General features: G+C 46.9%; 1 long non-coding RNA gene across 1 annotated transcript; it reads left to right on the top strand.

The window, feature by feature from the left end:
• The first annotated feature begins 7,361 nt into the window (after nucleotides 1-7,361).
• Nucleotides 7,362-39,575, top strand: LOC139596763 (uncharacterized). Its single transcript, XR_011681444.1, has 4 exons — nucleotides 7,362-8,319; nucleotides 36,065-36,171; nucleotides 39,182-39,255; nucleotides 39,443-39,575. It is a non-coding gene; the product is annotated as an uncharacterized lncRNA (long non-coding RNA).
• The last annotated feature ends 26,459 nt before the right edge of the window (nucleotides 39,576-66,034 follow it).

Below are 66,034 nucleotides of genomic sequence, written 5' to 3'. Positions count from 1 at the left end.
AATTATGCAGTAATTTTAAAGCAGTTAGTCCTGGGCGCTGCTTTGTAATAGGAACCCAGTTTTTAAAGTTTGCTTAATGTGTTGGTTTAGGGAGCTGGGGAGGAGAAGGGTGTAAGGGACAGAGCTGTGGGGTTGTTTTTTTTCATTTCCCCCTTCTCCCCTTTTTCTCCCCCCCTTTTTGTAAAGCAAAGAAATGCAAAATATAAACCCAAAACAGCCAGCGAAAGGCAAGGAGAGAGGCTGTCTTATCCCCTCGTATGTGATACGGGTATTGAGTGAGAAGCACCAGCGAAAGTGTAAATAACACAGTAGTTAATAGGGACCATAAAGGTATTCCTGGCCTGTGGATTTCCAAGTGCCGAGCTGTTTTAGAGAGGATCTTGAATCCTGCGGTAATAAAGGGGCAACGGAGACACACAGCGTCTCTTCTTGGGAAATAGAAACCAGATTTCAGCTATTGAACATCTATTGTCATTAAGAGGAGAGGCTTGTGCTCGCGAAGTTATAAATCTTATCACCCTTTTGATAACACAGTTGTAATCAGTTAGCATCGCATTCAAACCCAATTGTAAAACTGCCTAATTTAATATGTCATACATGTCATTAAAACTTTATTTTTCCCACTTCTCTTTTTTTCCTCCCCTCTCTCTACCCATCCCCCCCACGTAAAATGTCAACAGATCTGGCTGGTAACGTGCAGCAGGGAGAGCCCGAGGTGGCTGCGCTGCTCCGGGGGCGAGCCCGGTGCTATGATGAAGAGGGTTTGCTTTCTTCCCATCTAGGTAATCGGAAGCGTTTCTATCATATTAGAAGTATAGGGGAAAAAAAAAACCAAAAAAAAAACCAAAACCCAACATAATAATAAAAATAGAGGGGGGTGGGAGGCAAGGGAGAGAGGAAAATGAAATCCTTCTCCTTCCTTCGGAATTGCCATCGCTCAATGAAGTTCTTTGAAAGAAACTTGTCTTATGATTAGCTAAGCAAACACATCTGCTTTCCTAGTTTGGGCTTAGCTAATTATCAAAACAAAGGGGCCGTTTCTTCTTCTACCTTGCTGGAAAGAAGATGTTATTTCAGGAGTCCTGTCCCTCCTCCCCCCTCCCTGATCCACACACACACGCAGCCCCCGTCCCAGCCCTTCCCAGCGAAGCACCACGCTCCTTTTATTGGGATTACCGATGGGGAAATGAGTTTGCGCACTCCTCTTCCTAATGTTAAGCTTTATCATTACCTTCCTTGGAACAATATTTTTCCAACCAAATGTCCCTGCGGCAGGGCGGAGGGTGGAGGTGGGAAGGGGAAGGGAGGAGGGGGAAGGTGGTTTTGAATTGCGGACCAACTTCGCAGCTATTTGAATCAAGGTTGCACTCGGTTGATTTTAGTTGACAGAGCGTGTGTTGAAGCTGAACTCTATAATTTGCACTTCTGTTCTTTTATTAGACTTGGACAACGAACTAATGAGCTTTCCCCCACCACTGTGTCACTTGTATTTATTTTCTTTCGGAAACTTTTAGATAGAAGAAGTGTTCTCGCAGAAGGGCAGAGGTGGAGGGAAGGTTTCGCGCCGTGGCTATTTATTTATTTCTTTTCCTGGAGGTGCAGGGATCAGCTCTGTGCTTGTGCGGATGTGTCTGTGTGTGTGTGTGTGTGTCCCTGTCCCCGGTGAAAGGCGACCCACGCGGTGTTAGAGGAGGAGAAGCTCCGAGCTACATGTGCTATCCGGGCGATGCTGCCCTTGGAGTGACTCGAGTGGTGGGAAGGTAACGCGGAGGCGAGCCTTGCGAGACGCCCGAAAACAAAATAAATACATGTATTTGCGTCTAAATCCTTGGTCCTGAGGCAGAGGCTCCGCGGTGCGGGCGCGCTGTGGAGCGGAGGGCAGTGAGCGGCGTGAACCCGAATTTGATCAGATCTCTGCAGGAGCGGGTTCACTTCATAAAAGCGAGAGGTGGCTTTAAACGTGTACCTGAGAGACGCTGGAAGAAAGGGGTTTGAAAGCAAATAGGAAGGTTTTAAATATACATGTATATTTAAGAAAGGGAGAAAAAGCCCAAAGGAAGGGTTTCCATACACACACAAAAAAAAAAAAAAAAAAGAGGGTGAAATGTTTGTCACTACATGACCACCAACGCACGAAGCCGTATCCATCGCTCGCAGCCTGCTCCATCCGTGCGAGTCGTGAGATATTTTGAATTTTGATTCCAGCGTGTTTTCTTTGAACTGGGCCTTTCGGTTTATTAAGGCAGGAAGAGGAACTCAGCAATCCTCTTTGAAACACGCTTGGTTTAACTATTTTACACAAGTTTGCCCAGGTCCCTGGAGATTCTCCAGTTGAAGAAGATTGAAATTAGAGTTAAAAGCTGGCGGGGAGGGGGGTGTGTGCTGGGAGGGGGTGTAAGAGGGGTAAGGGGGTGGAGGGCGAGTGTGGAAGAGGGTGATGAATCTATTGTAAATGCTCTCCTGTATTCTTGTGTGTTGGGGAATGGAACAGAAATCTGCGTCGCCTTGTTTGATCCATACGCGCGCATCTGCGTGTGCGAGTGCGTGGCTCGTACTCTGTATGGAGACATGCACACGCATCTCTAGGCCACGATTAATATTCCCAGAAATGCAGGAGAAAAAAGCTGGTATTTAGCGGCCATACGGAGAGGAGCACGCTGCCTGCTTCCCAGCAGCTTCACTCCCAAACTTTGCCTTTTCTTTTGTTTTCTTTTCTTTATTCTTTTTTTTTTCCCCCTCCTTCTTGTAAATTGCTGTTAACGTGTGTCTTTATGTTCTGTCTATAACTAGGATGTAATCAGGCGCCCCATGTCTCTCTCTGAAAGCATTTAATAAATGTCTATTAAAGCGCTACAAATGTAAGATAAATTTAGTGGCGCTGCTGTCTCCCTGTATCCAAACGGTAATGATGGATTTATCAACAGGGATTCGCCTTCAGCGCGGTGAGAGAGATTTACTCAACAAATAAGTCGGAAAAGCACCCACCCAAATACAATCATTTATACGGAAACTGATTTCTTTACAGCACCACAGATTCGAGGGAACATACAGCTTATTGCCTTTTTTTTTTTTTCTCTTTGCTTTTTCTTTTTTTTTTTTTTTCCCTTTTTTCACCCGTCCTCCTTTTATTTCCCTCCTTTTTAACATAATCAGTGGAGCTGAGAGCGTGTGTTTGTCTCTGTTTTGGGAGTATTTGCCTGCTTATTGCTGGTGGAAGCTCCCAGACTCGATCAAACCCGGATCAATGCCTAATTTCTCGGCATCACCCTCTCCCTTCTCCCCCCTACATTCACGTAATTTTTTTTTCCTTCAGCCCCAAAATATCTAACATACGTGTGTTAGGTATCAAAACCCGTCGAGTTTCGAAGTCCAAGATGAATAATAAAAGGGGGGAAATTGTCCCTGAATTATCTGCGTGTCGCTTCATAAATGCTTGCGAGCGGCTCTCAGGAGCCACAGCACCTCGCAGAGATGCTGCCTACCTCTGCTGAAATTTCTCTCTCCTTTTCCTTAGCCTTTGCTTTGAACCCTACCCAATACCCTGCATGCGTATAAAAGGAATGAACTCAGAAAGAAGCACCATTCATTGTTGGATTCAAGCACTGTCAAAAAAAAAAAAAAAAATTATTGAAATGCAGCCACGTAGCGCCCTTAAGATTATTTCCCTTTCCTAGAAAGTAGCTCCTAACCTCAGATTTCTCCCCCCTCCCCCTTCTTCCCTGGTTTTATTCCCCCCCCTCCCCCCCCACGCACACACACCCTTGACCACATCTTTCTCCGATTCGCCTTGAAAAAAAAAAATTGCATGTGCTGATGTGATGGAGCCCTTTAAACAACGGGCATGTGAGAGCTGTATTCACTCTGAAACATTACCCCTATTTTCTGAATTTCCTTCCTTTCAAATAGCTGCTCGTATCTTACTATCCTGGATCCCCTGATTTAAACAGCCTCAGTTCTGGGAGCTTGTTAGATACATCTACATTTTAATTTAATTTCGGTATTGTACTTAAAACAACAATAAATAAACCCGAGAACTTGTGTTTTCCTTTGCAGAGAGTTTTTTATTCTTCTCTAGAAATTTCATTGAGATGTCTCTGTACTTTGTTTGTCAGTTATCTTTGTTCCTTTTAAATAAAGGGCTTTTAAATGGACTTATTGCTCCCAGCGTGGGTTCTTCTCTCTAAATGTTAGAAAATTGTGCCATCTACCCGCTATTCTAAGTACTGTCACACTCGGAGACCTCCAAGGACCTTCCAGCCCCAACTTCAATACAACTGTGTCAAAGGGTGCCTAGTAGCGAGAGGAGAAAGGTTTGCGTGGATTTTACAGATTTCCAGCCTGAATCGCTCTCTGAAGCGCCAAAATGATCTGCAAAGATGCAGTTGGCTTCCTTTGATGGCTGGCGCTCCGGCCCCAGCTCCAACCCAAGCCTTTGCAGGAACTAATGAAGCCTCCCTGCCTTTAGCTACATCGCACTTTTCCTCCAGTGCATAGTTTTCCTGCTAATTTTAGACACGAAAAGTGTGGGTGTGCAGGGAAAGGGGGGGGATGGGGGGAGGGGGCAGTCAGTCTTCTGTCGTAATTTTTTTTTTTTTTTTCCTTTAAGAGAAATAGTCAGATATTTATAGCCATGGCCTCTAATGCTGAAAATATAGTGTCGTTAATTGAAAAACAAAAGTTCGCTCGCTGAGGTTGGTGCTGGCTGATTAGCTGGGGATGCTGCTGGCTGTGTTTCCAAGGGCGGGATGAGCAAAACAGAAATGTATATAAACTTTACAGGCCTTTTTATCTCCACCCCAATACTTTGCACAGTAACCCAGTTCTACCTCATTAGCCCAACTGGAACATTAGTGCTCAGGTTTAAAATTAGATTTCAAAAGCTTTCTTGCTCGTGGGTAAGTAGAAATAGTTGGGAAGGTGTCTTAATCTTATTTTTTTTTTCTTTTCCCACTAAAACTTAAAATCAGAAGCGCCTTCTAAATCAGTTTAAATGGATTACCAGTTTCCAGGTTTCTGTAATGGTGTAGTTACATGTCTTAGAAATTATTTTCCACCTCTTAGGAGTATCAGGAGAGAATTGAGGGTGCTGGACGAGTATTTATGTGCGGGGAAAAAACAGTGATACGCTTTATGACTTTTATGACTTGTTTCACACTGTTCGAGAAATGGGGTTTTAAGCAATGTACAATTAAAACTATATTGCTCTTTGGACAAATTCCAAGAAACTTCAGAATCAATTAGTTTAGATCCTTGAATACTTGTTGCTAATACGTACATAAATGTGTGTATATATATATATATATATATGTATATGATATCAAAGAGCAAGAACGACTTGCCAAGGACAGCTCTGCTCCAGATGTAATTTTTAAGTCCCTGCCATAAAGCTGCACAGAATCGCTTCTCCGATTTCTCATTTTTCATTCATTCCTGTCGGAATATCCAGGCATCACAGAATCATTTTTCTCTCCCTTTTTTTCCACCCCCCTTCCCCCGCCCAATCCCCTCTTTTGGTGCCCTTTCGAGCTTTCCGGGAAGTTTCGCGATTTGGTTTTGTTTGTTTGTTTATTTGTTTGTTTTTCCGTTTGATACTTCCCAGCGTCTTTTTAACCATTCCCGTGAATATTTCTATTGGCCAGGTACTAGGGTTAAAACTTTATTCTTCTCTACCCACAAACTCCCTCCCCGCAGGAGAAGCCACATTCAGCCACTCTTAATTCCCAGGTTTAAAGATAATCCTAATTTTGAAAGCGGCTCCACCAGCCGCTCTCTTCCCTTGATCACAAACTGTTTTGTCATCTTAAGTGCGATTTTCCATCCTTCTCCAATATTTTTTTTTTCCTTGCCCCAGAGCCTTTTTCAGACCACATTTCCACATTTCTGCAGCCTGAGCTGGGCGGTGGGAGCGGGGCTGTTCCCCACCCGCTGCAGGGCTCTGCCTTTGGGGCCGCAGCGGCTGAGGCTCAGCTCCGGGCATCCCAAACCATCCCAAACCATCCCAGCGCCTCCCGTTTCTTCCTTGGAGATCATTGTCCGTCCCTATTCTTTGCAAGGTTTATTTTTCTGGACACGAAAGTCGTCCCCCGCTGCAGATGTAATGGATTCCACTCGCAGGTTTTCCTTCCTGCAGAATCTAATCTCAGCCAACAAGTTTCTGCCTTAACTCCTGCGTCGTTATTAGTGAACGACCCCTGGAAATTAGCTGTACAGTGACCTCAAATTTCATCCTCTCGGCAGACAGTTTCACTTACCCTTAAAAAGAAGCTAATTTATTTTTTAACCTCACTAAAGTAAATAATAATAACAACAACATTAATAATAATAAACTCTGACAGAAGCATATGCAAAATATCTTGAGGATAAAGCCTTAAATGAGACATTGACATCCAGACTAGTTTTTGCATTGACACTGCATGAGGCTCAAAGGAGCAGTGAGAGGAAGGGCTGCCATCCAGCAAAGTTTGCTGGACTTTATTCAGATAAAACCCGATCTTTCCCTCGCTGAAGCCAATGGCGAACTTGTACAATAGGAGGCAGGTCAGAGCACATCACACTGCCCATATTGTCTTCTGAAACATGGGAAGAACCCTGCCACCTTCCTCAGCTGCCTTAAAAAAAAAAAAAAAAATTATTATGTTCCACGCCTGATAGACACCCCCTCCCCGTTCGTGTTTTGTGTTTCCTAGTCCCTTTATAGGAGGATGATTCATTTTGCACTGTCACTATTTTCAATTTTGTGGGTTTACTGATGTCTTACTAAAGGAAAAAAAAAAGTACACTTTTCCTACCCCAAAGGTCTCATTAGCCTCCGCTGGCTGCTTTTTAGACAGCAGCTCAGTCTCCCTCCTCCAGCTGAATTTGTCCAACCCCTTCATCTTCTCATGTTTTATTTCGAGGTCTCACTGAAAAAAAACCATTAAATCCCCAAAAGGTCAGCTTGTCCCCGCTCTAACATCCCCGCAAGCCGAGGTTCCGTCCGTGCTGCCGTTCGGATGCGCTGCGGGGATGCGGCGGGGCCGGGGAGCGGCGGGGCCGGGGCTCGGGGCGAGCCGGGGTCCGCAGCGTCCCCCGGGACAGCCCCGGCACCGCCAGCGCTGCTCCCAGCACCTTCCCTCTCCAGCTCCCTGCACGCTCTGGCGAGACCTTAATGTTGTTGATATTATTATTATTATTATTATTATTATTATTATTATTATTATTATTATTATTATTACTGATATTCCAATGGGTGCCTGTTTGTCCCCGCCACCAGCGTGTTGCAGAGCGATTATCTCATATCTTTCCTGCAGCAGTAAGCTATCCTTCAGCCCCGGGTCAGGCATTGATCTCTCTGCAATGTAACAAACGGCCGGGTTAATTTTCCCTCATTACCATTTCCATAGCTCAGGCTCCACACACAGGACGGAGCCCTCCAGCCCCGCAGCCGCTGTGTGCGGCTCGGGGCGCGCACACGGACACACAGCCGGACAGACGGACATGTGTGGTGGCAGCACCCCAAACCCGCAGAGCCCGCTCCGAGCACCCCCGGCAGCGCGGGGCTGCTTTTCTCTCCCGTGTCACCTTGCCTGACCCCCCCTCTTTGTACGGATTTGGGGTTTTCTTTGGGGTTGTATTATTTTTTAAACGTTGTTCTGCTCGCTATAAATTAGAAGGATTTTTTTTTTTTTGTTCACCCCGTTTACTTCTTAATCTTTTCTTTTTTTTTTTTTTTCTTTTTTTTTTTTTTTTCTTCATCGAGTCTTTTCATTCACTGGTTGCAAAAGAAAAGGGGGTTGGTCAACACCAAAATGGCAAAGTTCAGCTTGGAGAAAAAAAAACAAAAAAAAAACCTCCAGCTACCTACAAAGGGGCTCAGGGCTTTGTAATGGCAGAAAGAAACAAAAATGAAAAGAAAATTGCAGTTGAGGCTAAAGTGTGAGAGTGTGTTTGTGTGTATGTATATCTGTGTGTATTTTTAAAGGTTTCTTTGAACTGCCTTTGTGCTGACTAGGCAAAGCTCCTTGCCAATGCTAGTCACGGTTTAAGGAACTTTGAGTTAACCTCTTATATCGAATGAATCTTTTCATTTGGAAACCAATAAATCTCAATCTCTAGCCACCTTTTGTAGAACAGGCTGGGGCTTACCAAGGCGAGGCTGAAGCTTATAATAAAGAAGAGATAAAGTTTGCCAAAGTTTGGGTTGTTTTTTTTTTTTCCTTTTTTTTTTTTTAACCTTCCCCTCCTTCTTCTTCCTCTTCTTCTCTTGTAAATAAAAGTTTTGGAGATGGCAGCATTTGGAAGCAATCCGGAGAAGGACTTGGATCTATGCATTGTTTCACAGTAAGCCTATTTACTTAAATAGAGTCTTCAGGGATTGAAACACGAAAATGATTTATAGTTTTCCAACAAGTCATTATTTTGGTCAGTTGTTGAGGGTGGGGTTGTGGAAAAGGAGGGGGGTCCATACAGTCTAATAATCAATGTGTGTCTATGGAAAGTGAAAAGGGAGGGGTGGGGAGGGGAGGGTTCTGTAGATAAGTAGGGTTAACACTATAAACATTGCAGACAATTGAGTTTTCCCATCTGAGCCGGAGTTGGGGAGAAAAGGGGTCTTCACATTTATCAGGCATGGAAGAGGGGGAGTGTGGGTGAACGAGAGAGAGGGCGAAAATACATTTCTCAAATCACTCCGGACCCACTCCTTTGGTTTCTGCCTTGCACTTTTGCATTTTGGGGATCATTTCTTTGAAGTACTTTGAAACCCAGCGTTTCATCTAATCTTTGGACGGGAGACGTGACCACGAGAATCAATGTTTTGATTTATTTTTTCAGTATTTATCTCCTGTCCAGTCTCCCTCGCTCGCTCGCCTGATTATTCCATATTTATACTTGTGTATACATAATGTTCAGATTATATATATAATGCCCCCGTAGACATCTTTTAAAAAATCATTTGCAATTTCTCTTCCACGGAGGCGCAGTTCACTTCTCAACCCCTCTCTTTATCCTGTTTTATTTCAAGACGCTGTCTTCTTGCCGTCTCCAAATTGTTCCCATCCAGGAGTTATTAATTACTCTTACAAGGCGGGAGATTCTTAACTAATAACAAAGTTGTAAATTACCACCTTCCCTCAAATATTTCTCATTTGTCAACCCTGATTGATTTGATTAATATTCCACCGGCTGAGATCATTTCAAGTTGCACTATATAATCAGCAGCACCAGGCTGCTCAGCAGAGCTTCTGCTTGCGGAGAAGGATTTTCTCCAGCCCTTGAGCTGAAGTGTATTTTGTACTTGCTCCAGAGGAGGTATAAACGTGGACCTATCGCTCAAAGGACTTTAAGGTGCAGAGGCTGAATGCGGTGTCGGGAAATTAAATGAGCAAAGCGTATCTGTTTGGTTTAAAAAAAAAAAAAAAAAAGATGAAAAAAAAATCAGTAAAGAAAAAGAAACGAATGATAAAGCCTCATGTAAGCCTGGAAGAAAAAGAAGACACGGGTTTCAGCCCTGCTTGCGGGGCTGGTTCAGCCCTCGCCTGAACTCTCCCACACTCCCTCCTCGCCTTGCATCCAGACTGTCACATCGCCTGGAATAAACACCCGGCACTTCGGTTTGTGCTTTGCTTGTGGCCTCGGACGCAGGGAAATAATACCAATAGCGCTTAAATTAACCCCCCATCCCTTGAAGTGACAGACAATAAACTTGGCTTCAGCCCCTCTCGCTCCACCGCGAGTGGGACTGGGATTCTGGTTCGAAACCATCATATTGACTTAATTACGTGGCTGTAAATAACGGCCCAGAGATCATCTTTCTCTGCTTTTAAGGGGGGGGAAAAAAGGAAAAAGGTCATCTGGGTGAGCTTTCTGCCCTGTGCCAGAGCGGAACCTCCGCGCACCGCCGCGCGTATGCGCAGCCCTATGCACCTAAAGAGCAGGATGTAGGAAAGAAGGTGGAAATGGCTAAACAGAAGTGACCCCTGCGTGCCTGAGCCGGGGCAGCAGATCCCGCCGCTGTCCTTGCGACCCAGCGACACCCGCTCCCTCTGCCAGCACTTCAGTTTTAATCTTAATTATATTAAGTGAAGTAGCGGGCTGGCCGTGGGGTTGGACGTGGTGCGCGCCGGCTGCCTGGCAAAGCATCGATCGCGACTATCGCCTTTCTATCGCTGTTCACGACCCACCTTGTCTGCGGCCGGGGAGCTGGGGGGCTTTTTGCTTTTTTCCTTCCCCCCCTCCCCTTTTGGTGGGGTGGTTGTTGTTGTTGTTGTGGTGGTTTTGGTGTGAGTGTAAATGTAAAAATGAGAGACACGAGTGAAATAACATTCCGCCCAGTCACCTGCAATTCAATATGCACACGAGAGACGCCGATGTATATGAGACGATTTTAATTATGATTAGAAGACACACTCTGAGCAAGAAAATAGATTTGGAGGGAGGGGACGGGGGGGGGGAAAAAAGGGGAGCTGGAGGAGCATTAATGAAATCTTTCCCCGCGATACTAAAAGAAACAAGTGGTTGATACAACGGAGGTGATTTGTCACCCAACTGCAAAGGGGGGTGGGCGATGGGATCTGAGCATCATTCCTTTCCTCCCCCCCCCCATCTTTTGAAGCACATGATATGCCATGATGCCTGGCAGGCAGAGCTCGCACCACGCCTTTGCCGGGCTCTCCCAGCCGAGCCCCCCCTGCCCTGCCCGCCGCCCCCCGCCGCCCCCCGGCTCACGGAGCGGCCGCCGGCCCCGGCTCCGAGCAGCGCCGTGCTCAGGCCTCGAGGAGATGGTGTTTGTGCACATGAAACCTTTTGTCTCGGCCCGCGGATCGCCGGCCTTTCCACAGACAGCCGCCAACAGTTCAGGGTCACCGGCGATTCCCAGCCGCGCTGCCGGCGGGGTGGGGGGAACACGGGCAGAAGGTGGCCCTGGCCTGTCCCCTCCCGGACAGTTGTCGCCTTGGGAGCCGCAGCGGAGGCGGTGGAGGTGCGGGGCGGCCCGGGGAGTGGACAGGACCTGTTCTCCCCCCGGCTGTGCCCTCCCAGCCCCGGCTCAGCCCCCGCCCGCCCCGCGCCGCCGCTGTGCGAGAGCCGGCTATTTTTCTCAGGATGTGACTTCCAAGTGGCATAATCTGTGGGAGTGTGAATCTGTTCTCGTTATGTTTGTCCCCTTCGGTATTTCTACAGGCTCTTTTATTTTTTCCTTTCTTTCCTTTTTTTTTTTTTTTTTTTCCCCCATCTCTCTCTCTCTCTCTTTTTTTTTTTTTTTTCGGTATAAATTAACTCCGACTGAAACCACCAGATTGTTCCGAGGAGACTACCTCCCTAATGACTTCATCTCCAAAAGTTGACTGACACTCTAGCGAACTGCCAACACCTGTTTCCCAGCACCCAGACTCCAGAACCCACCAGACCTCGTAAATTTAGCTTCTCCCTTCTCCCCCCCACCCTCCCTTAATAGATGACGTGAATATCTGAAGGAAGGGGGAGGGGGAGATGGAAGTAGGTCACATTTGAAACTTTTTATTTTTCATCTCTTCTGAGCGAAACCCGGGGATAAAAGGGCCGGACAGCTCCTGCCGCTGCCCGTCCCGGCGGGGTGCCCGGGGCTGGTGGCAGCCCTGGGGTCGGGGTCGGCCTCCAGGGCTGGCAGCTGCCCGCGGGTCCTGCTTAGGCGGGGTTTAGGGGCAAAGCTCACGCCTGCCCGGCAGATCTCAGGGGCTGTAACCCTGACCCGAGCCCTTGCCTCCCCTCTGCCTTTTCCCGAGGATGCTACAGGTCTCGGGCTCTTTGGTCCCACCTGGCCCCGCAGGTCCCTGGTCCGGCCTCGCTGCAGGGGTGATGCCAAGCTGGGCCGAGGGGACAGGGATGGGAGCGGGCAAGGAGTCACTGCGGGGACAGGGACACACCGGAGGGGCTGCCCCTGGGGGAGGAGGGGTGGGACGGCGGCCAGCATCGCCCCCGAGCCTGCGGGAAGGGTGGAGATGGCTCCAGCCCGCGGTGGCCGGGGCAGGGGAGGTGGCAGCGGTCCCCCCGCCAGGGTCCCGGGCTGTCTGGGCACTGCCCCGCTCCCCGGGACGCCCTTCGATCCCTGCACGGGTTTCAGAGGTTCAGGAGAAAAATAATAAAAAAAAAAAAAAATAAAAGGGAAAAAAAAAAAAAAAGGAAGGAGAGAAATTAAAAAGAAAACTATCTTGTCAAATGGGGGAAATCTTTTCCAGCTGCAGCCTTGCTGGAGAGGCTGCGGGGCACAGGGACCACGAGGCCGGGAACGGGCACCCCGAGCCCGGCGGCCCCACAGCCCCTGCTCCGGGCGGCCGAACCCCGCCTGTCCCTGCTCACCGTGCCCGGGGGCTCTGCTCTGCTCACAGCCTCGCCCCAAACCTCCCACCCTGCCCCGGAGAGCCTTTGCCACCGGGCCTGGAGCCCAGCACGGGAGCAGGGCGAGGAAAGCCCCGCAGCGCCGGCCGGGTGGCATCTCGGCAGGGCGCTCCTTAATCCCCACATCTCCCCTTCCCACCCCTTCCTCATCTCCCCGGGGCCCTGCACGGCCTGAGAGGAGCCGGTCCGCACCCGGAGCAGCCGGGACAGAGGTTTTGCACACCCTGGGCAGAGGGGAGAGCTTTTGGGGGGCAGTGGTAGGGTGACTTTGAAGCGCTCTTCGCCCCGAGCGGAAATCCCCAGCCCTTGGAGCATCCCGCCCCCCACACGGATACAAAGTTGGAAGTTGTCTTCTCTTGAAAAGAACCTCCTGAAATTAATAGGCTGCGAACATAATTAATAGGTGGAATATGCAAAACGTTTGCGGTGTTTAAAAGGCTCATGGCAGGTCCGCGTGTCTGTGAGAGATACTGAGATGTGGCAAGGGCTGGTTATTAATGGGCAGGTTTTACGTAGTTTAAGAAGAGGGGAAAAAAAGAAAAAAAAAAAAAGAAAAAAAAAAGAAACCAGGTTTTCTTTTTCTCACTTCTCGCTCTCCCTCTCTCTAATCCAGGAATCATTAGCAACCCCCTCTGGCTACATGTTTTGCATCAGTGAAACATTATGACATAGTTGTAATACAAACTCCGCTGACTTGCTCTGCATCTTGTGGTAGGAAGTGCAATAGCAATAAAAGCATTTTTTAAAAAAGACTCCGGGCATTAAGTTGTCTACCTGGAACACTCTTTTCTAAACAAAAAAAAAAAAAAAAAACCACCCCAAAAAACAAAACACAAAACAAAACAAAAACCAACAAGCAAAAAAAACCAACCAAACAAACAAACAAAAAAAAGGTGGTGTTAGGACGGGAAACTTCTCAGCCTGAGGGATCTACTGTCCGCACTGGACAGGGGGAATTTCTTCCCAATCTTCTCACCCTCCTGTTTTGTTGGGGTTTTTTTTTCCCTTTTCCATAATTCTGAGTGTTTTTCATAATTTCTGGGTGTTGCTGCATCCCCCGCACTGCCTGTTCGCATCCCCGGGCTCTTAACAAACCCCGACCGAGGACATTATCTCCCCGCAATATTAATTGTCAAAAGCAGCCTTTGCTCAATTATCTCTCTTCCACCTGTCGCAGCTGTTGGGTTATATTGTTCCCGGTTGAAATTCTCGCTGGAATTAAAAAATAGAGCGATTTTTCCTCTTCTTTTCTGCTTTCTTTGAAAGAATCCAATTGTGCTGGGGCCGGCCGGGGGCCCGTCGCCCCGCACCTCTCTATTTTCTCCATTACTCATTAACTAATATTCGCTACTTTCTGGTAAAGTCAAATGGCTCTTAATAGCTCTTTACATTCTCGGAATAACATGTGGATGCTCTTGATCAATACTTAATAGCACGTTTCATGCTAAACAACTGCCATGCGTGCTGGTGGGCAGAGTTCTCCGCGAACGGGAGGGCGAAGAGGACCCGGGGGATGTCTGCCCTCCGTTGTCACCCAAAACCACCAAAAGCTCGGGAGATGGGGACTGTCCTTTCCTCCCTGCCTCTGCCGCTGATCCCTGCTCAGAAGGACCGAAAAGGGATCCCCCCAAATCCGCCTCCCCGCGCAGCACCTGCCTGCGAGCCGGGCCGCGGAGAGATCCGCGGGGTGCTTTGAAATGCGCCTGTGACACTGTCCCTATTGTGAGCCTGCAGGGGCCTTCCTCTTTTTTCTTTTTTTTTTTTCCCTTTTCTTTTTCTTTTTAATAATTTCCCAAATGAGTCCTCCAAGTGCTAAAACTATTTCGAGACTTTACGTTTTCATCATCTTTACATTGCATTATTCACTGCTTCCTATTCCATTATTATTATGATTATTCCCTTAAGCGACGTGGGAATTTCGAGCTATATCAGCGCTAATGCTGGTGTTTGGGGGATTTTACCATTTAATTTATTTTTTTTTTCCTGGGGAAAACAAACAGATTAAAAAATGTTAAATTGTCTTGAGAAATAGCAGTGGTACGTGCTCCATAAGGAAATGACTCTGCCTTCTGAGTATCATTTTGATTTAAAGAAAGTAGTTGATAGTAGTTGATGTGGGGGTTTTGGGGAGTTTTTGGTTTTTTGGTGCAGAAATTGCTGCCTGAGCACCCGGGCCATAGCGGGCAGAGAGAACTCCTTCAATTCTGCTCATTTTACCCGAATGTCCAATCCTATCGCGGCAGCTTGTGCTCCGGGACACTCCCGAGCTCCATCTCCCCTGCCAGGTCAGGCATCACCGTGCGGGGGAAAAAAAATTGCAGAGAAAGCGAGAAAACCCTTTCTGTTATTTTTGACACCTGGCTGCGGGAGCTCCGCGGGGGCTGTGCCCTCGTGCTGTCCCCTGGCTCTGTCCCCAGGCGCTGTCCCCTGGTGCTGTGCCCTGGCTCTGTCCCCTGGGTGCTGTCCCCTGGTGCTGTCCCCTGGGTGCTGTCCCCTGGTGCTGTGCCCTGGCTCTGTCCCCTGGGTGCTGTCCCCAGGTGCTGTGCCCTGGTGCTGTCCCCTGGGTCTGTCCCCTGGTGCTGTCCCCTGGCTCTGTCCCCTGGGTGCTGTCCCCTGGTGCTGTCCCCTGGCGCTGTCCCCTGGTTCTGTCCCCTATTGCTGTCCCCAGGCGCTGTCCCCTATTGCTGTGCCCTGGGTGCTGTCCCCTGGCTCTGTCCCCTGTCTCTGTCCCCAGGCGCTGTCCCCAGGCGCTGTCCCCTATTGCTGTCCCCTGGGTCTGTCCCCTATTGCTGTCCCCAGGCGCTGTCCCCTGTTTCTGTCCCCTCGCTCCGCGCCCCCGCAGGTGCGCGTTCCCTGCGCGGCTGCAGTAGCGCCCAGCGCAGCGAGGTGGCGCTGGGGAGCGCGGCGGGAGGCGGCGCGGGGGGACGCGGGCGCGCAGCGGGCGCGCAGCGGGGTCACCCCACCACAAAAAACACCCTCCTAACCCATCATACGTGGTTTTTTATTAAAATACAACCCGCCAATGGCGGCTGGCCGCGGTCTGACCCCCCCCTGATTGCCCTCTGGAGCACGCACCTTCCGCACCCGCGCTCTCCGCACGCCCCTGCGGGCATCCCGCCTCCTGCGCGGCCGCGGAGCGGGGTCAGGCTCTGCCGGCACCTCTGCTCCGTTTTTAGGGTGGTCAGTGTTATTTTAGCGCTCAGGCGCCCGGCGTTAAGAGAGAGCAAAGGTAGGGAGCAACCTGTCTGCTTTGTTTAAAATAATTCCCCCTCTCCCACAGCTCTGCCCCCTGGAAGCATCTCTGGCGCGGATTTATTAATAAACGCAGGTTATTGGCAATAGTTTTATAGAGCCAAACACGCTGCGGGAACCTGGCCGCGCAGGGAGAAGAACTCCCACAAAGGTGAATTCCCAGCATGGGGAGCAAACACGGAGCCGCCAGTTCTTATGCGGCCAGGGAAACTCCTGAGAGCTCTGACGCGTGCTGTCATTGAGGAGTACATTTCTCTGATTTAGATTTTTTTGTTTACTCTTTTAAGGTCTCTAAAAAACGTGGAAAAAAAATTTTCCTTTATGGGTCTATCCTTTCCCTACAATACCTGCAACCTTCTCAGAGATGATCGCTTTTAAAGAAATGTCTTAATAGTGTATGAAAATTACTCCGTGAGCTAAAAGGATCCGAGATACCTTTCCTTTAATGGTTTCTAGAATATAATGATGATTACTATTATTATTCCTCCCTCACATTCCCCCCCATATATTAAACAGCCGCAACAGGAGTGTGAGGAAGAAACGAGCACAAGAGAATTATTTACGGCTAACCCAGTGCTAACTTCCACATCTCCGTGCGTGGGCACATGTGTGATCATACATGATGCTTCCTCCGTGCCAGTGCAGCATCTCGGTCCTGCTCTTCCTCTGTCCCCACTTTTCGCCTTCCCTGTAACTTTTGGAGGCTGGTGGGTTGATGTTGATTTTCTTTTTGTTATTGTTTTTAATCTCGGCGTTAGGCACGCAGGTTCCCCGTGCAGGTCAGGTCATTAGGAATGTTAACGTCGAGACAAAGAATTATAAACACGATCTCCAAGTCTCTCCCAATTCATTTCTTCAACCGTTTATTCGGTTTAAGTGATGAAAAGTGACAGTTCTGAAATAGACAGCTTTTAAAAGTAATGAAGTCAGATGACGCTTTAACCTGTCGATTGCTATAAATCAACTTTGAAAAAGATGAATGAACAATATTATTTGCTGGCTTAACTAGGAGTTAATACAGTGTCGCAGTAGGAGCTGCGGGAGCGCAGCGGCGTTGGGTGCTGCCGCCTTCCCCGAGCCTCACCCGCCGCCAAAAATAACAATGTTAAAGCAGCGAAACATTCCTCCTTGTGCGGAAACCAGTGTCATTGTCACCGCTTTTATTATGGACCCTCGAAGGGAAAAAGGGGTATTTAAACGATCCCCAACATCCAGCTGGGAAAGGGAGGCATCAGCTATTTTCTCTCTTTTTTTTTTCTTTTCTTTTTTTTTTTTTTTTCCTTGTCGTTTTTAGAGGCCTTTCGAGCAAAAATCTCGCCGCGTTACTGGTATTTAAGGCCAAACTGATCCTTGTAGCGAACCCACAACCTCCACCAGGAAGGTTTTCAAAATAAATATGGGCCTTTTCCTCCCCTTTACCTGATTCGTTTACTACCTGCAAGCTTGTAGGCACAGAGTGGAAAAAAAATAAAAAGGAAAATAAATGAAAAAAAGAAAACCGGGAGGAATAACAGGAGAGGAAAAAGTCGATTCTTTTCTGGGGAAAAAAGATAATTTTCGTGGGCGAAACAAGTGCAAGCGTGATGGGGATATCGCCCGTTCCTCCCGTCCCTTCCCGGCCTCGCGTGTGACCCGAAAAGTATTGGAAAAGGAAGGAATTGTCGCTCCTTTCGAAGGAATGATCAGGAATGAATCAGTGACTGGGTTTATGTGCGGAGGGTTCGCTCCCGCAGGGTCTCCTTGCGCCCTTCCCAAACCTCGCTCAGGGCTGCAGCCCCAGGACGGGGTGCGGAGGCTTCGCCTCTGCTCTTGGGAAACACAAATATCGCCCGGGGGTTCATGAACTTCTTCTTTTTTTAGTTCGTAAAATGGTTTTAAAATAAGCTGTAAACAGACAAACAAACGACGAGAACTCTGCTCGGGATTCAGGGCCGGAATGGATTTTTTAATTGCCTTATTTCCCCCCTTTTTTCTTTCCCGAACACAATATAAATCAAAGCGCTGCTCTTCCTTTCTCAGCACTGCTAACTGTCCTTGATTTTTAAATTTTGTTTTTCCTAGTCCTGGGGTTTATTTTCCCCCAGAGGTGGCGAGGGGCAGAGGTGCGCGCCCGAGCGCGGAGCTCCGCGGACGCCGGAGCGCGGCTGCGTGCGGAGCGCGGGGCCAGCGGCCACAAACGCGGGCCACGGGCTGGGAATTGGGGCTGGGGGGTGTCTGAGGTGTTACCCGGGCTTCTCTCTATAAAGTGTTATCGATTTTAGGCAAATGTCTCGGCGCCCTCGCCCCCCCCGAGAAATGTCAGAGCAGAGAACTTGAGAGAGAAGTTTCTCTGCTGCTTTAAAGGTGACCTTTGGGAAAGTTTCCGCACTTTCTCTTTCACCGCTCAAGGACTTTATTTGAAGTTCCTTGTCTGACTGCACTCTCTCCGAAGCCGAAGCTGTCTCTTACATTGCACTTCTCAAGTCTTTATCCTTGAAAAACATGGAGACGCAGATACATTTTTCTTCCTTTTTAATTTTTTTTTAAATTTCCCTAAGAAAAACAACAGATCCTCCGCAGGGACCCCTCTCTCTCAGAAAGAAAAAATAGCCTCTCTGTTTAGAGAAGAGCTCGGCAGGAAGGAAAATGCCTTCTATACCTGTTGCAAGTGCAGATTGCCCCAGTGAGTCCCCGTGCCCCCACCGTGAAGCAGCAGCCGCTGGTGGCTGCGGGGAGCGCGGGGTCCGGGAACGGCTCCGCGCTTGCCAGGGGGGGTCCGTGGGTGCCGAGCCCGGCCCGTGCGGGGCTCAGTGTCCCCTGCCTGTCCCACAGCCCAGCCCAGTGTCCCCTGCCCCGCGGCCCTGCGGAGAGGCGCTTCCCTCGCCCCACACCCTGCGTGGACTTCCCAGCAGCTGCAGGGAGGTTTCCCCGAGGTTTATTTGCACGGAGGATGCGGAGGCAGCGGCAGGAGAAGATTTATTTTTACGGTAGGAGTTTGTGGGGCGAGCTGGGCCCAGTTTCTGTCACGGCCTTCGGGCCAGCGGCCCCGAGCTGGCCTCGCCTCGGGCGTGCGAGTCCCCGGCCCGACCAGCCCCGGGGTGCCGGCATCGGGAAAAAGGCCACGGAAAGAAACTTTCCCCTCTCTGATTGTGTTACCTTTGGCTGAACGTGTAATGAAAATCCTCGGAAAATGTTACACAACACGAGGATACCCTTTTGGAGCGAAGCGTCCAGAAAAGCCTGGCCGCTTCCCTGGGGGCGAGCGACGATGCTGGGGGCGACGTTATCGCCCGGGAAGCACAAACGCATCCTCAGCGATCCCGCCGCGCTTCCCCCCTTCCCGGGCCACCGAAACCCGAGCCCGAAAATAATATAACCCGTCTGCGGCCGCAGACACGGCTCTCACCCTTACAGTGTTACAAAAAGCATTTAAATTAATCAGGGCGCTCCCCACGGCTGCTAATTAGGCGGGGAGGGAAGGGAGGGCTGGCCGGGGCCGCCTGTGCCGCGCCGGGAGGAGCCCACGGGCGGCACCCCCGGGCCGGGGCTGAGCGCTGGGGAGGGACCGGGGGGCGCTGCTCGGCCCCCGCGGGGCGGCTCGGGGCGCTGCCCGTGCCTGCGGAGGGACGGGGAGGATGAGGAGGATGGGGAGGATGGGGAGGATGGGGATGGGGCTTGGCGGCACACGGGGACACGCCACTTCCACCCAGCTGTCCCGGCTGACCGCGGGATTAGCGAGGACGCTGCAGCCAGGGAGCTGCACCCTCTTCTCCCCTCCCTCCGTGCACCTCCACTAAGAACTGAAGAGTGGGTTTATTATATTTTGTAAAAATTCCATTTCATATTATTTTAATTGGCCCAGATCTCGCGATAAGGCAAACCTGGCGAGAGCTGGATTCATCCTCCCCCCCCCATCCCCGCCCCCCTCCACCAAAGTTATGATGGAAAAAGCAGAATAAATCCATCTCTGCACCCCATCTCCACCCAGTACCGGGGAGGTTTCTTGCCCGGCGAGGGGGCGAGTGGGGGCCTCATCCCTAAAGCTGCAGTGAGCAGCTCCTGCTCGGGGACGGGGGATGCTGGGGAGAGGCGAACTGCCCCTAGGAGATCCCCTTCTGCCAAAGTCCCGAACTGGATCTTGCAATGTTTGCAATCCACCCCCCCCACTTCACCACTCCTCGCAGGAACCGGTTCTATTCTCAGCCAGCCGGGCTCCACACCCCTCGCAAAATCCAGCTCGGGGATGCACTTATTATTATTATTATTATTATTATTATTATTATTATTATTATTATTATTATTATTACTACTACACCCTGCCAATGCCATCCACCACAAGCGAAGGGCTGTGGGGTTTGAGTTGCTGGGGTTTTTTGTTGGTTTTTTTTTTTTTGGCCGTGGCAAAGGAGGGGCTTCAGGGCGAGGCTGGAGGGGCTCAGGTGAAGCCGGGGCCGGGGCCGGGGCCGCAGCCCCGCTCCGCCCGCAGCTGCGGCCGCTCCCCCGCACGGCAGCGCCGGTGGCTCCGCGCTGCTCCGGGTGGGTGGGAAGCGGGGCAGGGGGGTGTAGGCAGGCAGGGAGGGAGGGCTTGGAAAACCGTCCAATTTTCCTGTGAAAGAAAAAGAAAATAATCAAGGGGGAGAGGGACTGTGGTGAATCGGTGTGAAGGAAGTGGGATTATTGCCTTAATTTTGGACATTGATAAGGGAATGAGGTAAAAACAAAACTCGCTTCATTATATACAACAAAATGTAATTTATACCCAGGGATGCCTGTCCACTGAGATTTACATCATTTGCTGATAGCGATCACACTTATTACTTTTCTTCAAAGACTTTTTTTTTTCCCCTTTAAAAAAAAAAAAAAAAAAAAAAAAGAGGGCATTTGTGCTAAATTGCCCAATGCTAGTGTGATAACTGTCAAAAGTTTGACATCAAAGGGAACTAATATTATTCAGTTACCAGAGGAGCTGTCTGTCCAAATAAGAATATCTTAATTACTGAATCACAACGGTAGAAAAGGGAACAGATCTGAAAAGGAGAGGGGCTGGCGGGGGGGGCGGGCGGGGTTGGGGGGGAGCTTTCAGTCTGTTCCTTTTTGATGAACCATCTATATTAGGCCACTGTGCGATTCTTAATCATGTTTAGTGGTTTATACCCTTTCTCTCTCCCCACCGGTCCTCTGAACTTTATAACTATATGTAAACACGTTGTCAGTTTGAAAATAATCTTCTCTGGGTTCTTGTTAGAAGAAATTTCAATCTTCTTCAGTTCTAGATTAGGCAGTCTAGTTTTCTCTATCAGTGAATGGACTGGGTTTCTTGGACAATAATGTGCCAATTGTTGATGGTTTGTGACCCATAAAATGTGAGGGTGACTATTCTGGCTTTGGTATGTAATTATGCAAAACACTTTCTATAAAGGCTTGCCATCTGATCTAATGACAGTCCCTGCGGTCTATTTCAAAAAGGGAGGGTCTCTATACACAGCTCCTGAGAGAAAGAAAAGTAACATTTTGTTTTAATACAAGTTTTATGGGAAAAATGGATAAACACAGAAACAGCTGAACACATAGGCAAAGCGTTTTCGGGGCAAACTAAACCAAGGAGGAGATATTTTCATAAGTTCAGCAGAGCAACACCACAGGTCTACAGCATCGGGGTAGGGACAAATGATGTGAAATCCCCATAGGGGAAAAAAAAATATCTTCAACTCCTAAGCACCTTGGAAGAGATGGGAGGTCGCCGGGGAGGAGGTGGACGCCGGGGATCCCGCAGCAGCCTCCCACCTCTGCGGGCTTTTGCCATGCCACAGGAATCATTTATTCCCCCCTTTTTTAGCTGCACAGCAAGGCGGGGTTCTGCCTTACCAAGCCTGTGACAAGGAGCTGGGCACTTGGGATGGCACCTACCATGCTTTCAATGGACGGCCGTTCCACCTGAGATATTAACGCCAGCAATGTAAAACGCGATAAAAATAACCGGGATCGGCATCGCCAGCTCCATCTCCCTCTCCAAAGAGCCTCTGGACAACACAGGGTTTCTTTAAACAGGTGAACAGGAGGATAGGAAGGACTATAAACGTCCCCTTAAAGAAAAGGGGGGAAGTTAGAGATGTTTGGGGGTGTTTTGTTTAATATATTATTTGTATTTTCCCCATTCCTCCTCCGCCCCCCCTTTTCTGCTTTCCTGAAAGGAGGGACGCTAAAGGGCTCCGGCTGCTTTGGTTGCTATCAAATGACATTGCTGCTACGTCACGGGACAAAACATAAACACTGCTGCCAATTTAAACTGATGTATAAAGATTAATGGGAGATGAAGCATACTAACAACCTGGATTATAATGGCAGGAATAGTTATTATTTCTCCAGAGCACATCCATATATACAGGGAGCCATAGGGAGCAAGCACTCATGGCCAGAATTTTATGTCTCCACATAGGCATGATGTGTGTCCACTGTGACATGTTTAATTCCCCCGTGGACTAAAGTAATACGAAAAACAGAAAAAAAAAAAAAAGTAAGCAAGAAAGGCTGATTAAAAGGGAGAATCAACAAAATATCAACATGCCACAGAGAGGAAGGAGGAATAGATAATTAGAAGCAAAAGAGGAGCAGGTAATTATGATCTGAAATTAAACATGATGTTTAAGACGTCTCCTTTGTACTGCAGTGAAGATTTCAGATTCATACACATAATAAACACTCAGGTTGTCATCTGGAGGTGCAAATCTGAAAGATATTCCAACAAATGAAGTGCTGGCAGAGAGAGGTATAAAGAGATCTCCGCCTGTCAGGGGTCAGACAGCCTGAGATTGCTTCTAGAGATCTTTTGAAAATTTCACACGATTGAAGGCTTAGGGGCTTTGCTGTGTTCGCATTTCAAACTCAGATCAGCGGGATCACAATCAAAAATAGAGGTCTGGAAAATTTTGATGCAAAGATGGCCACAGGCTCCACGGATTTTTTTTTTTTCCTTCTTCTTCTTCTTCTCCCAGACAGACACTCTGACATGACTATGATCCCGGGGATGACAGAGTTGTCAGAAAAGAAAGGGAAAATAGCATCTTGTCTTGTAACTTCCTATCAGTCAAAAGGAATTTAGGATCCTCTTTCCAATAAAAGAGAGGGAGAAGGAGCAAGAGGGGGAGCGGGGGAAGACGAGGCTTTCTTAGTGAGCAAAGAAAAGTGAAGAGAGTTGTGTGTTTCATAATTAATATTCCACACCTAAACGTTTCTGATCTCTTCCCTTTGCAGTCCTCCCACCCCATCACCTTCTTCTTCTCTACAATTTCAATTTTAGATCAATCCAGGTCCTCTGAAACAGTGTGCACAAGTGATAAAATACTGGCTACATGTATATTTGTGTCTGATACTGTATCATTCACCCTATATTCTTCCACGAGATATATCTTTTACTCGAACTTAATGGAACTACGTGATTTTTGCTACAAACATCTCCTACCGTTATTGTTTTGTTAAAAACATTAAATCGTTCTAATAAAATATGTCTAAAGTCTGAAAAAATAAGTCACAAAAACGGAAGGAAATAGAAATTTTAGAAGCGTCCTAAGAGCCGAAGAACAGCAAAAGAAGGATGGAAGCAATGGGAATTGACTTAAAACATATATTCAGTATATTCTATTTATAGCTCTTTTGGCAAGGTCAGGTGCAATAGGAAGTGTTTTATCATCTCAGCTATTTCAAATTAATTGCTATTGATTTGTTGACCAGGAGGAAGAGTAGTTAGCTCAGGTCTAATTATTGTGGTTTCTAAAAGAAATGACGCGGGGAACTTTGCAAAGGAAACGAGCTGGGTTTGGAAACCGGACCTTGCCGGGATGCTCTTTCCTAATTAGCTCCGAGGCGAGTGCTTGGCACCTCGAACCGCCCCAAAGTTTCCCCCTCTGCGTTTTACTCCTGGGTGCTCTGCAAGACAAGTCCTAAGAATTAGTAAAAAAGTGCCCGATACTGCACATCCTGCATGGATTTTTGTGGGGTTGATATTTTAAAATCAATTTTGTGGTGCCGTGTGTGCTTCTTCAGGTAAAGAGAGGACAGGGAAGCAGCGAAAATGTGCTTTTGGTAATTGAGCATTAACATATATATTTTATATATATATATATATATATATATATATATATATATATATATATATATGATTTTTTTTCTTTATGAAGAAAAAGAAATATTAACAAGAAAGATGAATATTTTTCTCCTTGGAAAGGATGAAAAAGGATTCGGACTCCACTGAGTAACTGAAGTTTCACAATCTCTTCAGAAATAAAACATAACCAGCCTTGCCATGCTGGGAAGCAGAAAATAACCTCTGCAAAATGCTTAAAATGATGATATTTACATGGTTAAAGTTATGATAAGAAAGTCTGTATTTGAAACCGCCAAAGTTCCCGTTCCCCTGCTCCTCCCCAAATGTGACAGTGGTAACTCTGGCAAATGACATCTCAATAATGAACAAAACATTCTCTTTTTTTTCTCCTTTTTTTTTTTCCCCTTGCCATCTGAAGCAGCCAGTTAATTAACAAATAACCCCCTCATTTTTCGTGGACCCCACTTTTTCTAAATGAAGGACGAGAACTTCAAGGGGAAAAATTAACAACGAACTTGAGGGTGTGAAGAAAAATAAAACAAAAAAACTTTTGAGGGATGCGTTTGGGGTGTATTGTGCTGGGAATATTTCAGAGTTATGTCACAAAAATAAACCTAAGCGGTAGTGGAAGAAATTTTTTGAAGATAATAAACAAGGCTAAAGAATTAAAAATAAAATCATTCGAACATACAGAAATAGGTTGTTTCAAAGGATTATTAGAAATATCTTTTTGGGGGAGCTTTTGTTTTTTCTCCCCGAAAAGAAAAATCAGAATTAGGAGGATTCGGGTTTTTGTGCCCCTGTGCCTGTACCTGGATGGTGACGTGTTTGCAATCCAGACTTTCGTGTGCAACTTTAGAAATGGGGAAATAAAGACAGAAAATCGGAGAAACAGAATTAGAAAGACGCAAGATTAAAAGCATTCTACGGGGAGTGTGGAGAAACAGAAAGAAGCCGATTTTAAAGAACCATTTCCCAACTTGGGGAAAAAAAAATCCGAGAATTTTTCCACATGTACAACATAAATTCCAGCTTCTGCCGAATTCCCCGCTTTCAGCTGAACAAACTGTATTCTAGGAGGAAAAAAAAAAGCCGAAAAAAATTACGAAAGTCCTAACTCTGCCATGGAGCTGCCCTGTAAACCAGCACGTTTGTGCTCGCATCGCCTGGATATTTTTTAATCTCTGGCAAGGTCCCGTCCCGCTGCGGGGAGTTCGTACCTGGTCAGAGGGGAGGGAGGGGAGGAAAAGCAGCAAACGAACTTGGCAGGAGGAAATCGTTGCCATTCTGGGCAAGGACGTGGGGCAGGAGTTTAACTCTCAAACTTTTACTTGGGAAGAGGAGAGAAACTGAAATATTAACGAGCCGGCTTGCGGGGAGGGCGGTGGGCGCAGGATTGAAGTGGTGATGCCCCCTCCTGCGGGCTGAGGGAGAGGAGGGGGGGAATTTGTATTCCTTTCACCCTAGAGATGGACAAGATTGTCCTGACAACTGCAAAACGCGGGGGTTCGGACCTTTGTTCTGGGCTGCCGATTGCAATTTGGAAGTGGCGATTTGTTTTTTCTCCCTTTGTAAAGGAAAACAGGACGATCCGTGGATGGACTTTTATTTTTCCCCCAATAAAGTTTTCACAAACCGAGAGTGGATTTTAGGGGGCTATTTTTTCTTTTTTTTTTAATTTTTTTTCCTGCTTTTCTTTTTGTTTTGAAGCGTGGCCAACAGCTCGCTAAGAAACGTGGAAATTAGTGGGAACTCTCCTGATGATTTGGTGAAAGCGTCCCTAAATCGAGGCAGGAGCTGGCGGACGGGCCCGATCCTGTCTCCTTTCCTCAGGGAAATCCACCTGCCTCTCATCCTGTCTCTGTAATTCCGGGGGGGAGCGGGATGTGTGTTAGTCTGAATTTCCCAAACCGGGATGCCCCATCCCATCTTCATCCCCGCCCCGCCTCCACCACCCAGCCTCCCCTCCCGAGCCCCACGGCCACGCAGGACAGCCCGGTGCGAGCATTCCCAGCTGGGTCTGGGTGCTGGATGTGATTTCCCGGGCCCCATCCCGGCTCCTCTCCGGGGGTATCCCTTGTCCCCCGCTCGGGGGCAGCCCGCTGGAGGTGGAAACCACCCCAATTCCACGTGTCGGGCTGCGAACACCTCCCCCGGCACTCAACACCTTTTCCTACACCCCCGAGTCAATGAAATCCTCCTGAAATCTCCCCAGTTGCGGCGGGAGATGGCAGCGGGTGGTGCCGAGAGTGGAAAGGGGAGCTGCGCTCGGCTCACCGGGATTTTCCCCGGGGTTTTTCACACGGGGAGGGATTTGGGGCTTCTCTCACACCCGAATTCCTGTGAGCACCTCGCAGCCCTGAGGTGAAACGCTCACTGCCTGCTGCACGGGGTTAATGCCGGGCTGGCAGCGGGTGTTTAACCAGAATCTATAGGTACGGCCTGTGATGTACACAATGTGTTCCTCACGGACGCGCTGAAGGTGCCAGCGGGTGGCACACACAGCCCCGGCCACGGGCGGGTGTCCCATTGTGCCCCACTGAGGGGTGCCAGCCTGTGCCCCGAGCTGCTCGCAGAGGGCTCGGTGCCTCCGCTGGGTTTGGGGAACGGAGCGGGGGGGGGCAGCGCCAGAATTATTCCCAGGCACCAAAAGCTGCTGTGGAGATTTCGCATGATCTTCCTAATTCCACGTTTTATATTTTATGATTTCTTGCCAGCATCACAGTGTGTTTCTGTTTAGATATACTAAGCTCCTTGAAATTAATTAACCTGTGGTCAGCAAAAAAAAAAAAAAAAAGAAAAAAAAGAAAAAAAAAAGTAATACTGGTTAAGCTATATTCCTTTACAACGTTTGGTCACAGTTAGTTACAGAATTTTCCAGCTGCGAGGATGATGTACACTATTTATTGTAATTGAATTGCTGTTATAACACCTTTCAAGAGGAAAAGTGATACATGACAAAAGTTGAGCTGACGCGGGGGCCCCCTTTCATCCCCCTCCACATCTCCCCCCGGCTTATCTGGAATAAAAACTTCATTGCGGAGAGCCCCCACTCGGGGGTGAGGACCCCGGGTGGGTGAGGACCCCGGATGGGTGAGGAGCTCTGCTGATCCCCGGCAGCCGCGCTCCGCTGCCAGCCCGCGGCCAGAGGCGCTTCGGCCGCGCAGACTGCGCATCCCGCGGGAATTCCCGGCTGGAGCCTGGAGCGGGTACCGGGCTCAGCCCTGCGCATCCCGCGGGAATTCCCGGCTGGAGCCTGGAGCGGGTACCGGGCTCAGCCCCGCGCATCCCACGGGAATTCCCGGCTGGAGCGGGCACCGCTCTGAACCCTGCGCACCCTGCAGGAATTCCCTCTGGAGCGTGGAGCAGGCATCGGGCTCAGCCCCGCGCATCCCGCGGGAATTCCCGGTTGGAGCGGGCACCGTTCTGAGCCCTGCGCACCCTGCAGGAATTCCCGGCTGGAGCGTGGAGCAGGCACCGGGCTCTGAACCCTGCGCATCCCGCGGGAATTCCCGGCTGGAGCTCGGAGCGGGCACCGGGCTCAGCCCCGCGGTGCCCGGGCGGGTCGGGTCGCTCCATCAGCCCCCAAACGGGCAGAGCAGGGGGAGAGGGTGCAGAGGGTGCTCGTTTATAGCCCAAAGCGCCGAAAAGGGCCGTTCTCCTGTTCGGGGAGGCAATTGGATTTATTTCCATCCCACGCGTAATAGATTCTCTGGAGCATCTGAGAGATTATTTTATAAAGCAAATTCAAACCAGGCTGTTCATTAGATCCCATTATTATGAAAAGGGAATGATCAGTTGGGAAAAATTCTATCTAATTTGGAGGGAAAAGAGCACAGATTTTAAATAATTTCTGTAACTTTTGCTACCTTTGGCGGTTTTGGCAAGAGAACAAATAAAAACCCCGAGGAGTTAGAAGTGTTTTTTCCTCTCTCTCATATTTTTTCCCTTCTCAGTGCCACACAGCAGCCTTTCCTCCTTCAACTTCAAAGAGCACTGAAAGGACAAACATTCTGATACAGCTAATAATACACGGAGAGAAAGAATTTGCATTCCTTAGCAAATATAAGTGCTCATTAATAGAATCATGTATTTGGCTAAGAACATCTTGCCAGTACAGCTGGGAGATAGAAAGTGCTCGTGTGGGGAGGGTTGGAGAAAGAGTTTTGATTGACGCTGTAGGAGCCACATCACCCCCCCCTTTCCCTCAGTCATCTATATCAGGTCGACGATTACTATTAAAAAAAAAAAAAGTAATAATCATAAAGGAACAGATGGGGACAGAGTGCCCTGCGACTTCTGAAAGGCACAGCAAGGACTCGCTGCCTAGAAATTCATCAAGATAATGCTAATTGCACTCTCAGGCCGTGCTGGGGGTCCCGCACCCGCGGCACATCCGCGCCCTCCCAGCCCCGGGACCGCCCCGATCCCTCTGAGCCCGCGGGTCCGGCGGGGAAGGAGGCGGAGGGCAGCGATCCCTCCCTCCATCCCTCCCTCCATCCATCCCTCCATCCCTCCATCCATCCCTCCCTCCCTCCATCCATCCCTCCCTCCATCCCTCCCTCCATCCATCCCTCCCTCCCTCCCTCCCTCCATTCCTCCCTCCATTCCTCCCTCCATCCCTCCCTCCATCCCTCCCTCCATCCATCCCTCCCTCCCTCCCTCCCTCCATTCCTCCCTCCATTCCTCCCTCCATCCCTCCCTCCATCCATCCCTCCCTCCATCCATCCCTCCCTCCATCCCTCCCTCCATCCCTCCCTCCATCCATCCCTCCCTCCATCCCTCCCTCCCTCCCTCCCTCCCTCCATCCCTCCCTCCATCCATCCCTCCCTCCATCCCTCCCTCCATCCCTCCCTCCATCCCTCCCTCCATTCCTCCCTCCCTCCCTCCCTCCCTCCATCCCTCCCTCCATCCATCCCTCCCTCCATCCCTCCCTCCATCCCTCCATCCCCTCGGGCACTGGGATAACTCTGCCCAATGGGTGTGGTGGGAACTGATAAACCAAATTAAAGTTGCCTCCTGATGGAAACTTTGTTCGCTTGGCTGAGCTGAGGACGATTATTGTGATTTATCCTTATTTTACACTCGTGAGAACTCTAATTTAGTTCTTGTATTCCCTACTGTAAATCTGAACTTGCTGTTCCCTGCAGAGGAGTCTTCTCCAAGGGGGAATATGTAAAGATCAGCTTGACACAGTCCCCAGGAAAGTTTACAGACACCCAGGTGGGCAAACCTTTCCTGTTCTCAGCACAATAGATCATATGAAAAAGAGAAAACCTTGGAGAAAATAAAAAACAACTCAGCCTTTTAAGGTGATTATCATAACTTACACCTACATTTACTGATTCCCACCTATCTACAAAGAAAAACAAAAAAAAATATCTGGCCAGCAGAGACTGAGTAGGTGGGTCTGTGAGGACACTCTCAGTGAGGAGATGCTGAATTGGAATTGCAGCTCAACATCAGGACTATAATTTGTTCTCCTGGGTTCCCAGGCTTAAAAGTGTCATAATTATCAGGATTTTAAAGGTGAACAATATATTTCAAACTGTTATTTTGAAGGAGCCTGTGAGTTTATTTTTCCCTTCAGTCTTGAACATCAGGTTTAGATATCATTGTAGAAGATAACCCTTAATTCAGCTGCAAGGCTGAGAGCTTACACAGAATGTGGATGCTTTGGTGAGAGTTTTACTCCATCAGATTTTGCTGCTAACAATTTCTGTCTAGGTTTTAAGTCCTTCAATCATATTTATAGAAGGTGCCTTTATCTGTGAGCTTCTTTAGTTTTAGCTAATTCAGAAGGATTTTTTGCACATTACATGAGTGTATTTTTATTTCTCCAGCACAGCTGAACATAGCTTGGCTTTGACTTTAATGGACTTTATTTCATTGGAGATGCACATGAATGCCAGAGGAATGCACAGGCAATGCATCACACGTGGTTTTCCAGGATGGTTTGTGTATGGCAAGAGCAGAAACACGCATTGGCTTCAAAGAAATCCTCTGTTTTATCAATATAATCTGTAGAAATTATCAGTCAGGGGCCTGCTGTTGGTTTAGGCCCAGTGGTCACGGGTCTAATAACCTTCTGACTGAGCCTGGGATTAAAAAGTCAAAGATCTGTGCTTCCTTCAGCAGGTGGGACCCTCCATCTGAGCACTCTGATGTCTGCAGTGACTCTTTGTTCTGTCCCAGTGGTCCCCAGCCCACCATGGCCCTGGGATAATAACATCAAGCAAGGAATGCACTGTCTTTTTTTTTTTTTTCCCCCTCACCTCTCCCCATCCTTTTTAACTCCTGTGGCTGTGAGCAGCCTCAGAGGGTCCATAAGGTTAACAAATTGGGAATTTCAACCCCCCTTTGTTTCAGCCTCCCCTGGAACACCCCTGTTGGCTTTGCTGCAGGGCCTTGAACCCAGGAATCCCTCCTGACCCACAGCCCCAAGGCCCCCGAGCTCACAGGGACAGCCCCAGCAGGGGAGTGCCCCAGGGTGAGGAGCCCAGATCTTCGGGGATGAAACAAAATGTTTCAGATGTGATGAATTGGACATCTGTTTCATCAGAGGGGAAAAAAAGGGAAAATTCATCAGCTCTAATGAGAGATGCAAAGATATTTTGGTCTGTTGATAGGCTGCCTCCTGCTCCTCACAGCTGGAACAAACACTGCCTAATCTATTGGCCTCTAGGAATGATTTTTTTTTTTTTCTCCCCTGGGCAATATCTTTTCTTCACATCAGATCACTGGAGTATCAGTAGCAGGCACTCGATGCTTTGCATTGTGCTCTTTAGCAGTTTTGGGTCACTGCCAGCCTCCAATTTACCTGCAGGTTCCCTTCTCCCTGGGATGTGGATCCATTCCATACTGGATTTCTTAAACATGATCTCCTCTTCCTGTGCAAGTTTTATTTTTTATTCAGTAGCTCTACAAGGGCATTTTGTTTCTCTGTCAATGTGATCAGGGGATCTGCTTTTACCCCAACCTTTTCCTGTAGGATTCACCCACTCCAAATGTTTCCATACCCTCTAAATGTGGTCAAGAGGCACGAGAGACATGTTCTTTGTCACCCTGAGAACATCTCAGTGTCACCCATCCCCTGCACTGGTCCATAGCTCAGTGCTGGTGGACACTCCCTGTGCCAGCTGCTTTATCAAGGGACTGAGAAAACCACCATGAGATTTTTATTAGCAGCTTTGTGTGCCCTCTAAAAGGTGTTACAGCACATCCCTGGACCTGGGGACATTTTCCCCATTGGAAATATGTTGGTTTCATGCACCAATTCAGCTTTTGCAAATAGAACCCTTCTTTATGCAAAATTAATTTTTCTGTAAATACAATTACTAATGGAGCCTTTTCTGGAAAGAATTTCCCCTCCAGCTCCTACTCACTTCATTCCCATGTCCTGTGTTGTTCTAGGTGCAGGGATTTTGCTTTTATTTGTATTTTCCTCCTTGCAAGAGGTGACAGGAGGCCAAGCCCTGCCCGAGCCATCCTGCACACCCTGGGCTGAAGGAAGCCTTGAAAGAAGTCTCTGCCTCCAACCCCAAGTGTGTGCTTTTCATCTGAAAGGCTGTGGCCAGAGATGATGCAAGCCCAGCTGGGATTTCAGCCAGGCACTTGCAGACCAAGTTTTACAGCATTGCCTGAGAGGGGCCAAGTAGGCATCTGCCTTTTCCTGGACCTCCTTGCAGCTGCCCCAGCAGTGGCCAGTTTCCAAAGTGCTGTCACCCACGTTTATTCAATACTTGATGCAGTAGAGGCTCTTCAGGAAGCTTCAGGATCCTGTCTGAAGCTCCAGATAACACCTTGTTGTGCTGTTGACACGCTTGCAGATCCTGTGACTCCCCATATTTCTTTTTTTAGAAGTTGCATTCCAGCTCTCTCTATCTCCTTTTTTTTTTCTAAGCCTCCCTTTCATTACATTGTGCTGATGCCACAGAAAGTTGTCAGCTGTCCATTCTTTCCCCAGACAGGGGATATGTGTGTATGTATATATATGTATATATGTATGTATAATCAAGGCAAGGGGAGAAGAGGGTCAGGTGTTGCTATGGAAAGAGACTATTAATCTGTGACAGAACTGCTACTCTGGGAGGTGAGAGCCTTCCCCTGCACAAAATAAGCCTTTAAAGGGAAGCTCACCAGCCTTTCTCCAGGGGACACCTGCCCCAGGTTTGCTGATTTGGTTATTTGCTCCCCTTGTTGCTTGACTTTGATGGTGGCTTTTCAACCAGATTTTCGCTGCTCTGAATGTAGCCCAGTCTCAGCTAGTCTGGATTAAATTAGAGAGGAGATTTGTGTGAGGTATTGCCTTGAATGCTTCACAAAGAGCTTGATGGCCAGGTCCTGGAGATTATCATAAGTTTCTCAAAAATCCTGCGATGGTTTATGCCAGACAAGCACCTACTTACACTCATCAGACATCTTTCACTTTTAATAGATGCATCCAAAGAGAAAGAAGTGGAAATTGAAGGAAAGGGAGAGATGAATCCCTTTCCCATCTATTCTGTTAAAATGATGCCTCTTGCAGACCCCACCTGGGCATCCCTGGTCCACATTGGTTTCACCAGGGACTGTCAAGCCCACCACCCTGCAGCAATAAAAGCAGTTCTGTTCACTTGCTAAGCCCATTTCTGACCAGGAGGGTGGAGCAGAAGGAATCCTCCTTTGGAGGTGCCTTTGCAGAGCTGGTTTCTCTTTGCTCCATGCATGGACATCCAAGCACACACAAATGGCTTCATCCTCCCAAGGCCCCCAGTGAGGAGGGGTTTGAAGCAGCCACTCCTGACCCACAAACTGATCTTCCTCTGAGGGCCCCACAAAGCCTAGGACACAAGTTATTAACTGTGGCAAATGGATTGCATTAAATTTAATGTGATAAAAGGTAGATTTGCCAGCTGAATGTCTCATCTATAAAACTCAGGCTGTGCTCTGGGTGTTTTTACACCTTTGGAAGGATTCTCTCTGTGGGTGTAATTTCAGCTTGTCCCATAGCTTTATCCTGGCCTAGCAATGGAAGCAGAACTAAAGAGTTAAATGCATTTCTTCCCATACAGCAGGATTTTTCAATCCATTTCACTTTTCCAGCCCCTGCCACTCTGGCTGCTGACTGCAGAGCTGCCAGTTGGTGCTGCCTCCCCCAGTCACTTGGAGCTTGCCCCATGGACCACGAGGTCTTCCCCAGCCAGAGGCTGAGAGCAGCTGCTTGGAGGAATGTGAATGAGCAGAACCAGCCTCTCTCAGGGTCACTGGCCTGGTGTGATGCTCACACACACACCAAGCAATGTGCCACAAGCAACATTTTATTTTTGTTCTGCCTGGCAGTCTCAGTTTCCACTTGTTAAAATTTTTCCTTTGCATTGAGCACTGTGTACAACAAGAAGAGTTGGTTTAAATATTAAAGTGTTAACATTTCCTTTGGTGCCCCTTATCTCCAGCATTTTTAAGTTTTCTTCAGCAGTCATTTGATTGATTCTCAGATTTTTGTACTGCTTTGGACCTTTAAAGCCTGGGAATAAGTCACTGTGTCTGGTTTTTAAATCTTTGAAATCTGAACATTTTTCCTCATGGGCACAGGTGGGTGTGTGTGTGCATACATGTGTGTACCCAGAAAAATGGAGGTATGTGCCTCTCTGGAAATCAAAGCTGGCAAAAGGAGGGTAGCTCTTTCCTCTATAGCACTTAGAAATTTTCCATGATCCCTTTCTGTCTTTTTCAGAGTAGATTTTGCTGCAAAACCAGCCCTCAGAGAAGGGCTGTGGCTTCAGTGTCATTTCTCCTTTCCACCCAGCTCAGCAGCAATGTTTCTGGTCAAGAATGGTGATGGACACAGGGTATCAATCACAGGGGCTCTCATGAGCTTCCCAATAATAAACCAGGCAAAGTTCTGTGGCCCAACCAACACTGCTCAAGGAATTTGAACATCAAGGCACACACTGATCATCAGCTGCTGCATGGTTCTACCAGGTAAAATAACAGGAGTACAAATTGGGAAAGAACCCACCAGGCCTACTCAGAACTTTGCCATACATTTCAAGATGCTGCTGTCAGTGGTCACTGCTGGCAAAGTGACTGGTGAGAAGAGGAAGGAGGTGAAAAGAAAGAGGCAGACAAAAGAAAAGTCGTGAAGAAACAAAGAATACTTTCCAGAGCAAGAGATTACTGAGACAGAAGGGCTGTTTTTGCAGGAAAGAGCAGGTTTTCTTCACAAATGGGATTGAATTGCACCTTTAAGAGATGGGGTGCATTTCTCCACTTGGGAATCCATGGCTTGTTTGCTAGTGAAGAAAGAGGGATGCAACCTGCTTGGTCCTACCAGCAACTCTATCCCAAATAAAAGCAAATCTGAGTAAATTGGGTGAGGATTTTGTTTGCTTTTGTGGGGTTGTTTTGAGTGGAATATGTGCCTTGTTACACATGTGCCTTGTTATCCATGTACGTCATTGCAACTGCTCCTTGGATCCAAAACTGTTTCCAAGCTAAATTTCAGATGAAGAGAAACTCCCAGTGTCCATTTCAAATTAAGGGACAACTTAAGAGACAGATTTTCTGCTACATTTGACATAATATCCATTATGGCCTTGGCAATGTTTTTAGAAGCTGCCACCTCAGTATAATTTCTTAGGTGATAGGAAGGAAGGAAAATCCACTCTGATGCAGGAATGCCGTGAAGGGAGGATTGGGGGAATGGAGAAAAAGAGGCAGTTGTACAAGTTGTGGGTAAACAGAGGATCCAAGCTGGTGAAAAAGAAACTGAGATATAGTAAGAAAGAATGAAATATGTGAAAGAAGATGGGCATCTGGGAAGGCAGGGTAAGAAGTATGATCATGCTGAAGGGTGGAAAAAAAGCAGTGTAAAGGGTGTCTCTGGGGGATAGGCACAGCATGGTGGGAAAAGGGATTTGTCACTTGGGTTTTGGGATGGGCAGACAGACAGGAGGCTGTGGGGAGGAAGGAGACACAGGAAGGGGCACCCAGCAGACCAGGCTGGCCCTCAGGAGGGAGGTGGGGAAGGCACTGCAGGTTGTGGGAGGTGGGGATGGCTGCCAGCCTGCCTGGTGATGGGGTGGCACTGTCAGTGCTGCTGCTGTCAGGGATGGCAGATGACAGGAGCAGGAAATGGGGAATATGGGAGAAGAAAGCACTCTCAGCCCCCACCACTGACACGGGAGGGGTGAGCTCAGCTTCCATCTCTCAGCGTAGCTCCTCAAAATCTGGGGCCATCTGGACACAGTCCTGTCCCTCCTCCAAGCTGTCAGCAGCACCGAGGGATTGCTCTGGCAGCCAGGACTCCCTGGCACATCCAAGAGGCGCCGTGCTCATGGCCAGAAGGGCAGATGGCACCGGCTCCAGCACAGTGCCTTTGCACCACCTGGTGTCCCCTGCAGAGCCAGGTGAGCCTGGCCCTGGGCACAGCCCTGTCACTCAGCCAGGGGCTGCAGAGCCACAGCAGGGCTGGGAGGGGACACCTCAGCACCTTGGAGGATGTGAGCCGTGGTGGCAACGTTCAGGATGGCCACGTGTGGTTCTGGCTGGCTGTGCTGTGCCAGGCTTTGTCACCAGAGCAGCAGCTCGGGATGGGTGACAGAGCAGGGGAGTGAGAGCTTGGCTGGCACAATGTCTGCAAAGGAACAGATCCTTCCAGTGCTCAGTCTTCAACCCCATCTCCTCAGCACTTCTTCTGCCCACAAACTGAAATTTGGGCTGGTGTTTTTGAGTTGCTTCTGCAATGGGTATGGGTAAGAGAAAGTATTGGCTGTTCCTGATCGTGCCCACCTGTACATCAGGGATTATTTTATTCATTAAATGTTTCACTAACCCTCAGCCTTCCCAAGAACAACACAAATTATTTCATTAAATTTGTTTATTACAGCAAATCTGGTAAGGGGCATCTGCAAAGTGAATGCTTTGGGCTAAGAAAGTGATGTGTGTTTTTTTACTTAGAGCTGCAGAAAATAATGCCAAGGATTGCAGCTCTTCTAGAAAAAAACAGACTAGACCAAACCCAACAAACAAACAAACAAACAAACAAACAATTTGAAAATCCTGCCAAAAATCAAGCCTTGTAATAAGGACAGTATAAAATTTTGTATTAGAGAAGGTGACATGGGATGCAAGTGGGGACTGTGAATTGGTGTAAGGGTCAGCTCTCCCTGTCTGGGGAGGGCTGTCTCTCCTGTCACCCCAGGCATTGCCTCCTCACAGATGTTGTTCCTGGGAGAGGGGAGAGGTTGTGGTTGACTTGTCCAACCCTCAGCCCTGACAAACTCTTCTGGCAAAGGAGACTCTGAGAGTTTTAGCTTGAATCCCACATATGCTGGGAAGTAAAGATGCTTTAAAAAATGACATCTATTTCTGTTAAATTGTAAGATTTCTCTAATCTAGGTATGACATTCTGGCCAAAACCTTTGAGGCAGAAATCCTCCCAGAAGAAAAACAAATTGACCCACGGTGAAGATATCCACGGAGTGAAACAGAAAAATAAATAGAAGGTTTGAATACAAGTTTTCTCTGCATGATAAACAGGTTCCCTAAACATTGATTTATTAGTCATTCAGTAAAGACGAGGAGGAAAAAAAAGAATAAAAAAGATTCTGGATTGATACATTTGTAAATGTTTTAAATTTATTTTATCACGTAACATGAACATTTATGCAATGAATTCATACATAAACAAATAATGAAATACCTTTAAACACACAGATAAGTGTGCACACAAAATGCACTTGTAGGAAGCAGAGCCCAGCTTCAAAAACTGATCTCAGACCACACTGGACTGTCCAGCTGTGCCACTTTGCACTGGGACAGCAGTCACTGCATGATTGCACACCCTGCTTTGGAACTGCACTAATTTGGGAAGTAAACGAGTGACCTGAAGTGTGTGACAGCAGCCCCTGTGATGGCCCACCCCAAACTCCTCTTTTGGACAGGGTGAAAAGATGAAACCCTGTGACACTGTAGGCCTGGCACAGATATTTGATAGGATGCTGTAAGTGCAGTGGATGTGGCTCAGGGGAGGCACATAGTAGCTGCAAATATCATTAAAGCAGCTACCAATTTAAAAATGCATAAAATGCAGAGGAAACTAAGCCATGGCAAAACCTGTTAGTGATAAAATTGGAAAGAGAAGCACTGCGTGCCCAGCTGGTTAAATCCTGATGGAGGGCAAAATGGAGTGAAAAATAAACACCAGATTTAGAAGCACACTTGATGAATCTGGCAGACTGCAGGAGCTGGTGCCACTAAGGCTACAGAGATGTCTGTAGCCACATCAGAACTGCCCAGCTCTGCTCAGACCCACACATGATATTGGTGCCCTGCAGGGCCTCAGCCTCCTCCACTGGAGCAGGGAGTGAGCAGTGACCCAGCTCCACCCCTGCTGTCCCTGCTGGCAGAGGGAACTGCACTCAGACCCTCAGAACAGATCCATGCTCATGGAATCACGGAGCCACGGGATCCCAGAGTGGTTTGGGGTGGGAGGGACCATGAAGATCATCTCTTTGCACCCCCTTGCCACGGGCAGGGACACATTTCACCAGCCCAGGGTGCTCCAAGCCCCATCCAACCTGGCCTTGGACACTTCCAGGGATGGGGCAGCCACAGCTGCTCTGTGCCAGGGCCTCACCACCCTCACAGTGGAGAATTTCTTTCTAGTAGCTAATCTAAATCTAACCTATTTCAGTTTAAAACCATCACCATTCATCACTGTGCCCCCCCTAATATCTTGAACATCATTGTATCCCCCCTAAAGATCCAGAGGCAGTTTTGTAATCAACACAAAAAAATTCAGGAGAATAGTATTCATAACCTTCAGTGCTCAACATCCATTGCTTTCAACACAGGAGAAGTTTTTAAAACTTCTTTTATTTTCCTGATTAGCTCCTATGAAGGCAGCTTCTGGGTGTCCAAGCTCTCACGAAAAATCAAAGGAAGCCTGAATGCAAAGCAAAAGCACAGTTGTCACTTTAGTTTACTCATGCTTGTCCCAGAAAATGAAAAGAGGCTTTTTCTCACTTTGTTTTCTTTTTTTAATGCACTTGTGCAACACAGTTGTGTTTGGAGTTAAACTTCTTATTGTCATGTTGGAAACCCAAACTGTGCATGCAAATCTCCTGATGGCTCAGTACCAGACCTATGAGTCTCATTGCAGAGACATCTTTGAAAATTTGGCCTCATTTTGTAGTGACAAAGTGACAGATTCCTCTGGTAAGGAAATTCTGGTGAGCAGAGTGCCTGGAGGTTTGGCTAATTTTCTAGGATTGCAATTTGGGTTTTAATGACAGTAGCTTAGTTTTCCCTCAAACCAGCGATCAAAATAGAGCTCTGCTTTTGGAGAAAACCAAATCCACAAAGATACAAAAGTAGATTTATCCCATCTGACTGGTGCTCCAAAGCTCCCAACTAAGCCTGTGTTCCCCTTGTCACATTTCCTCTGCTAGAACCTGGGTCTGGTTTTTTAGCTCTAACATTGTTTTGAGCTGCCAGGATTCTTGGGAAGCTCATTTTCATCCTGTTTACTTCGGAAATTAATTGGGATTTCTGTCTCACACTGATCCTGAGCATACACCTTGTCTTCTCCTCTTAGGCTCTCATTTTAGGACCCAGTGGGATGGGTGGGATGGTTTCCCTTCTGCCACCCTCAGCTTGTGCTGCTCTGCCACACAAAAGGGAAGCCTTGGGCCAGGATCAGGTCCACCAACTCCTTCATGTGTTCAAAGACACCTTTTTGTGATAGAAATTCTTCTCAAGCCCTTGCCAATTAAGCTCAGTTTAATAACTCTGACCATTTATGTGACATATTTCATCTTGGAAGAGCTAATAAAACCAGAAATTACTGTTCACAGTGCTCCCAAGAGGCAGATCATCATTATCACATCATCACATCCCTTTGACAGGGAAACTGAGGCAATGTGTTTTTAGGACAACGGAGTGGAGTCTTTGCCAAACCACCCAGGGGAGTTCAGTGCTCTGCAGTCTCCCATGTGGGACAAAATCTTCTTCTGCTGGGTATAAAGGGAGAATCTCCTGGCATTCCTCATCAGGAAGATGCAAAGGTGAAAAAGGGTCATGGAAATGATGTCTGTGCATCTTCCAATTCTCTGCTGGGCATTTGAACTTAAAATGCCAGCAATGCTCTTCTCCTTTGCTCTCAAGAGGAAAGCTATATCTGGAGTAGGGCAGCATGCCTTAATTTGAGAAATTTAATGCCTTCGAAGCATTACCAAAGCACAATTAGCAAATAAAAAAACCCCAGACGTCAAGGCAGGAGACCTGAGTATGTAGTTCAAACATCAAAGGAATATTACCTGTGCTTTCATCTCCCTTTCCTCTTGTGAGTCAAAGATACAACATATTACTGCATATTTTAAGCATTTTCTGTTTTGAAAGCTGAAATGTCAGTGTAATTACCCCAATGGTAATTTCTGTTGTGCTGCTCCAGGCTGGTGCTTCAGCAGAATCTCCCAGTTTTCACATGATTATCTCCATCTCTGCCTTTGATAGGTTTGTGTCCAATTCACTCTGGATTTGAACTGGTTGACATTCTTTGAAAATCTCCTCTGAATGCTGCCAATGAGGTATGGTGCTGACTCTTGTGGGGCATTTTTGATGTCCTTCTTTCACCTGGTTCCCCCATCCTCTTTCCCAAGTGCAGGATCACCTGGTTGCACTGAAACCCGCAGTTCAGAGCAATCTGTAATGTAACCACCTGGAACAGAACATAACTTTTACCTTTTTCTTCTTGTTCCGTCTTTCTTCCTTTAGAATAAACTTCGCAGTTGAGGATTATTGACCAATCTGCTTGAAAAAGACAACATGAAGAACATCCTTTATGGTCCATCTTGTGGTAAAACACGGGTATTTCTTTGCTCATTTGAATGTCAGTGGATTATTTATGCTGGTGCAATGTTTTCAAGAGATAAAATACTCCCCACTGTGCTACATGCAAATCTCTGCAATGTAAACATAAATAGTTGTTGCACATGCATAATCAAAGGCATTTTTTTATAATTATTGTTGGATAGTTCAGTCCTCTAATAGCATCATCTGGTGTAAATCAGTGTAGCTCTACTGAAGCCTGCAAAGCCCCTACTGATTTGTACCAGATGGGGCTCAAACTCTTCACTCTAAGTTTAGTCCTTCTTAAAAAAAAATTAAAAATGGAGAGAGAAAGCCTTGGTAGTCCTTGAAAATGAAGTTCTTTGTTCATTCATGGGAAGCTGGTAAAGCAAGAATGGCAGGGACTTTTCTTGATCCATACTCAGCCCTTATCTAGGGAGAGCATTTCTGCCATGAAGGGAAGCAGGAGGTTCTGTGCCAAGTGAGCTCTTGGCCCCTCTGCTCAGACTGCTGCAAAGATTTGCCAGATAATGTAATTTATAACGTGAACTCCTTTCTGCCAAGATTTGGCCCAAGACCACCAGCTCTTTAGCATGACACTGCCAGATGCTAAGAATTTTCAGTTGTTCAGAGCCTGTGCTGCATTTTGAGACACCTAAAGGTGAAGGGCTGGAAATCTGGTTTTCTGTCCCCAGAGCGATCTTGTTTCACTGTCATTCAGCATTATCTTTGTACACAGCACAAAGAACTTTCTAAAGCTACTTTGACACCTGATTTGACTCCAGCTGAAGACAGCAACCTCAATTTTAATCCTTCTGGTGTTCTGTAGAAAACTGTGCTCCGGGTTAATATAAAAGACAATATTCAGTGGCATCTATTTTCACAAATTAATTTAGACTACAACATTCAAATAGCTGCTAGTGGAAGCTGCCCATGCAGATTTCAATGCTATAAATATACAGTTATTTCCAAATCATCAACAATGTCTTAACTGCTGTACACAGTGTTTTATCAACAGACACAAAGTTAACTTTGCTTGCATAAAAAGAGGTGGAAAATTAGGAGTTTGCTCCCCCTCTTTTGAATGCCGACAGCAAAAATATCCACTAAATACCAAATATTACCTATTAATGATAGATTGGAGGAGAGAGTTTTGACAGAAGTGAAGAGTACACATATACTGCATAGATTTACCCACCTTTCAAACAACTTAAAGTCTGCATTACTGTGCCCAGCTCTTTCAGGTTTACCTGTCAGATTTTTTTTTCCCCTTGTGTTTTCCATTTTTTTGACAAGATCCTCCAAAACAGTTGCTGTTATTCCTGTACAGGCTTGACGTGGACATAAACTTTTTTGCAAGAAGCCTGAGCTACTGTTAGCAGCTCTTGAAGAGCTCCAAGTCCGACGTGGGTTTAATTTGTGGTGAGTGCCATGGCAGAAATGTCTAACAATATAAGTCTGTTGGACATGTCGTCTGGGCTGTCACGTTCAATTTGCACATGACCTCCTGGCCAAAAAATGGGAAAGAAGTGGTAGAATGTGGGACTGAAAGCTTATATTATTGCTTTGACAGCTTCACTCATCTAGAAGTAATGCAAAATGCAATTTATATTTATACTCTCTGACCTTCTGTACAGAGAGTGAAACTATCTAATGATGGGCCATGGTAGCAGAGAAAGAAACAGATCTCAATACAGCTGGAATTTGTCTACATTTTTTTTTTTTTTTTTGCTTTTCAACCATTCAATTACAGTCAAAAGATAAATGAAACATGAAGAGTGCCTTGGTTAGGTAGTGACACAATTATTTTATAGTGAGTAGGTTCTGGCTCTGAGCCTTGGCAAAGGTTGCCATGCACACCTTGTTTCACTAGATACAGATAATCTGCCTGCTCCCACCAGACAAATCCCCTCTGCTTGGAGGTGTGTCCTTCTGCCCATCACAGGAGGAGAAGAAAGACACCTCAGTGCCACTGTTCCCCTGCATTTCAATCTCCTCCAGAAAGGCTGATGCTCTAATCCTATTAACCACGACAAACGGGACGTGAGGCATTTCTGTGGAAAACAGGCGGACAGGAAGAATCTGCCACGTTCTTCTCATCTGAGGAGCAGCACACGGGTTTGTGTCCTCCCAGGGAAAAGAAATAAATGCAGCAGCCTTGGATTCTGACAGTAAGCACCAGGTGACACCTGAGGATCCTTAACAAAACACCCCAGAGTTGGTACCGTAGTGCTGCAGCTCAGCATCCTTCAGAGGAGTTCACTGCAGCCACCACTGCTGAGTTTGGCTCCAAGATTCAGCCTCCAGCTGCATCTGTTTCTGCCCTCTCATCCAAAGGAGACACGGGATCTGAAGGAAAACTTATTTGCAGGGATGAGCATTAAGAGGAGATGACAAACACAGAAAACACAAAGTGTGGGGTTTATGCATCTCGGGGTGTTTTGGACAATGACATCAGTTTGAACTCATCTCTTCACTCCATTGATCCATCCTGCTTTAAACAGGAGTCTGTCCAAAGCCCACTGACCTCAGCAGAGAGAGTTTTATAAATGGTTGCAGGCTGTGAAACAGGTTTAGAAATCAGATGGTCATATAAACCAATTACTTGTTTTCTGTTGTTATTGTTTTCTTGTGGTTTGCCATGTTTTTCTCTTGTACATTGAATTAATAAAAATCACTGGATAAAGATTTCAACTGATATCCAACTTTCTCCATGGAATTTTTTTAAAAAATATATGTGTTGACAATAATAAACCATTAAACTGATGGTCACTATAAGTTAATATGTCATAAAAGAATAAAGATGCTGAAACAAAGGCTATGAGAAGGTCATGTTTCATAAATAAATACAATAAGATGAGATAACTAAGACAAAATAGTTCAATGATGAGAGGCTGAGTGAAGATTAATATGCAATTTATCTTTCTTTTGGTTTGTTTCCCAGTGAGAAAGAGCAGTTTGTCCAAACTATTAGCTATCCTACTGGTTAAAAAATTCTTACCTCTGCACCTTTTGGAGCAGACTATGATTATATTTATTAAATTATTTGGAAATTTGTTATCTAGCTGATTTGTGGAGCTTCTTTCCCTGGTCCCTGCAGGCTGGTGCACTCTCCTGGCTTTCCAGGGTGTAATGTTTCAGCCCATGGGCTTGAACCTTGGGCCACACATGAGGACTGGGAGCCCTGGGGTGACTCCCTGGGGGCGAGGGCAGCTCTCAGGATGACCACGGCTGTGTGAGGGGCACTTTGCAGCATGAACCTCACAGTTGGTGCACATGGTTAAATCAATACCCACCTCCCCAGGGCTCCCCCAGCCACAGAGCGCTGCAGCCCCACCAGGGGGATCTAACCAGGGGGATCTGCTTCCTTTCCGTTCTTTTTTTTCCCCCAAGTGGACAGCTAGAATAAAAAAACATGAGTTAAAATAACCAAAACACCTCCAGAGGTCCAAAAACTTGTCTAGGTCTGACTCCTGCTGGTGCCACCACAGGCTTTGCCCTTGGCAGAAGGAGGAGAGGGATGAGGCCCCTGATTTGGGTGGGAGGGAGAGGAACAGCCCCAGGAAATTGCAAGGTTGCTTTTGCAACCTCTTGCCCAGCAGCTGGTACAGCGAGAAGCGCCTCCCCTCACACACTGCACAGATCTTTTCCAGCTGAGTCACTAAATCAGGAAAAAATGGAGCAGTTGAGCTGGCATTTTGGAGGACTGATTTGGAGGGGGGTGGGAGGAAGAAATCCCCCTCCTTTGTCTGTAGTGTTTTTATTTTTTTTTTTCCACCAAGCTGCTGGAGTGAAGCAGTTAATAGTGATTTTTTTTTTTCCATCATTTTTAATCCACAACCCTGCCCTGTACCTGCCCTTATAATCCCCTAGCATGTGCTGGTGACATCACATGGCCATCAGCTCCCAGCTCCATCCCTGTGACTGTCATTAACTGTTGCAAGCAAATGAAAAATGACTGGGAGACTTGGTGGCTCCCACCAGTGACCTTGGGTATTATTAGAATGACCTCGCTTTGGCTGGACCATAAAAAAAAAAAGAAAAACCTTTCTTGATATCATCACTGGGGCTGACTGAGGCTGTTTGCAGCGAGGAGCAGGGAAAGGAGTGGAGAAAGCCATTAAAGAAAGCAAAGTAAATGTTATGCAAAGATGCAGTGGCCATAAATACTTGATCAGAGGCACAGCCCCAGCAGCAGCCCCACAGCCTGACCCCGTGCCAGGACACGCTGGGCTGTGCTGGGGTTACAGAGCACCTTGCTGGGAGTATTTTTTAACCAACCTCCTCTTTGTGATTTGTTTGCTTGGGCTTGAAAGGAAAATAAATCACGTGTAACCACTTAAGGGCTTATTGGCCTCTCACACCTTATATTCTGACATGCTTTTCTGGTCCTACACACAACTCTGTGAGCAGAGGAGGGGGCAGACCGGGCAGGATGGACATTTTTTTGTGCAGCACAACACAAGGAAAACGTGGTTTTATGTCTCTATGTAGATACATCTCTCTGTGCAAACACATGTGTACAGTGCATGCTTATTAATGTGCATATGTATGTAAGCATAAATACACAGCACTTATAGATATTCATATTTATGGTGGTGCATTATTCTCAATGCACAGGCATGTGGACATAAAAGGAAAAAATATTCATTGCATGTGTCTGATGTTGCCTTCTATATAATATATAATAGTATATATATATATATAATATAGAATAGTGTATATCTATCTGTATCATATAATGGTACTCTGGAGACATCAGCAGTAAAAATAAAGAATTCAAATAAGAGTAAACATTAAAAAGAATGACAATGACAGTGAGAATAAGAATAATTCACATTTCTGGGCTGGGCCATGAGGATGTTCTGGTGTTCGGTGCCCTCCCTGGCAGGGACCTGCAGGCTCCCCCAGGGCAGGGGTTGCCCAGGAGCCCCAGCTCTGGTCCCAGTGCGGTGCGGGGTGACCACGCCAGGCTGCAATGTTCCACCCGGGAGGGCACCGCCTGCCCTGGGGGTGCCTCTCTGTGAAATAGTTAAAGCCCTGGGGGCACACAGAAGAGATCCTCCCGCCGCTGTCCTGCCCGGCTCCTCCGCTGTCAGCTGGAAATGGATCTGATGCCCTCTGGACTTTAACTCCCGACGAAAAGGGCATTTTATTACAGGTTCTGACAAGTTGCAGAGAGACTCAGAGAACTCAATAAGAAGAAACAGAGAGTGGAATCAAGGGGCAGGAGGAGGGGATGCTGCAGATGTTTGGCAGGCAGGGGGAAGATGGGTTCAGACGGGAGGTGTGAGCAGGGACCCTGATGTAGGGTGTGAGCAGGGACACTGATGTAGGGTGTGAGCAGGGACACTGATGTAGGGTGTGAGCAGGGACACTGATGCAGGGTGTGAGCAGGGACACTGATGTTGGGTCTGTGAGCAGGGACACTGATGTAGGGTGTGAGCAGGGACACTGATGTAGGGTGTGAGCAGGGACACTGATGTTGGGTCTGTGAGCAGGGACACGCATGTAGGGTGTGAGCAGGGACACTGATGTAGGGTGTGAGCAGGGACACTGATGCAGGGTGTGAGCAGGAACACTGATGCAGGGTGTGAGCAGGGACACTGATGCAGGGTGTGAGCAGGAACACTGATGCAGGGTGTGAGCAGGGACACTGAGGCAGGGTGTGAGCAGGGACACTGATGCAGGGTGTGAGCAGGAACACTGATGCAGGGTGTGAGCAGGGACACTGATGCCGGGCTGTGAGCAGGGACACTGATGCAGGGTGTGAGCAGGGACACTGATGCAGGATGTGAGCAGGGACACTGAGGCAGGGTGTGAGCAGGGACACTGATGCAGGATGTGAGCAGGGACACTGAGGCAGGGTGTGAGCAGGGACACTGATGCAGGATGTGAGCAGGGACACTGAGGCAGGGTGTGAGCAGGGGCACTGATGCAGGGTGTGAGCAGGGGCACTGATGCAGGGTGTGAGCAGAACCACTGATGCCGGTCTGTGAGCAGGGACACGCATGCAGGGTGTGAGCAGATCAGCTGATCCCGGGGGATGCTGATGCTGCCAGCGGGAGCGCAGCGCATCCTCCGCCGGGCAGAGTTCCCCAGAGCGGGGCGGGGGCTCCCGACAGAGCCCCGCTACCAGCGGCACCTCCTCATCGGGGAGCAAGGAGCAGACATCACCAAACCTCCTTTTTTTCCCTATTAAATCCGTGCTTTCTGCGCGTCTCGAGAGCTCCTGTCCCCTTTGCGCCGCTCAGGACGCGCTGTGTGCGATGGAGGCGGGAGGGATGGGCTGCAGGTGGCTTCCCCAGCCCATCCCTCCGTCCCTCTCCTGTTTTGGGCCAGCAGGGCGTCTCTGCCGGGCTGCAGGGCGGTGGCATCGCCCCGCGGTGCCAGGCGGAGCGGGCAGGGAGCGGCGCTCCGCCGGGCCGCGCTCACCCCCCGGCTCTCGCATCCCGCTCCTCGGACCTGTCACGTACCCAGAAGGATGCCAAGGACTTTATGGAGTCTGTCAAGCACTCAGTACTTCTGTCTTTAGTGGCATCCTCATAGACAAACTTCGCAGGTGTTAAAAAAATATGCCGGGAAATAATACTACTAATACTAATAAAAAAAACCTCAACGAGCTTAACAGCTGCTCAGGGACACTGCAAACCATCTGATTTTGCAGGATAGGGCTACCATCCTAATTCTCCCTGGCAGCTTTTCAAGCGCGTTTCATCGCTGGTTGCCAATGGAGGATGGCTCCGTCTCTCCCTTCGAGCCCTGCCGGGTGTCTCTGGGAGCGGCTTGGCACCGGGAAAATCAACTCCCATCCCGGGAATTGAAGGGGAAAAAAAGGGAAAAAAAAAAAGGAAAAAAAAAAGTGCTGGTGTCTGGAAAAGCAATAATAATAATTTAAAAAAGTTTTGAGGTGTCAGACTGTGAATTGAAGAGTTTCAGCCCGGGTAATGCGGTGCCTCATGGCAGGTGAGCGCTGCGCGGGGAGCTCCTCACCCTCCTCGGGGCAGGGAGGGAGAAACGCGACAATCGCACACAGTTTGGGGACATTCGTGTGCTTCAAGAGCCCAAGGGTGACCTCTGTGCCAGCCTGCCACCCCTGTGCAAGACACGAGGCACACAGGGCGCCGTCGGGAGGGCTGGAGGCAGGAATCACAGAATCACAGCGCGGAGCTCCTGCGCATCCCTTCCCGAAGGATGCTCCCGTCCAGCCGGCCGGGTGACTGTCAGCTCGCTATTTCCCTTTGGCTCATGGGTCTCGTTTCGGGTTTATATTTATTTTCGAAGTGTTGAAGCCCCAGTAACACAAAGGGTTTTCTCGGAAGGAAAAACAAACCCCAACGAAATCCCAGAGCAATCTTCACCGCGAAGCAGAGCCGCCGGTTTCTGGAAATGATGCTTGCAGAAAGGGTGAAAGTCAGGAGCCTCTAACCAAAAATGTAACAAACCCTGGCCAGTATCACAAGGGCAAACTTCCCATGGGCCTCAGGGTTTGCTGTTATCCTTGCTTACACTGATAAGTCCTTTTTCTAAATCCTCCAAAGTTGCTTGCTCTTCCCTTTCATGTATAAAGTTACCAAAATCTGACAGATAAGACAGATTTACTGTTTCTGGATAAGACTTATGGCCACACATAAGAGACCACACTGCAAAAGATCAGTTAAAATGTGTTGCTGCTTCAATGAAAGACTGTTGAAAAAAACCTATTTTTACTTTAAACGATTGCATGAGGAAAATAATAATATAGTAAAAGGGGAAAGGAGGCAGCTCCCAGAAGAATAAAGACATTTTCTGCTCCGCTGTCACTCGTGTTTTCACCTGGATGTGCGCTTTCCAGGGCAGGCAGTGTGGTTCAGGGAACTGCTTTTCTCCTCCTTTTATTCTGCTTTATTTCAAAATGCAGCTGACACCTTCACAGGTACATGACATTATCGGCACTCACACTCGGAGAAAGGGCTGGGGAATGCGGTGGAAGGATGTGTCAAGGATGAGGCAGGAAAGTGCAAATTTAGAAAATCTTGGAAGTTTTTCTCAAAGCCGTCTGCAAAGACAAATTAGTGGGGATTCCTCGGATTATAACATATACATTTTGAACTCTTTTTGGAGACCTTTATCATTTAAGGAATGGTGACCAATTTCCTAAGAGTGAACAATTTGTTTCTTTCCCTTCAGTGACAGGTTTTTGCCTACATTTGGCGTTTTGTAGCACTGGGGGAAGAGAGCCCAAACCAAACTTCCTCACCTCACTGCTAAATCTCAGCCTTCCTTTGGTTATCCAAAACTGTTCGAATTTGAGCCAGCGAGTCCCAAAAGTTTTACAAAGCTGAGTAGAGAAATAACCCACCCAAGAGTGTATTAGCACTCAGGGAGACAAATCACAGCACAGTGGTTAAAATAAAAATTAAATAAAATAAAGTACGGGCTCTTGCTGAGGTTTGTTTTTGATTTACCTACTTTACACTTAAAAAAAAAAATTATGGTAGTAAAAGAATCGAAGGGACGAATAACAGCTGTAAAGGCAAATAGGAGAGGAGGATGGGGGATCCAAGGAAGAGCAAAGGAAGGCAGGAGTGCGGCTGCTGGAAACCAAGAGTTCCTGAGCCATGGGCGAGCAGGCACAGCCCTGCAGCCGGGCAGCGGGAACTGCCAGAGGCTGAGGGGGCATCGCCTTTCCCTGGGTCCCCCCAGCCCTCGGATAATAAACTCAAGTGTCTGCCTGTCTCAGCCCTGCCCATCTTCTTTAGCCAACTTGACAAAGTGGAAGAAATATGACATGTGAATTATTAAAGAGGAGGCAGTTGACTCCTAACCTCTGTTGCTTTTTCTCAGAACCCATTACCTGAGAATTTATCTTGCAGGAATTACAGTGTCTGAAAGCTTCGGGAGGAACAGCGAGGAGGGAGGGGGGCATTTGAATAAGAGTTTTGAAGAAATACCGCTGAAAAGCACCAGGTTTCACCTTAGCATTTGCGCCACTCAAGAGGTGGATAACGTGTAAGAGAAAACAAGCCATTCCTCCTCAGAAGTGGATCAGGTCGCCACAGGGAGCCAGGGAATAAAATCCGAACTGAATTTAAAACGGCTATCACCACTTAAATACCTTTAAAAAGTAGAAAGGGGAAAATGGAGAGCTTTTTTCGTGCTTAAAGCTTGTCCTTTAGCCCCGTTCTTAAAGTTAACGAGGGCTCTTGATAACTCACGTCCCCACCCTCCCTGGGTGCAGAGGGGCTCTGCAGTGTGTCCTGCTCATCCCCTGGCACCCAGAGACGGGATTCAGTTCCCTGCCAGGGATGCAGAGCCCGGAATCTCGGGGGAAAAAGCACGAACTCTGGGTACAGACTCCAAAGTTTACAGGTTCTGCCAGAACACTCCCTACAAAAGTTTGGCAGTGCGATGGAGCTGGTGGGTGACTCTCAGGCCGAGCAAAGCGTTGGCTGAGTTTTTTATTTTATTTTTTTTTTCCCCCAGGAATTCGTAGCAGAGGGACAGATCAAATGGCATGGACATTAATTTTCCTTTTAAAAATTTTTTTCTCTTCCCCCCTCGCCCGTTTAAAAAAAAAAATTCGGAAGGGGGAAAAACCTCTTTGGGAGAGAAGAAGACGAGGGTGATTTTTCCAGTCCTTTGGGCATAGATTTGTATCTAGCGCTGCCAAGCCTAAGGTAATAATTGAATCTCTCCCAAATCTTGGTGATAGAGCAGTCAGAAATGACTCCATCTGACAGCAGAGCCATGAGGCAAGTGATGGATACTATTGTCCAAGCCTGACCCTCCATTAACACCACCTATCAGCATCTGTATTCTGTCACCAATTCCCATGCCGGAGCCAAGAGGGGTGACTCTAATATTCTGAGCACATTGAAGGCTTCCATGCTGAGTTCAACCCTGCATCAACTAAATGGGTGGAGAGGATGACCTAAACCTTGCTCTCTCTATCTCCACTCGCCTTATTACCCCACTCCAATCCCATTGTTTTGCAGGTGCCTGCAATTTGCTCCTTATCTCCTCACTGTTTATGAGGGCTCCTTTTTATTAATACAAAGGGAGAAATGTTATTAATATTAATTAACAAAATAAAAAATGAAGCAGTTTTGGGAATCCACCAAATGAATAATCTCATCCCCTAATTGGAGATGAAGTGGTGGTGGGGGGGAGGAGGTGTAAGAGAAACAGATGACCTACTGGGTGACAGGCACAGGTTGGAAGGGTGACATTTTATTGTAAGCCTCCCTATGAAAGGAAGAAAAGGAAAGGACCAGTCAATTTAATGCAGGGACCAAGAGTGCAAGAGTGTTGCTAAGAGACAGAGATGCTGCTAAAGTTCTGTGAGAAGCTGTACCCTGACCTTATGCAAATGGAGGCTTCCAACTCTTTGTGGAAAGGCTGCAAATTCCACCCACTGTGTCACCAATACCTGGCATCGAGCCTTTTATTCAAATGTTCTCTAAAAACACACACGCAGAGGATGTGACAAAGCATGACACATTTAGGGCTGGAAGGGGGGGACGCGAAGGGGGGCAGCAGGGAGGGGGAAGGACGGATCTCATGGTGGAAATGTCACCCATCCATACCTCCCAGAGCCTGTCATCTCCCCGAGCTGAGAGACGAACCTAAGGATTCCTAAATTACCTTAATCCACATCTATTAGGAGTCATAAATAGCATCTACTCCTCGTGCGTGGGAGAAGCTTTGGGAAAACAGAGGAGCCACCACGATCTGCTGGCTAACAGCTCTCTGTCCCTACCTCTGCAGCACCCACAGCTGCCCAGGGAGCTCCTTCTGCATCTGATTACATCCCACGGTCAAAATCAGCCGGAGAAAAACCCTGGGCACCCCTTAGCCAGGGCCCAGAGCTATGGGGAAACATTAAATGTGGGGGAGCAGGGAGGTGGGAACACTCCCAGTTCAAACACAACCTTCACCAGGATTCAAGGTGAAGTAAGTGACTCCAGAGCTGGTTTTTTCTCACTGCAATCAGCAGAGAGCAAATACCCGGGTAAATCAATACAGATCCCCACCTGACGGAAAACAAGGTTGGTTTTTGGTTTTTTGGGTTTTTCTTTGTTTTTTTTTTTTCTTTTTTTTTAATCGAATCTCAGTTCCAGACAGGCATCAGAGTAATTGAAGAGTTATCTCGGGGAAAAAAAAAAATCTCAATACCCAGTTATGGCAACTTTCTCCCTAGTCTATTAAACACCTGTGGATGCTGCACACGGAGCTCCCCAAAGCCCCCAGACTTTTCTCTCCCGGCACCTTCCTCACACACAAATGGCAAATTTGTATTTTGTTACGAACGTTCAGGTTTGCGATGCAGGGAAAGGAAGGGCTGCTTGTGCTCAGAATGATAAATAAAAGTAATAAAAAGGAGCAGAATGACCTGGGCAGGGAGATAAAGTGCTCCAGGACAGGCTCGTCCTGCCGGGCTGAGCTTGCAGTGCTTAAATTCGATACCCCTCTGTTTTCCACGCGATCTGGAAATTATCGGTTTACTTTCATTTCAGTTGATCCTCGGGGCACTTTTGGGACTCCGGCGGCCAATTTTCCTTTCACAGGAGATAGGATTTCTCTGTCCGCCCTGAGCAGCAACTGAAAAGTGACTCAGCTGCGGTCTGCAAAGTAAGGTGATGCCTGATTACTCATCTTTGAGACACTCAGGGTTTGCTTGGACTTCAAACCGCCTCGAAAAGTCGAGCTGGGAGAAGCAGTCAAAAAACTTAAAACCCCTCTGTCACCATCGGATCCACCTGATTCTCCTCGGCCCCATCCCTCGTTGGGGGAAAGCTGTTTTGGGCATCTCCTGTCCTCAGGATGCCCCAAAGCAGATGGAAAACGTGACCCTTCACGAGAGAATGTCTCAGCCCGGTGGGTGGAGGTGGCCCTGAGAGGGCCACGCTGCTTCCTGCGGTGCCACCCGGGCTCCGGGGCCGCTCCCGGGGCAGCCCCGCGGGGATGGGGGCTGAGGGTCCCCTCTGTGCCAGGTGGACACAGCAAATGAAGTTACCTGTGCAAATTGCCCCATACATATATATATATATATATATATATATATATATATATATATAATAATTTTCATAATGTGCACAATACTATTAATATTTCATATTAGCAGTGCGTGCATGGTGAACTTTGTAATGGGAAATTCAATCGCCGCTGTAAATATTAATAGAATATGAAATGAAGCCACAGCTCCCATGTAGCACTGACAGTAAAACGGAGTGAACATGTGGTGGCCCTGGGGCAAGATAGGCCTTTCCTCTTGTCTCTCTCGCTTTATTACATTAGCCCGAGCCTCTCCTTACAGTCCTGGGCTCAGAAGCTGAAGTTCACAGGTCAGTCATGACAAATGTCCCCACGTCTAGCCAAACAAGACCCCCTGGCCTTGCCATTACATTTGCCCAACAAGCCCCTGGAGAGTGCTTAAGGGTGGCAGGCGCAGGTAAAGAGCTCTTTAGCTCAACTCCCCAAAAGCATCCGAGCTCTTTAGCTCAACTCCCCAAAAGCATCCGAGCTTTTTAGCGCAACTTCCCAAAATCATCCGAGCTCTTTAGCGCAACTTCCCAAACGCACCCGGGGCGCGGAGCGGCTCCTTGGGGCTGGCTGCGGGCACCCTGCCACCCACCCCGGCTGCGGGCACAGCCTTTCCCCGTGACCGAGCCCACCCTGGGGGTCCTGTCCGGTCCCGAGCTGGGATTTCCCGCTGATTTTCCCCCGTTCCGAGGAGCCCCGGCGGAACCCGCGAGGTTCGGGGCATCCCCGCGATGCCCACGGCGGCCCTGGGGCTCTCCAGAGGCGGAGGAGAGCACCGGGAATCAAACGCCTTCTTGCCTTCTCAGCCCCGTATTTTTTTTGGCTGACATCGGCCCCGGACCGGCAGCCTGCCGGGCTTTTGGGGTTTTTCCAGTCTTTCCCCTGTTTCCAGGATTTTTCTTGTATAAACATCATTTCCAGCCGCTTTCTTTTTACAGCGGGCATTAATCTCCATTTGTTAGGGGAAACCTTGTCAGAATTTCCTCCCGCTTTTCCCCACGGAGGTTTGGGCTGCCCGGTGATTTATGCCGTGTCTCCCCGGGGCTCGGCGCTGACGTTTCCCGTGCCTTGAGGAGCTGCAGGTGGGAGGAGAGGGGCTTGAAACCCGCGCTGCTGCCGCCAGCCCCCCAAAATCTGCGGGGCTCAGCAGCCCGGCAGCATCGGGGCCTGTCGGGGAGCGGGGTACAGCTGGGGAAGCGGGACAAGGCAGCGGGAAGGGAATTCCAAAGGGACACTTCAGTGAGTGGAAAGAGGGAAGTTAACAAATGGGCGATAATCCCAAAGCGTACTCGGGCGACAGCTCTTTTTATCTCGGCAGGCAAAACTTCCCACCTGAGAGGGGGGAAACACATTGCACCCCGAGAGTTCCATCCCTTCCTATATTAAAAAAAAAAAAATCCAACCAAACCCCCTGTGATCAGCCCCTACCAAAAACTTTTATTTCAACAAATACCCGGGACTACTGATTTTTTTTTTTTAGGAAATTGAAATATTTTAGGATTTATCTGACATTCTCTTTTAAAAAAATCCAAGCAGCCGCGTGTCTGCCGCTTCTCCAGCCGCTCCCACTGTCCGGCAGCTGCGGGAGATGCCGAGCTGGGAGGGAAGGACCCCCGGCCGCTTCCTCCTTGGAGCGGCTCGTCCCTAATTGCATGCCAAGAAGAAACAGTTCTCGGGAGCCTTTTAGCCACCCGGGTTGTGAAATCATGAATGAAAAGGAAATAAACCCTAATGCGCAGCCAGGAACCGACTCTGGCCACTTCTACATTGACTTATTCTTTTAACAGCTTCTGTATTTTTCCAGCATCGTGGCTCACGTACTTTGTACAGTGTCTGTGGCTTCATTAAAAGCTTTCTATTATATCCCCCAGGAAAATGCAACTGTTACCTCTCCGTGCCTCTTAAGAAGAGTTGCACTTTCAAAGAATATTTTTCTCCCCTTTTACTAAAAGAAACAGCACTGAATTCAGGTTTTGTAAGTGTTAAATAACTTTCCCAGCGTGTATTAAAGGAAGATTGTATTTTATCAACAGCTGATTGATGCGGCCATGTGATCCTCTCGGTTTGTCTATAGTATCATATTTATTTAACCTGCTGGGGGACTGTGTTCAGGGGCCGCTTGCTCCCGCTGGCAAGAGCACACACATTACACACTACCCCAGGTATTCTGATTGATTGTTCCCACCCCACAGCCTTTGGATCATAATTTAACACAGCAGGTCCTACAGCACAGAGGAGGCTTTCGTGCAATGCAGTGAGGGGTTTCTCTGAGCCAGTACCGCACAGCTACCAGGCTTTTCTGAACTAAAAATTTGATGTACGGGGAGAGGTGGAGGAGCGCTTGCAGAATCGTGATGCGAGCGGTGGCACACGCAAACGCCTTTAGCCTCTACATTTAATCCAAGCCCTTCATTTTTAACAAGTTCTTCCTGCAAATGAGCATTTCCTGGGACTTTCGGAGCACCCGGGCGCAGCACCATCACGCACGTCAAACGCTCCATAGCGGCAGTCGGTCAATTATATTCAAGCATATTTAAAATGCGGAGAGAGTCAGACGTCAGTTTTCTCCTCACTTTCCTCAAATGAAACAGTTCAGAAAGTCTTTTGGCTGCCAGCTGCTGTTTGGCTCCAGAGAGGAGATAAAAACAAAACACCCATCATCCCCCCCCCCAAAAAAAACCCCAAACCCCTCAACCCCCCCAAGCCCACATCATGTCCTCCTTGCAAATTGTTTAACAAGCTCTGTGATGAATTAATTTGCGCGGGGAGGTCTGGATCCCGGCGGCTGCTCCCCGCAGCGGTGCTGCTGGTGCCTGCCGGGGCCGGAGCGGGGCATCCCCGGCCGAGCTGCGGGTCGGGGCTGCCGCCCCTGCCAGCATCCAGGGCAGCTTTCATTAAAACTTTTTTTTTTTTTTCATGTTTATCCTGCGTGCACCCACATTTTACTACGGAAAACAACGTTTTTCAACTGATGTTTGCTGGTTTGTGTTTTTTTTTTTTTTTTTTTCTAAAGAAAGAATAATTATTTCTATTTTTAACCCCTTCCTCCAGCCGGGTCAGGGATGCGCTGCGGGGCAGATGTTCGCCCCCCAGCTGTCTCTCCCTTTTTCCCCCTCTGGCTTGTCTGTGCCCTTTGGAGAAGTGGGATCTCCCCATTTACTCTCTGGAGCTGCACCCTGGTCCCGCAGGAGGCCCCGGCCCCGGCCTGACCCCGCGCTGGGTGCGGGCCGGGAGCTCCCGGGCACAGCCTGGCACCCGGCTCGGGGTGTTTACCCATGACTCAGGGCCAGGCCAGGGATGCAGGGGCTCGGCAAGGTGAGGGAAATGGCAAAGGAGGTGCCAGCTAATGGATCGGCTCCAGTCCCGCAGTGCCGCGGGGCAGAGGCGTATTGACAGATCACGTTAATCAGTAATTTTTTTTGGTGGTTTTTTTTTTTTCCTCTGGTGGGTGCCGGTGACAAATGGCTCCACTCGCCGGGTTCGTAACCCTTTTGTGGCCGGGGCCCTTCTCCCTGCCCACCTTCCCGGTACCGATGTGAGCTCGTCCCGCTCACCCCTCGGGATTCCCCCCCGGAGGACGCGGATGGATTTCCCAGGGCGCTTCTTCTGCCCAGCTTAATTTTGCTCTAGGAAAATCCTGTCCCTTAGGACCACCTGTGCTGGGACCTCTTCAGGAAAGGCGGTTTTATGGTCCAAATATCTCTTTTGGAGAAGGGCACGGAGAGCGCTTTTGCTCCGCAGCGGAGACTTTCCGCATTACCTGTTCTGTTGACAAAGTAAACTAAATCCCACTTAAAAACATGATTCCTAGTCTCTGCGAGAATGAAGCATATATGTTTTTAGGGCTTGTTAGTGCCAGGTCATATTGACTGATTCCTGAATAGTTGCCATTGTGCCGCGCTTGCTAAAGGAACCCGAGCAAACACCGCCCGAGAAAGGCTTGTGGTTCCCTTCCAGCGCCGGCTGCGGGCTCGCAGCCAGCCTCTCCCTCCCCGGGCTAATCTCTTCCTTCTAAATTTGTTTAGGGGGAAAAAAAGAGAAGATAATTCCTGGGAAGGTGGGGAGGGAGAACGGATCAAACAGCACGGGGAGGGTCATGCACCTCCGAGGCAGTCCCGGGGCGAGCATCAGCCAGAGGGAGATGCAGCGCGGCCGGGGGTTCCCAGCGCTTTTCTCGCGGGGGTGCCGGTTCTCCGTGCCCTGGAAAAGGCTGATGCACCCTCCGTGGGCTGCGGGGCAGGGCAGGGCTGTCGCCTTTGGCAGGGGACAGCGGCTGTGTCGGGCAGGATGCGGGGCAGGACCCGCAGCAGCCGCGCCCTGCCCGCCCCGCGCCGCGGGAGCGCCGGGGCCGGAGCCGCCCCGAACCCCCCCGGTCCCACTCCCCGAGGAGCTGTGGGAGGAAAACAACAACGTTTGTTCATTCCAAGCCTCGGCAAACAGCTAAACTAGTTTACACAGTTGGTTTTGACGAACGAATAAATTGTTTTCTTTAAGTGCACCGTCCTGAGCAAGCACACACTTTAACTAGCTTTCCTAGGAGAGAGCTTTTTACTAGATTGCTTTTTCATTGCGTGGCTATCGGAATGAGATAATGACCAAAGAGGTGGAACCTAATCAGCCTTTTAGTTGAGTTTAAAGAGTCTAGAGGTAGTTTAAAGGTAGCTTTGGTCATGTTTGCTGGGCAGCTGCGATGTTTGCACTACCACGTTATGATGGGGAGAGTAATGTGTTCGATAGATAAGGGAAAGAGGCTAGCCAAAAAGCAAGGTCAGGTGTGATAAGACTTGACACTTTTACTCATTTTTCACACACATAAAAGGAAACTTTAAAATATGAAGCAAAAAGAAGGAAAGACTCGACATGTTAACATCTATCATAAAAACTGTACATTAACAGACCTCACTTCTTATTTAATTAGCCCAAAACCTTATCATAGTTTGGAACATGTCATGCCATTAAAAAGAAAAATAATTCTTCTATTTTGTTAGCACCTAGGTATGCTCTAAAAATAAAACCTCCCTGTTCATGGGATAACCACACAATTCCCTTTCTCCTCCTTCATGCTTTATCTTCACTTTCTAGAGTAGTTAATAAAATAAGTTATAAGCTGAAGATAAGAGTCTGTGAGTGTAATCAATAGGGAGGGGAGGGCACGAGGTTCTAACAGAGACAAAAATCCTGGAGGAAAAGGAAAAAAAAATTGTCTCTCTGGATTTAAAAGCTGTACAAAATAAAACCACCAGGTACTGATGAAGAAATACAAAGTGCAATGTAACCAAACAATCAGTGTCAATACTCACTCCCTTAAATAAGACCTGCTGTGACTTGAATGGTATTTTAGCAATATTGGTGTCCAGGATGACAGCTACATATTATTGACCCTATATTCTATGAAAATGGATTGGTTTTTTGCTACACATGCAAGAATTCTAAACCAAAACTTACTACATTTCTTCTTTCAGGAAACTTTTCTGCCATCTTCAGTTGAAATCTAAGCTACATATTGAAGGTCAATCTCTCCTCAGCACCCACCTTCTATCAGAAAATTATTTCAGTCCCCATACAACAAAAAACCTAGGAAGATAATATTTGAAGAGCCATCTAAAACCAATTTTCAAAGGCAACTTATACTAGTGTACAGAGGCACTTACACACCCATGTCCAAAATGTGGCTTCTCAAAACGCCTGTGCAGCTGCTGGTCAAAATAAAACCAGAATTTGTAGGCACTGCAGCTTTTTTCCCTGAAGCCTGGCAAGTGCCTGGAATTTGCCTTTGGGCAGGTCTAAGGCTCTCAATCCCTTGGCAGGGCTGAACAGTTTGGCGTTTTCTGCTTTTTCCCTGAGCCTTTCTCAAGTGATGTTGCTGTTCTCGCCCAGCGGGTCTTTAAAAGAGAAAACGAGCTGGGTGAAGAAAGAGGCCTGACCTGCTGTCCCTTCCCTCCTGGAAGGTGAGAATTCCCTGCCTTTCCATCAGTCCTCCAAGGGCTAGACCAGCCCCAAAGAGATGGTGATCTACTCTCAAGGTCCTCTCTGTCTGAGAGGACATAAGCTCCTTCTTCATCTCTGCTGGGAAATGAATAGAAATGGGTCACATTTCCATCAGTTTCTCCTGAAATGGCTGCATTCTTGCAGAAAAACGGGCCAGAGGCAATGCAAACATGAGCATGGCTCCGTGTCTGAGTGGTCAGAGCCAGCAGCAGGGAAAGACAGTAGGAAATTCCAGCTTCTTGAGGAAAGCTGGAATCCCCTGTGCTTTCAGGCACCTAAAGAATCACTGCTGCAAATCCCAGCCCTCCAACTCCCCAGTTATCACTCCAGCTCGTACAGGAATGGGACTGGAGGTTGAATGGTCCCTGGATTCCCACTCCATGTTGGGACAAATCCCTGAGGACAGCCCAAAAATTCACCCAGGGCAGCCTGGTCTTGGCAGAGCTTTCCTGTGGGTTGAGAGGTCCCTGGGCACTGCCACTGTGCCAGCAAACAGCTCCTAATCAGGTGGGGCTCAAATACCTGCATTGTTCCCAGCCAGGGCATTGCGTGGGCACTCACACAGCCAGGCACAGCAAATGCCTGAACACACATGTGAGGCTCAGGAGATTTTGGTGCCTCAACACCTCCAGTGCTTTGTCAGAGCAGTCTGACACACACCTGAGTCACTCAGGTATTTTTTATGATACTGCTCTCGAGCACCTGCTTAACTGATGCCACATGAAGGGTCTCACTGACCTGGCTGAGGCACCTCATGCCTCAAAGCAAATGTTTGGGCTTTGCTGAGCAGGGATGAGCTCACACCCACGGGGGGATCACGCCATGTCTTAGCACGCTGCCGGATCATGGCCAGGGCAGCAAAGTGCAAAAAGCACACATGGGATAGAGAAGGTGAGCAGCAGCTCCTCAGGCTTAGCAATAGTCTGAAAATAACCCAGCTCAGGCTCTGCCAAACCCATTACTGCACTTCCAGCAAGGACCAGTGCAAGGATGACAGAGGGTTCTTCCACATCACCCCAGTGATGTGGGACAGATGTTCGTCTCCAGCACTTTTCTTTCTCTGCCCCTGAGTCCCACAGGAAAACCACTGGTGGCTGCAAACTTTCCTTAGAGTAATGGACAGGCAACCAGATTACATTTTCCATATGGAAAAAAAATAAAATAAGGGAGCCCTGGGTCTTCAGGAATTATTTTCGTCCTATAGAGGCCACCTTGTACACTTTCATTTTAATAATCTATATCAGTGTTGTTTTTTAGCTGATTTTAATGTCAACTGGGGATTAATGTGCATTAATTAAATTGACTGTATTTTCCTTAATGAGCACAAAAGGATTTTATGTTAATACTGATGATCCTAATAAGGATTCTGTCTACTTATCTGTGTTTTCTCAACATCCTGAAATATTTTATTAGGAAACAAATTAATTTAGTTGCTATCACAGGGTAAAAACAAAAGCTATCAGGTGACTGCTGACTGGGTCTGATGATTAAGCTGTAAGTACTGCACGTACTGTAGGACTGTTCACTCAATGCACTACTTTAAACTTAATTTATGCCCTTTTTATGGCATTGACCAACTTTTCTGGGTTGAAAGCTGCTGTTAAATGAGTACCTGAGTAGCCTTAAAAGAGATGCAGGAAGTTAAATCTGGGTAAAGGCCTATTCTCCCTGCCTTGGAGTGAGTTACTAACAAGCAGGAAACAGGGAATGAGCTGGGACCAGATGCTACAGAGTGATTACAGACAGGTAGACAGGTATTCACGTACAACCCCCTTTCAGCTGCTCAGATTGATAATGCAAATCAGTTTTTAACTTGTTAAAACCCTATAATATAATAACAATCATTCACAACAAACGAAAGAAATACATTTATTTGCATGCATGAATATATCTGTGTCAATATATTTTTATACATTCACAGCTGTTCCGAGCTTGAAAGACACTTGACTTGCTGAGCAAGCATTTAATAAAAAGCCCATGGAAATGTTAATTAATGGTATTTGGTACTAAATGCTCACTTTGATGCTAAAATGTTACGCTGTGCAGATTTAAAATTCATTCGGCATTTTTTGCCCTTGTTACCATCTGCAAATTTCCACCCCACACCCCATTCTCACATCAGGTTGCTGAAATAATTTGATGGTATTGTAGCATATGCCAGTAATGAACACTAGGGATGGCTTCTGATCCCACTACACCTGTTTAACATCGTGGCTCTGGTTCTTGTCACTTGTTTGCCTCTTTTCCTTCACCATCCCAGCCCAAACCACCCTTGGTTCTGCACAAACCTGTAGGAAGAGGCAACGTCCTTCAAAGAACTCCCAAAGAACTTCAGCAGCTGCCAGGTTTTAATCAAATAAGAGCAGTTCCAGTGAGTTCAGAAAGAAATACTCTGCTGACCTAAGTTACTCAGGCATAAAATAGTCTGTGAGATCCAGCAGCAAGTAGAGATGTAAGAAACCTGGCAGTGGCTCTAGGATACCTTGGAAAAGGGGATCTGAAGGCTTTCAGGGCTAAAAGCCCACCTGGAGCATGGAAAGGAGCTCTGTGAATGGTCCCTGAATCCCACCCAAGGTAATTCTGGTTTCCTAAGATCTGTGGCATTGGAAAATTCAGCCAAGAAAATGGTAAATATAATTTTTTAAGGCTGATCATAAGGTAAATTGCAAACTCATTGAAAACATCTATATGATGGAGAAGAAAAATGCTTAAATTTCAAAGACTTCAAAATTAAACTTTTTTTAACAAAAATGTGACTGATTACATAAATCCTTATCTTTTCATTTACATTTGTCCTAAGTTTCCCATGTAAATGAAATTATAACTTAAACATATTTTTTTAAAAATTCCTTATGCTAAAAGGTTGGAAAAAGGAATGATTTCTTCAAAGATACAAGAAAATTATTTTTTTTAGAATAAAATTCCCATTGTAAAAAAAAGGCATTGATTTTTCATTTCTAAGGAGAGAAAAAACCCTGTAGAAATCCAACCATTCTATGAAATTTCACTGGATAGATGGCTGTATATATGTAGAGGTTTAAGCATTTATTTCTTTACACTTCTGCTTTTAGTTTAGTTCAAGTTTTATATTGAATGTTTATACAGGGTTTTAATAACATTTCTGTTTACCTTGTGTCTTTCTTGACAAATTAACCTTTTCCAACAGTAACTATAAATTACATAATCACATTAGAACATTAATTAATTAAAGATATTAGTAGATGACCTATAATTAATATAAAATAATTACAGAAATTATTGTAGTTTCGACAATCTGGAGCTGAAACCCGCTCTGAAACGTCTCATGCCAGTATTCCTCAGAGTGATTACAGGAAAATATCCCACTGCCGCTTTATTTGTGTGTACAGAAGAATAAATTTTTATGCCAGATATCCCAGCATGTCCAGGCATTGACTTTTGCAAAATGGACTGGGGACACAATTATGAGCAGCACATTTTGCACAGGTCACCCAAGAGCTCCAAATTATACAAAAAAAATTCACATTTTCTACCTTTTTTTTTTTTTATTGCTGTTGTCTGCTGCTCTTTGAATACTCTGTGATTTGTGCTGGCATCTGGCTGCTGTCCTCTAAGGCTGCATTTTTCCATCCTACCTGGCAGCCTCTGCCACATCCTCCTTGATCCTTTTGGAGCATCTCAAACACAGTAGAACAGAGAGTCTCACTTTGCCTAAGGAAATTCAGCTGTAACTTGACAAATTGGTCAAAAGAGTGTCGTAGGGGTAAATCCTGATTTTAAAAAGTGTTTTGTGAGACAGTTAATGACCTATCCTAAATTATTTGACAACTGGGCACGGAATGTAGGAATGCACCAGATGCAAACTTGAGGGGCTTTCTTTAGGTCTTCACTCTGGACACTTTGTAGATGTGAAAATTAGACCATAAATTGATTAAAATCCATCTCACTTTAATTATTTTTTTAATGGTTTTCTATGTCTTCCTTTGCTATACATCCTTCCCCCTTGAACAAAATGCATAACTCAATATGCAGAATCACAACCTTGCCCTGTGTCCAGAGGCTGACCCTAAATTCTCACTTCTGGAAACATGGTGAAATCTCCCTAACAAAGAGTAAAACAGACTTCCAGCTCCAGACCGTGGTCTTCCTTCCTTAATGAACATTTATTGAAGGTAAAACTTTCCATATTAGACTCTCACAAGGAGTAGACTCATTTGCAAATATTTAGCAGGGCTCTGCAGTCCTCCCCAGGGGCAGCTTGGGCAGAAATGTCAGCCTGAGAACTGTGGTACTTTCAAGAGAGTAAAACCACAAAGCTCTGATCTGACTATAAATGCTACATTGCATTTCATTATTGGCTTGGCACACAAGATGAACACAGACATCTTTATCTGTACGTTTGAATCTCTGTACACACATCTGTCATCAGTGATATTTTTAAGGTTGCTGCCTTGGTTAGATGAAGACAATAACATTTATTTGTGCAGGGATTGCACTAAATATTGGCATGTGCATAAATGGAGGCTGTAGTCAGAAAATAGAAGCCATAAAGATTTAGGGGATGTGGTTCAAAGCACACAAATCTATGCCTTGTTCACGTGCATCTATAAATAAATAGCTGAGTAAGAAACTCGAGGCATCAGTGTCCAGTCCAGATCACGGCCTTATAAAAGCAGCTCCTGTGCAAGAGTCCACTTTACAATTTCCTCTAACAACCTCCTTTCATTGCAAACTTAATGAGTGCTTTCAAGTGCACGACAAAAATGAGATGAGAGAGTTTGGGGGAACCTCCTTGTCGGGGAAAACCAACACCTTGAATTGAAGGCATCGAGTACTTGAGCCACTGCAGTCAAAGCTGTGTTTTCAGAATGTAAAACTAATAACATTCATTGAACTACTGAAATCCTATAAAATAAAGGAGAAAAGTCCAGTAAACACAGCCCCTAAAACTGCAAAGAGATGCTTGCTTTTGATCTGCAGGAGCCTTTGCTTCTCTTCTTCCATGCAGGAAGGATCACTCAGCTTAACCTGTGGGTGCTGCCTACAGCAATATTTTAACCATTTGATATTTTTTTAAAACACCCTTGCAATTTCTTTGGAGTCCTATAAATCATTTTCCCTTTTATTATTTTTTTGTGTGTGTGTTATTAAGCTAAAGAACAATGGGATTTTTTCCTCCTCTTGTTTTGTCCATAAATTGATTTATGTTACAGTGAATAGTTGAATTACACACCCTTGTGTAAAACATGCTGAACACTAAAGAATAAGTGACTATCTACCACTTGAAGATTAATCTTCTCTTTGTTTGAGTATCTGAGACTACAGGGCACTCACAGCTGGAAAAGAGCGTTCTAGCTACAGGTTTGTGTTTTTAATAGCATATGAAAGCTGTTGTCAGGGTTTTTTTTTGCTGCAGTATTTATTTATCATCACATCACCAGAACAATTTGTTGTAATTCTACTGTACATTTCATCCCAAAACCTCAGAGTGCTTTGCAGGCATTAATTATCCCAACCAAATCATGCAACATGTAAATGATACACAGGGATAATTTAACAACTACTAAGAGGAGCTAACTGTGAGGTAGCTCCAGAGAGGTTGTAAATTAGTTGTATGGGCTATCTGAATGAGTTAGGTGTAGCCTGGGAGAGCTGGAAAGTACATTACCCAGCCAAAGCAGCAACGTGTCATTAGCAGGCAGAGCATAATTATGATTTGGCCGAGCTGTAGGATCGAATTATAACACTAAAGTGAGACTCACACTGAGATGAGTAAGTCCTGCTTCAGTGCCATGTGTGTGCTGGCATCTTTGTGTTCCCCATTCACCAGGGAAGATGTGAATTGGTGCAGTCTGCAGAAGAGAAGTAATTTTTACCTAGGCAGACCAAACTTGTAACTTTTGCCCCCCAAAAATCAAGGTATAGAGATGAGTTCTGCTAATTTTATTTTTAAAGAGAATGAAAAAAAAAATCCTCACAAATTGCATTTGCAAGGCTTTTCTCAGGCATATCCCAAAGACATTTCCAGCAGCACAGGGAATGGCCCTGCTCTGCTGGAATATGAGTCACTTAACTCAGGCTGGAAATGCCAGCACTGAGCTGTTATCTGGTGAGCTGTGATGGGATCACACACGAGGCAGACAGGCTGAATGCTTATAGAAATAAAAATATTTCTATTGCACCTATACAGGAGCCACGGGAGATATTTCCAACAGGACTAAGCTCCTGGTGTGCTCCTCACCTCTAAGTGGAAGGAACTCAAAACTTGTATTTTGAATGCCTTATAGAAATTTTAATCATGAAGCAGAGCTCATTTATTCTTGAAGGGAATGCTGATATTTAAAAATTTTACTGAAGCAGAGGTGTATGGAATATTAATAGTTTAAAAATCTATTTGCCATAACAATAGTAATTTTCTTCCTTTTCACAGGATTTATTAAAAAGTAATTGCCACACTTCCCATCAGCTGCTCACCTCAAAATGTGGCAGTCTCTGCCATCAGACAGGTGTTGCCAAGGGAAAAAGAAAGTTGAAATGACATGTTGTCAGTTGAAAACATCAGAGGAAAGAAAAAGACAACTCACAGGCAAAAGCAATGACCAGGGAATATCTAGATGTGCTTCTAACAAAGGCTGGAATAAATATACAAGTAATGGAAACTATTGCCTGTGTTAAGACCAGCAAGTTCAATTTTCAAACAGCCCTGCTAAGGTGAGGTTTAGGGATGCATCTCCTCGTCTCAGCTACAGCAACTCACTCCTGCTTATTTCAGGGATATGACAAAGGCTTTCACCAGCTGAGGATATGACCCCAATATCACTCAGATGCCACCTGAGTGCTCCATCCCCTGGGCTTTGAAGAGGTGTGGAGTGGTAACCTGCACACATGTGTGGGTTTCATAGCAAAGGGTTTGTCAACAGGATTCAAGGTCAATACGTATCAAAACATGAGACCTGGCTAATTTACTTTCATTCATGCACTTGGAGTTAAGCAGCAAAGAAGGGGTTAACCATAAAGTATTTCACCTTGAACCTTGCACTCTCTTTATCTAGCACACCATAATAAAAGATCAAGAGTTCCTGCTTATTATCTTATTTTTCCTCCTTGTTCCACTAGGCTAGGGCCCAGACTAGTTATGGATTAACACTGTGATCAATAGTAAGCTTGCTGTCTCGCTCTCGGCAGGGGAAAATGAACTCAAAATGCAGTCAAACTCTTATTGATCAAGGATATAGGTCTCACTTTCATTACCTCTGTCTCCTGATAACCCACATATAATGTGATGAGTTGCTAATCTCTCTGCTTTTCAATGGACCCTTCACCCCTCCTGTCTGCACAGTAGAGCTTTTATTTTTGCCTCTTCTGTGTAATGCTTGTAGCATTAACTCTCACTCTATTACCATCATGCCTGGTCAATCAAGACTCATAAAAGGACTTTTAAATAGAATTGGGCCAACTGTGTTATGATTTTATTTGGGTTATCTCCAAGCAAATGAGTTACCCTTCAATAACAAGCCCTGACAAGAGTGGGTAGTCTAGACTACCCAAACCCATCTCAGAAGATGTTTATGTGGATGCTTGCATTAAGAACATATGCTCTGCCACAGAGAATTTATAGCTTTAATTTCATTCTTCTGCCCATTGTGGATAAAGACTTATGTCCATCCACCTCACCTGTCATTTTGGGTACTCAGCAAGCAATACTTATTAGTTCCTTTGAATAAACTCTATTGGAAGAGGCATTTTGTATGGAAAAGGTAACATTTCCTCAGATCCCCTGGAACAAACAGCTCAGCACCAAAAGAAAGGCAGAAAAGCAGTTTATTGCCTGGCACTGATAGCCAGAGACATGCAGAGCATTTGGTCACCTTCTGCAAAGGTTTAGTGAGCTCAGAAACAAACTCCAAGTTACAAATTTCAAATGAAGAAATCTCCTTTTTGAATACAATTATTTGCTGATTAAAAAAAAGGATTTGTTTTGATTTCTTCATTGAATTTTTAACTGGGAATTATAAAAACATTTCCTTTTGGTGGATTCTAAATGTTGTTTATTTATTTCCCATTAATAATAAGAATTGTAATGATAAAAGTGATTAAAAAATAAATTCTAACCAGAAGATTGAAAAAAAAAATAAAATGAAAGGCTCCTAAAATAATACAATTTGAAGGGATTTTGTTCTGATTTGGAGGAAAAGAATGTTTGAAATATCAGAAATCCCTGCAAGATGAGATTCCCAGTGTCAGCAAACTCCACTATCTTGAAAAGAGATAATTTGCTGGTAAGCTAAGTGACTGGATTAAAGTAATCAGAACTGTATTGGAAGGTGTTAATCAGTGTCCCCAAGCAGTGCTTTCCCCAGTTTGTCTCAAACAAGAAGTCTGTGTACTTCTATCAGGTAATTGAACCGGGTCCCCTCGCATGCAGTGTCACAGGAATTCAAACGACACTTCTCGTAGATCCACTCCTTGCAGATCCTACAAAGTCAGTCATTATTAGCATAATTATTTGTGTGATCTTCAATCAAG

The sequence above is a fragment of the Agelaius tricolor genome, unplaced genomic scaffold (genome assembly GCF_023055355.1).
Source record: "Agelaius tricolor isolate 1412-34295 unplaced genomic scaffold, bAgeTri1.0.p SCAF_16, whole genome shotgun sequence".
Lineage (NCBI taxonomy): Eukaryota > Metazoa > Chordata > Aves > Passeriformes > Icteridae > Agelaius > Agelaius tricolor.
This window is presented reverse-complemented; position numbering and strand designations above follow the sequence as displayed.